This window comes from Chlorocebus sabaeus, chromosome 17, assembly GCF_047675955.1.
Source record: "Chlorocebus sabaeus isolate Y175 chromosome 17, mChlSab1.0.hap1, whole genome shotgun sequence".
NCBI lineage: Eukaryota > Metazoa > Chordata > Mammalia > Primates > Cercopithecidae > Chlorocebus > Chlorocebus sabaeus.
Window position 1 is genome coordinate 3576775 of NC_132920.1, and position 71733 is coordinate 3648507.

Genomic DNA, 71733 nt, shown 5'->3' on the forward strand with positions numbered 1-71733 from the left:
TCTCTGGAATAAAATAAGTAATTTCATGGGCCCATGAAATGCAAGCAGGCTTCTGATGATTGTGGAATGGAATCTTATGCAAAAAAGAAAGAAAGGGAAAAAAAAGCCTTTCCCTGCAGCCAGCCAGTGTTTAGGCAGCACCTGCCGCACACCCAGGACGGGGACAGCTGCCTTGGAGAATACGCAGATGGTGAGTTTTGCTCACCAGAAATCATGAATAAGAATTTCTTGGAGAAAAGCTTTCAGTGCTACTGAAGGCCTGCACATCCCAGGGAGCTTCCGCCACAGAGCCAGCAGCAGAAGCCCTGACGGTCCCCTCCAGTAGGGGAGAGATAGGTGGTGAGATGGAAGGGAAGCAAGAAGGGAATGAGGAGAGCAGGGAGGCAGTGGGAAATCATGGGATGGAGAAGAGGGAGAGATGCAGGGCCTGCCCCAGCCCTGGTATGGAACTTCGGAGGAGACTAACATCCAGAGGAGGTTCTAAGATGCTTATTTGGTGGCACACTATGCAAACCCCTTGGATGAGGACCTCACTTTTAAAAAAGCCTACAGCACAGTTCTTCACTATTCCTCTGGGCTTATGTTCCTTTGAATTCCACTTCCTGCAGAGATTGGACCTGAGCGGCACTAGCAATTCAGTGGGGTTACAAATAACAGCCTTGAAGTTTCTTCCAAATGGAATATTCTATGATCTTTGATTATTTCTAGACAACAAAGCCAGGGCCACAGAAGCAGATAAAATAAAGAATCAAGACCTGTACTGAACACTTAGAACCCCTACGTTCTGCTCTAGAAAGAGAGGGGAAGTACTGAGTGCTCTGAATTTGTCCCATCTCCCATTGCCACACAGGACGCAATCATCCTCCCATCTCATGCTTTGCTGTTTTCATGACTAGACATCAGTTTTTTCTTTGACTTGACCATGAGCAGGGTATGATGGAAACATGAACTGAGGCTTTCAGGTGTTAATCAATTTCTTTTAGAGAGCCTGGATTCCTCCCTTCAGAGCCCCTCCTCTTTCCCTTCTCAGGTCTAGTGATGCTCAGTAGGGACTAGGGCTTGTCTTCCTATTCCCCTATCTACTGGGCACCAGCACTCTAACAAAAAAAAAATTTTAAGCACTTCTCAGACTGCTAAACATGAGAGAGACAAATCTTACCACATTTTGTATTTTTGGCCCTTTTCCCTCAACTTAGCACTGAGTTCACACCCCCCCTACTGCAGTTGAATGTTGAGTCATCCATTCCACTCATGCCCTTTTCCCAGACTTCATAAGACTCATGTTTCAGAGAAGCTTCCATGGAGCCAGAGCAGGCCTAGGTGATTCTACAAATCTTCCCAGTGGTGCCTTCCCAGCAGTTACTGAGATGATGTGAGAGACATGCTGGAAACATTTAAGACCATAGAGCATTTAAGGCCTTCTACAATCTGTCCCAATATACCTTTCAAGTCTTTAATTTTCCCCACTGACAGAGCAGGAGCCTCGCCATCTTGGACAAGCACCACCATTTTAAAGTTGCCCTTGATCAAAACCCAACTAAATCCAAAAGGCATCAGCCTAATGGCTAAGGTCAGCATGGCCATAAACCACAAATGACATCTCTGACCAGAAACATTCCAACCCTAAGATAAATCCCTCCCTGACCAGAGACATGCCAGCCCTGAGATAATCTCCCCTCCTGCCGGAGAGATGTCAGCCCCAAGATAACCTCTCCTCCAACCAGAGACATTCCAACCTCACAATAAACTTCTCCACACAGAAACATTCCAAGCCTGTGATAAGCTCTTTCACCCTAAATCCAGTGAATACTCCTAGTCTGTAAGAGAGAGTGCTCCTGACCAAAATCAGCCAGATGCCCCTCTCAGGTTTATTCTCCAAAATAAACCTGTGTTTGACTGTTGAGCTGCTTTTTGTGTTTCTTTTCTCTTTCTTTAACTCTTACACCCATTATTCATATATATAACTCTTACACCCATTATTCATATATAGAATATATACAAATCACATCTATCAATCAAAGCAAATACTACCTGCCAAGAATTGAGCTACATGCTAAGGTTACAGTGGAGCAAAAACAACAAAGTCCCTTTCTTCTTGAAGCTTATAGTCTATTGGATAAATACATATTAAATATTTAACTGTAAAAGCAATATATTTCAGATGTGAAAAGTGCTGTAAGAACTGTAATATAATTTAAAAATACATATATAGCCTTTCTCCTCAGTTGGCACACAGCTTCAAAAACCCTTTGACTTTTCTGAATGGTAGGAATGTCTTTGTGATGCTAATGAGGTGATGCCCAGTGGGCCTCTACATAGCCTCAGTATGGGGGCTGGCCACCAGAAAGACTAACCATGTGATTATAGGGTTGCACTTTCAGCTACCCAACTTCCAGGGAATGGAGGCCTCAAGATCGAGTTCAACTATGTGGCCAATTGTTCAATCTATCATGCTTATATAATGAAACACCAATAAAAACTCTAGACACCAAAGCTCATTGGAACTTTCTGGTTGGTGAAGATGGTATTGAATAAATGGGCTTGCTGCTTGACACACATAGAAGCCAATACTATGGCACTAGCTTTTGAGAGAAGAAAAGCTTTATTGCAAGACCAGCCAGCAAGGAGACAGGAGATGCAGTTCATATCTATCTCACTGATTTGGGATCTGGGGCAAGTTTGAAGGGTTGAGAGGGCAAGAGAAAGGATTTAGGAATGTTGACTTGGCAGACCCTGATGGGAGAGCTTCAAACGAACCATTTACAGTAAGGATTTTAGCCCCAGATCTTCTGGGCCAACAGATCCCTTTTGAAAGAGTTCCAGCATTCAGGTTCCAGTCATTTCCCAGTCTTTTGATTCCCCAGAGAGAAATCCTTGTACCAGGTGTTGTTAAAGGTCAAACCTTTTTCTATTGCACATCCCTGGCCTACATGACTTGAAGTTTTCACTCCGTTATGCCTACAAGGTGACTTGACATCCTGTTATCAACAGAATAGGCCTAGTTTGGGCTGGTCCTGTGGCCACAAACACAGTAATGTGCTGAGAGGAAGAAGTACCTGGATTCCATGAGGAGAGGGCTTGGGTGCTCTGTGTCCTCTCCACCCCATCCTATGTATCTTTATTTGGCTGTTCCTCATCAGTATCATTTGTAAAAAAACTATAATTATAAGCACAGTGCTTTCCTGTTTTCTGTGAGTCACTCTAGTGAATTTTTGAGACTGAGTTGGAGATTGTGGGAACCCCTGAATTTGTAGCCAAGTCAGATAAAAGTGCAATTGGCCTGGGATCTCCAAAGTGCACCTGTCATCTGAAAGGGGTACAGTCTTATTGGGGTTGAGCCCTTTAATTTGGGGGCTATGCACTAACTTTAGATAGTATCAGAATTGAACTGAATTGCGGACCACCCAGCTGGTGTCAGAGCATTGGTGCCAGAACGCAAGTGCATATAACAAGGGGGCTGTCCAGACGGAGGGATCAGGAAAGGCTTGAGGAGTGGCATTTAGGCTGAGACCCACTGATGAGCTTGAAAGGCTGGAGAATACATTTCTCTTCCATTCCCTTCATACTTCTTCATTCCTGGTCTTGCACTTGGAATTCCCCTTGCCTCAGTCTACCTAACTTCTACCCATCCCTCCAGATCCAGCTTAAACCCACATCCCTATGCCTTCCCAGCCGAGGTTGAGCCCCAGGGTTCCCATCCTCACTTCTGCTACCACGACTTTTTTGTCTGCTTCACCCACTTTGAAACGCATGGATTGTTGTTCTTTTGCTGCATCCATTTCGTCCAAAAAGTAAGCAACTTGGATTCAAAGTCCATGACTTCTACACCGTAATAATAATGAAGTTACAGTCACACACAGAGCTAGCAGCTACTGTGCGGCTTAACTTGCAGCAGGTCCTATCCTACACCCTTCCCATGGGTTGCCTCCTCTAACCCCTGCGATAAATTTATGAAGTGGACATTATTATCCCCATTTCAGAGGTAAGGAAACTGAGGCCAGGAGAGGCTAAATAACAGATTTCCATAGCTAGGGGAGAGAAAAGCTTTAATACTAGGGGCCTATTCATATTTTTTATGAGATGAGGGGCTCTGCAGTTGTAAGCAGAGCTAACTCCTGTTTTTATCATTTTCGCAGCACTTTTCTGCATGATCAAAGTTGCGTGAAGGCAGTCCATGAAAATCTAAAATTTTGTTTCCAGGTAACAGGTAACAAGAAAAGGAGCTGTGAAATGTCAGCCCTTCTTCTGAGGGGTGAAGCCCCTGGCCCCACACCAGAAACTATCTGGGCCTTTGCGCAAGTGTGAGTCAGCATGCACTGCACCCAGGGGCAGGGGTGAGGCACCTACACCCAGGTGCTAATGCCTTTCTTCATTGGCCACTCCTCAGTCAACAACTAGGCATGAAGTGCCTTCTGGACGCTAGTGACAGGAGACCCAACCTGAATACAACACAGCCTCTGCTGTTAAGGAGCTAGCAGTCCTTAGAAAGAATGACGAGTAATGAGAGATTACAAATCCAGTGACAATCCCTTCAAGACAGCCTGATACCCATGCAGCGCCTCTGTGCAAATCAGGAAAAGGCACCCCCTCTGAGTGGACCCAGAGCTTGACAAGCAGGACTCTCGGAGTGAAGAGGTGTCCCCCAATCCCTGCCCCCAGGGGAGCACAGGGCTGACTGTCAGCCTCCTCAGCCCCTTGGTCCCCGCCTGCAGAGCACTGGTTTGGCAGAAGTGAGGGAGGTACCCGCACCCCTAACCCAGATTGGCAAAAATGGTTTGGGAGGATGAGAGAGTGAGGAAGTTAAGAATGGAGCCCTGGAATCGGAGGCAGACTCAGGCTCAAATCCTCCCACCTACATGATCTCAAGCAAGCAAATTCACCGCTGAGCTCAATTTCTTCATTTAAAAATGAAAAAGTAGAAGAAGGTGATGATGATGTTGATGTTGCCCAACTCAAGGTTTATTCTGAAGATTAAAAGAGGAAATGCGTGTATAGTTCTCGTCACAGCGTATGCTCTTAATAAACATTAGTTCTTGTTGTTTTTAATGAGCTGAGACCTGAAGGATCAATAACACAGGAAGCATGCATGGGGAGAGAGGGGGGCTCGAGTGTAAAGGGAATCTGAGCTGCTAAGGTGGGCCCCCTTCCTGGCCCTGCCATCAGCCGCAGCTTTCCCTGACCAACTTCTGCAAGTTCCTCCCTTGTACCCCAGGCCTTCCAGTGTTACAATAGGTTGCTAGCCAGGCACGAGCAAGGCAGGAGAGGGCTCCCCAACACCCGCCCACCAGAAATGTCAGGGGACCATCAGGTGATGGTTTGGCAGTTGCCACACTGCCTCTCTAAAAATGAGACTTGGCAGACAGCACCAGGGAAAGGCAATTTCCTGGTGGCCCACAGCTGTCACACTAAGGTGATAATTGGTTGCAGGCACCAGGGAAAGGCAATTTCCCAGTATATAAAAACACTTGAAATTGGGAGTCAGAAGCTTCCAGTAAAATCTCATGGATCCGAGGAGTGAGCTTGGACATGTGCATTAAGAGACATGACCTTCAGGGGCATTCCACCGGAAAGGTAAGGAAGTCTCAGACGAGCAGGTGTACAACTCTAGTCAACACACTGCACGTGCTCACCTCCCAGGCATAAAGAGGGCACCGCGTGCAGGCAGCCCACACGAAGAGAAAAATGAAGGGAAAGGGTCGCAAGATGCCGGAAAGGGGCTAGCATATAAAGTCCCAGGATCAAGGTTAAATGGGGCACTTGACTTCCAAGTCACCTGCTGGGGTCTCTTCCAAGTGTACTTTCCTTTCTTTCCTGCTCTAAAGCTTTTAAATAAACATCCACTCTGCTCTGAAACTTGCCTTGGTCTCTCTTTTCTGCCTTATGCCCCTCAGTCAAATTCTTTTTCCTGAGGAGACGAGAGTTGAGGCTGCTGCAGACCCATATGGATTCTCCACCAGTAACTTGGATATTCGCCACCCCAACACGAGGAAGGGACCTGCTGTCTTGTCTTCCAAGGATTTCTGCAAGGCTGATCCATCTTCCTCCCGATTCCCAGCATAAAGATGTTCCATGCATTCTTAAGGTCTGCAATGCCCGAGGATTGAACTCAGCCAGCCCCACTGTGAGAGGCGAGGGGAGCAGCGCCTGGGGGCAGCTGGGCAGACAGTTCACTTCTACTTCTTCACTTCTACTTCTTCCTCTTGGCCACCAGTCTCCTCCTACTTTAGTGCAGTAAGAACTCCTTCCAGGCTCCTTCCAGTGCACTTTTCTGAATTAAAATTCAGAAAAACACCCTGATACATCTGCTGAGTGTGTGTGCTTGTGTGTGTGTGCGTGTCCGTGTGTGCATCTGTGAGTACGTGTTCCTGGGACTGTGCTTGCGTGTGCCTATCTTGTGTATATATCTGTGTGTCTGTGTGTGTGTACATCTGTGTCAGTGTGTGTGCATATCTGTGTGTCTTTGTGTGTCTGTGTGTCTGAGTGTGTCTCTGTGTGTGTACATAGAAAGCACAGGGTCAGAAATGAGGCAGGAGTCATTTATTTAAACACACACTTTTCTCCATTGATCCCAGGGTTAGTCCCTGGAGAGAGAGCACAGGGGCACAGGGTTTGCAGGCAGGAAGCAGGTGACTGAGTGGACCCAAAATAAACCCTTGCACACACAGCAAAATGATTTGCAACAAGGGTACCAAATCATTCAGTGGAAAGAGGGCAGTCTTTTTACCAAATAATGCCGAGAAAACTGGATATTCATATGCTGAAGAATAAATTTGAACCCTTTCCTTACATGATATACAAAAATTAACTCAAAATGGATCAGAAACATAAATATTAAAGCTAAAACTATAAAAAATCTACAGGAAACCATAGAAGAAAAGCTTCACAACACTGGCTTTGGCAATGATTTCTTGGGTATGACAACAAAAGTGCAAGTGACAGAAGGAAAAATAGATCACTTGGACTTAAACAAGATTAAAAACTGTCGTCCATCAAAGGACACAGTGAAAGGGCAACCCATGGAATGGGAGAAAAAACTGCCAACCAAGAATATATATATATACTCCCACAATGCAACGCAATGCAACGCAAAAAATCCAAGCAACCCAATTCAAAAATGGGCAAAGAACTTGCATAGACATTTTTCCAAAGAAGACACACAAACGGCCAATAAACACATGAAAAGAAGCGCTCGGCATCACTATCATTAGGGAGATGCAAATCAAAATGCAAGTCAAATCCATAATAAGCTATCACTTTATACCCATTAGGGTGGCTATTATTTAAACACAAACAAACAAAATGGAAAATAGCAAGGGCTGGCGAGGATGTGGAGAAATTGGAACCTTGGCGGATTACTAGCGGGAGTGTAAAATGGTGCCGTTGCTGAGAAAAACAGTTTGGCAATTCCTCAAAAGTTAAACATGGAGTTATCACGTGATCCAGCAATTCCACTTGTGGGTATACACCCAAAAGAATTGAAAGGAGGGGCTCAAATAGATACTTTGTTCATAGCAGCTTTATTCACAACAGCTGAAGAGTGGAAACCCAACTATTCATCAGTGGAGGAGTAGATAAACAAAATGGAGTATATTCACACAATGGAATATGATTCAGCCTTAAAGAGGAAGGAAATCCTGTCACATGCCACAACACGAGGGAAACTTGAGAACCTTATGCTAAACCAGCCAGTCCCTGGAGAGACAAATACCATGTGATTGCACTCGTATGACGTACCCAGAGGAGTCAGGCTCGCAGAGACAGAAAATAGAAGAGGGATTGCCAGGAGCTGGGGGAGGAGAATTGGGAGTTAGGGTTTAAGGGGTGCAGAGTTTCAGTTTGGGAAGATGGAAAAGTCCTGGAGATGGATGGTGGCAATTGTTGCATAACATTATAAACGTACTTAAATGACACTGGACTTTACACTTAAAAATGGTTTAAATTATCAGTTTTATCTATGTTTTACCACAATTATATATACACGTATGTATACATTAAACATATATATGTATTTATACACATATATATGTCTGTGTATATATATACTACATTATACACATATATAGTCTGTGTATGTATGTACTATATATACACTACATTATACACATGTCTGTGTATATATACTATATCTACTATATATGTGTATATACTATATATGTGTATATATACTATATATGTATATCTACTATATATGTGTATATCTACTATATATGTGTATATATACTATATATGTATATCTACTATATATGTGTATATCTACTATATATGTGTATATATACTATATATGTATATCTACTATATATGTGTATATCTACTATATATGTGTATATATACTATATATGTATATCTACTATATATGTGTATATCTACTATATATGTGTATATATACTATATATGTATATCTACTATATATGTGTATATCTACTATATATGTGTATATATACTATATATGTATATCTACTATATATGTGTATATCTACTATATATGTGTATATATACTATATATGTATATCTACTATATATGTGTATATCTACTATATATGTATATATACCATATATGTATATATACTATATATGTATATATACATATATGTGTATATATATATGTGTATATATACACATATATACATGTGTATACATGTAGATATACTTTTGTGTATATATACAAGTGTATGTATATATACAAGTGTATATATATATACACATCTGTATATACATACATATATATGGTTTGATTTTATTCTTTTATAGGTTGCACAGTTTCATCTCATTAGAATCCAGCTTGTGGCCACGGGAGTGCATGTCCGAGGCCAGCAGAAGGCAGTGTGTTTGGAGGGCTAGAGCGCGAGGCGCTAAGGCTGCACTGTCAGCATGCCTGCAAGTGAGGAGGCACCATGAGGAACTATGAGGCCCTGGATGATGGAATGGAGGGTGGAGGAGCTGGAGCCTCAGAGATACTGGTGCTTGGGCAGGAGAGAGCTTTTGGTCTGCAAGTGGTAATGCACAGACCTTGGAGGACATGGAAAATTAGCAGCCTCTCCTGGAAGCGGTGAAAGGAAAGTGGGGTCCCCGGAGCGAGCCGGGCTCTGCCAGGGTGAGGAGGTGACGTGGGGCAGCAGAGCATTCAGAGGCCCCAGAGAGGCTGCTGCCGCCATCCAGGTGGGACATCTCCGAGGACTCCACATGGGTCTGGAGCCTGGGCTCCCTCTCCTTGGCGCTGCCGATTTTCAATTTCATGCAGTCCTTGCTGGGATGAGAATGTATGCCGAAGATCCGCTTCACGACTACTACCGAACACATTTCACAACGAGCGATCGAGAAGCAAACACAAAAGCAACCTTGGCAGAGCCATCCTCAATTCAATATCAACACAGCCTGGCCTCGGAGCCCAGCCACACCCCAGGGACAAGCCCTAACAATGCTTCTCCTCCTGGTCCAGAAGGTGTTAGAGAAGTCACTCCTGAAACCCAGAGTGCAGCCCGGAAGTCAAGGGTAAGTCAGGACTGAAGAAACCCCTCGCCCAGGCATGCGTTAAATTAAATTGGGCAGAGCAGGAGGTCTTGTCTCTGCCAAACTCTGTCCACGCGGGCTCTTGTTTTACTGGTGAACCCACGCGCTGCACCCCCTGATTCATCAGCTTGAATAATTAATCTATCCGTTTGAACAATTAAGGCTCCGTGGAGACCTATCTCTGAGAAATCCTGTAGTTGTGTGGCTTGTTCTTGCAGTGTGAGGAAGGAACCAGTATTTTTTGACAAAGGTAGGTACAGTGGAAAACGCACATCCTGGCACCCAATCCCACCAAGAGCTGTTGAGGCAGTAGCCATCTGCCACCTACTCGTTTGCTCAATAACACAATTCCACCTCTTTAGCATTCACAGGCCAGTCCTGGGCTATGTGGGGCTTCAGGCTTCCTGGATCCCAACTGCTGCAAAATCATCTAAATTCCACCTTTTTCAAGAAAAGCAAAGTTGGAGAGGGCTTTAATAAGGAGGAGGTGGACACTCAAAGTCCTTGGACAAAAGAGAAGACCTATTATGAGCCAGCCAACGTGGCACTTCACACTCATTGTTTGTTCTTTACAATGCACTCTTTTGTTTTTTCCTTTGACAGGGTCTCACACTGTCACCGAGGTTGGAGTGCAGTGTGCAGTGGTGCAATCATAGGTCTCTGCATCCTTGACCTCCTGGGCTCAAGTAATCCTCCAGCCTCCTGAGTAGCTAGGACTACAATGTGTATCACCGCCCTTGGATACTTTTAAAAAATGTTTTATAGAGATGGAGGTCCCACTATGTTGCCCAGGTTGGTCTCAAACCTCTGGCCTCAAGCCATCCCCCAGCCCTGGCATCCCAAAATGCTGGGATTGCAGGCCTGAGCCACTGTGCCCAGCCTCACTCACTCTTCTTGACCAATATAGGGAACCAGGTAGTAAACTGAAGTGTCACCATGCTTGGGCCAGATTCCTTCTTGCCTCAGGGCCTTTGCACATGCTGTTCTCTCTCTGGCTGCTCTTCTGTACGTCCCACCCCCTCGCTTATCCTCCTTCCACATTTCAGTGCTCAGTTAAGTCACTCACTCATGAAAGCCCCCGTGGACCTGCAGCCACATGGGTTTCTCCATAGTACATGCACTGACCTGGTCGCAATCCCTGTTGTAACTAACCACTGCATTGCATGTCATTCCAGCTAGAATGTAAACCCCCTCAGGGTCAGGACCCTCATCTGACTTGTCTATAGCCCCAGAGCCCATGCAGAGTATCTGCCCTACACCTGCTTGTGAGACCAGTGATTGAATGCAGGCAGAAGGAGAATTTAAACCCATGTCTCTCAGACTTAAAGCCCAAATCCTTTTAATTTCCAGCAGAAGGAAGACAGTGGAGGAGGATGGACTTTGAGGTCATGATCACAGCTATCCAGTGGTTTTCCAGAAACTAAAATCTCTGCACCTCCTTGAAAACTCCCAAAAGCTTCAAGCAGGAGATGGTATGGTAGGCCGGGGGCTTCCCTCACATGCTTGGCTTTCCATCAAGTCCATTCATAGAGGAAACTGGATTCTAACAAGTCCGCTTGTCATTTCATCACAGCTTTGCTAAGACAATTCAGGGTCCATGTTCAACATTTTCAGGGTTGACTTCTGGGTAGGACCAGGCATTTTCCTTTATTGTGACACTGATCCCCCACCCTTCCTCTGCCCACAGGCTGAGTGCTGCAATCCTACCATCAGAGCCTGCTCTCTTGGTTTGAGATTTTGACCCCTAACAATGTTTTTAATACCCAGGGAAGAGACGACTCCTTGTACTACAATCAAGCATTTGTACCTCAAGGTCAACAAACAGTGCGACAGCAGATTCACTGAGTTAAAGGCAGCGAGGAGCTGGGCTGTGAAGTCATTCTGCGTGTGAGTGCCTATGTCTGGGGGACGAGGGGGCCAGGCGGCATCTCAGCTCCTCCAAGAGGGACAGACAGCAGGACCAACACCCACCAGGGAGGCTGAAATTCTACAGCACGCCCCAGGGCCTTTCTTCCACAAGTGTAAACAGTGATGCACAAAAGCTGGTTACTTTCAAAACAAACTCTGATCTTCAGCTGCTTTCTTCACCCTGTTTCTCTCCATCCCGGTCCTACGGTACATTCTTCAGATCCGTGCTGAGCGTTTTCATCTGAATTAGCCCTGAAGAGATGAGAAAAGTCTTACTGAGTCTGAGTAATGACCCGTCCAGCTCACAGCACCACCAGCGAGCACAGGGTGCCCACGGGAGGGCAGGGTCTGCTCCAGCCTCAGAAACGAACAGGCCCTGCCTTTCCCTCTGAACCCAGTCACACACACGCGAGCTGTGAATCACGCAAACCCCTCTTACACTCACTTAGAAATATAAATCGGTATACATTAATATGAACAGCTTGCTTCATCTGTAAGGAAACAAATACAAGTTTTTCTAGACCAAACTCTAATATAGATTGCTCCAAAAATAGATCTCTAGTAACAGGCTCTATCTTTGGTGGGCCACGTATCCTAGACACTGTGCTAACAGATTTATATCCTTTATCTCATTTAATTCCCATAATGACCCGGACAAGTATTCTCTCTGTCTTCAGTTGAGTAAACTGAGGCTCAGAGAGGTCATGTGACTGGCTCAGAGTGGCTGTTTAGTGGTTTAGCCAGGTTTGCACTTGGGTCAGTTTGATTCCAAAGACTGTACAATGACTGTGCTCCAGTGCCGCCTTTGTGACTTACCACAGTAGCTCTGACACTTACTAATGCATAACTATAGGCCAGGCGCGGTGGCTCACGCCTGTAATCCCAGCACTTTGGGAGGGTGAGGTGGATCACCTGAGGTCAGGAGTTCACGACCAGCCTGGCCAACATGGTGAAACTCCATCTCTACTAAAAATACAAAAAATCAGCCAGGCACGGTGGCTCACGCTTATAATCGCAGAACTTTGGGAGGCTGAGGCGGGCAAATCACCTGAGGTTAGGAGTTCAAGACCAGCCTGGCCAGCATGGTAAAACCTTGTCTCTACTAAAAACACAAAAAAGTTGGGCATGGTGGCGGGCAACTGTAATCCCAGTTACTCAGGAGGCTGAGGCAGGAGAATAGCTTGAACCCAGGAGGTGGCAGTTTCAGTGAGCCGAGATCACACCACTGCACTCCAGCCTGGGCGACAAGAGCAAAACTTTGTCTCAAAAAAAAAAAATAATAATAAATAAAAATGAATAAATAAGCACATAACTATAAGGGAATAATTACAGCAATAATTACTTCACTACTGAAGTATAGTAACAATTACTAATAGCAAGCAAGTAACAACAGAATGGCACTTGGACCTACCTGGATGAGAGAATCAGGGAAGGGAGTGAACGCAGTCAATCATGGTTGCCAAGAGCAGGCTTGACCACTTTGTGTATGAGAAGGAAAACAGCCAGGCTTGCTAAAGAATTGGGGGTACTCCCGCCAACCTACCAGGGAAACCATAATCTAGGCCCTGCTCAATGTCAGTTTTTCAGATTAATTATCAAGAAGATAATAAAGTCAATGATAAACTCTAATCAAGCCTGTTAGATGCGCATGGTGGCATGTGCCTGTAGTCCCAGCTACTCAGAAGACTGAGGTGGGAAGATCACTTGAGCCAAGGAGGTTAAGGCTGCAGTGAACGGTGCACTCCAGCCTGGGCCACAGAGAGACACTGTCTCTTAAAAAAAATTGTGAAAATATAACTTTGTAGAGATGTTCCAGTCAATTCATCTCCAAAACTGGCTTCTAAGCTCACTGTAATAGAGCCAGCCACACAGAAAGGGTGGTGTGGGTTCTGAGATCTGTGTGTGTGTGTGTGTGTGTGTGTGTGTGTGTGTGTGTGTGTGTGTGTGTCAGAGAGACGGGGAGGGGGGAGAGACAGAGAGAGAGAGACAGACAGAGAGAGAGAGACAGAGAGAGAGACAGAGAGAGAGAGAGAGAGAGAGACAGAGAGAGAGAGAGAGAGAGAGAGAGAGAAGGGAGGTACAGGTTTGTAAACCCAACATATGAAGTGATGAATCCATCAGGAGCCCCGCTCCTGGTTATGCCACATTGTACGTGATGGATGACGGGGCAGTGGTTCTGGGGGCCGTGGGCTTGGAGAGGGCACACACTCCAGCATGAAATATGGGAGCAGGATCCCTGGCAGAAGAAAGGCTGGGCATCAGGGCTCCACACAGAACAAGGTGGGTCCAGGCCAGGCTCTACCCATCAGGTGCCCAGGTGCTCCAGCAAAGCCAGTCTGAAGTCCAGCCTCCCCATGGGCACCGGGCAGGGGCAGAGCAGAGCCAGTGCCCCCCAGGCCTGTGTGGCTTCCGGGGATCCAGACCACAGCCCACCTGCTCAGTAGGGGAGCTCCTGCCATCTGGCTGCTGCCCATTGGATGAGCTGGGATCTTCCAAACCTCAACTGCCACCTTGCTTCTGATGAGCCCAGAAGTTAAACACCCTGTCCTCCACGGTCCCCAGGGGAGCATGGCAGGGCCACCCCTTATCCTTGGATGCTGGCCCCAAATGTGTTCCTTGAACAAATAAGCCAGACCCAGAGAACCTGTCATGTACACTTCCTCATTCTTTCTTCTTTTCTTTCTGGTGAGCGGGAGGAGAAATTCCAGTGAAGGAGAGGAGCAAATACCCTCTCAGAGCCGCCCGGGACTACTGAAAATCAAGCTGGGAAAGAATGAAGGGGTCATTTCCAGAGAAAATTCAGACTCCCTGGGGTACCCTGAGTGCTTTGGGAAAGGCGTTAGCCTGTTCCAGACACAATGATACACTCGCTTAACACGTGGTTGTTTCTCGCCTTCTGTGTGCAAGGCGTCTTTTCAGAGTAGGAATGCTGGCACTGAGCAGGACACACCAGGGCTCTGATCTCATTTAATAAGATCCAAGGGCCCCTGAAGGAGTTCCTGGGACTTTAAGCTGCTCAGCTCTTGTCTGGATGCCAATCACATGTCAAAGGAGTTTAGCTTAGAGAAAGAAGTTTCCAGGCCACATAACTCTAACTCTCAAATCTGAGTTGGAAGTGCGGAGTAGTCTCAGGGATAATCAGGCTGTGGATCCTGCCCCTGCAGCCAGGGGTGGATTTGAAGCTCAAACTCTCCGTGAGTTGATGCTATCTGCAGGCGAACCAGAGACTGAAATAGTCAAGGCCTCTTTCAACAGTGGTTAAGAAAATCCTCCAATGCCCCATCAGGTAGTTGGTCTTTGACGTACCTTCTCACTACCCTTGTTTTGCTGTAATTCCTTTTGTTTGTTTATTTTTCCTCCTTCCCTATCTGCTCCGCCTTCTCCTCTGCCTTCTTGATACTGTGTTTTTGTGGGATTTCTTACATGTTAGCTGATGTCTATTCAGGACTGAGACAGCATCTTACGTGTCTCTGTATACACAGTGCCTTGTGCTGTGCTTGGAATGCAGTAGGTGCTCAGTAAAAGTCACTTCTCTTTCTCCTCCTCTTCCTGCCCCCTTTCAAGGGCTCTCGTTGGTTTCTCAGGCCTGCATGTGGATGACAACATCACGTCACAGAAACACTCATGCCTCAAGGGTTGCACAGTCACTGTCACCTCTCTGCCCACACTCTCAGAGGACTAATTTCATGGATTTTATTATAGACTTTTCTCCCCAAAATAGCAGGCTCCTGGTCTGACTCAGTCAAGTCAACTCCATTTATGAAATGAAAAATATAAATTAGATGAGAACAAGGGTCAAGAAGACTATTTTCGATGAGTCAAAATTTCTCCTCAGTCACCTGACTGTCCCAGCATGATTCTGAAGGCTGTGGCTTGGATGTGGTCTGTTTCCACTGAAACATGTTAGCAGCTGAAATCAGCAGAGATCAAACCTGTCCTGCCGGGTTGTGTGGAATGCCAGAGGGATACCTGGTCAGTGAAGGAAAGAAGACAGCTTTGGAAAATAAAAATTTGTTTTTAAAGCCAGAAAGCGAGGCCATTCCACATTCCGCATAGTCCTCATGGCTCCATCACCATTATGAGTGGTCTCTCCACGGAAGGCAAGAGCTTCACTGTAAGGAAGCTCATATTCCAGAACTGAAACTGTTGTGATCAGCTGCTTCAAGGATCATCTCCACTTCTAGCACAGTCCCTTGCTTTATCAATAAACGGACTAGCGTGGTAACCCAAAATACTTACGACAGAGAATTAAGATTAGGCCTTTGTGGCCCACCATGGATTGGTTGTAGTAATGACCCGGATTTGTTCATGCCTCCCTGTATCCATGCCCTTGGGTAGTGTCTTACCACATGGACACTGGACTTGACTTGCCTCAGCCAATGGGATAGTACAAATGTGATGCAGAGGCTTGAAAAGCACTTGTGCAAGGGCGTTTGGTCTCTGACTGCTCTTGAACCATGAGTTGCCTTGTGAAAAAGCCTAGACCAGCTAGATGGAGGCTGATTGATCACATGGAGCAGAAAGAAGAAAACCACCCGGCTGAGCACTCCCACCCTAGCTGTTCCTGAACAAGCCCAGCCAAGATCAGCCCAGCCTGGCCCCAAAGAGCAGAACCACCCAGCTAATCCCAATCCATATTGCAGGCCCAAAGAACCAGGAGCTGAATAAACAGCTGTTTAGCCATCCACTTGGGAGCTTGTCTCATACAGTAAAAGCTAACTGATACAAAGGCTAATTTCTTTCACGTGACAATAGAAAGAACCACTACAAATCAATCAGGATCTCTATTCTGCAAATATGTTCTCATGCATAAGAAATTTTTGCATATTCAAGTGTATCCTTTGCTTCTTATTTTGCAATGGCAAAATATTTGAAGTAATCTCACTTTCCATCAATACAGACTTAACTGTATTCACACATGTTGCTGATGGGAATGCAAACTGGTATGACTCCTGTGGCAATTTGCAACATCTACCAAATTATAATCTACCCTTGGACCCAGAAATCCACTTTGGAAGAATTGCCCTATAAATATATCCACACATGTATTGTGAAAAGGTCATTCACTGAAGAATTGTTTGTATAATCAACAATAAAACACTGGAGACAGCCCACATGTCTATCAACAGGGAACTGGTCAGGGCATGTCCATAAAGAACCATTGTACAGAAGACAACCAAGAATGAGGAAGCTCTTTAAGAACAGATAGGAAAGAGCCTTAGGATAGCTTAGGAAAATAGCAAGGTATAGAGAAATATACTTAAAATGCTAACTTTTATGTAAAAAAGTATAGAGTGAGAATATATATTTTCCATGTATACTTATATTTGCATAAAAAACTCTTGATGTATAAATAAGAAATTAATAAAAGTGGTTCCCTGGGTGGGGGCAGGGGTTCTGGTAAATGAGCAGATGACTGATAGGAGGGAGAAGGAGAAGTTTTACTATACACCTTTTAATTCCAATCATGTCTTTGCCACCCTCACCACTCCACTAAAAATTGCTGTTGTGAAGGTCGACAGTGACTTCCGCTGGGTTCAAACCTGGCATTCTTTTCCCATCCTCATCGTATGTATAATAACTATCTCTTATGCACTGATCCTTGGCTGTTCCTTGAAACACTTTCTTCATTTGGCTTCCAAGACTCCTCATTCTCCTCACTTTTCTCATATTCCCTGGCCCTTCTCACTCTCCTTTTATTATTATTTTACTTACTGATTCATAGGGGTTCTTTGAATAAGAAAGAGGAGTAGGAGCTCCTTGCATAGGAAGGAAATTAGCCCTTGTATCAGTTAGCATTTGCTGCGTAACACAAGCTCACATGTACCTCACTCTGCTTTGCTGGCACCTCTTAATGTTGGGGAGCTCTGAGGCTCAGTCCTCAGAACTCTTTTTCTTTCTATACCTGCTCTTGTGGTGATCAAGTCCATTCTCATGGCTTTACGTATTTCCTCTTCTGTTATGATCCTCCCAAATCTCCACCTCCAGATCTGTTCTTTCTTCTCGGACCCAGCATTTTGGGAGGCTGAGGCAGGAGGACTGCTTGAGCCCAAGGGTTCTAGACCGGCATGGACAACATAGCAAGACCCTGTCTTTATTAAAATTTTTTAAAAATTAGCCGAGTACTGTGGCACACACCTGTAGTCCCAGCTACTTGAGAGGCTGGGAGGATCACTTGGGTCCAGGAGGTCGAGGCTGCAGTGAGCCATGATCATGCCATTGCACTCCAGCCTAGGCGACAGAGGGAGATCCTGTCGTTAAAAAAATAAAATAAAATCATAATAAAAGGTTGCTATTTGTATGTTATGTTCCAAAATTGACACTTAATTGATTAGAATAAATGATGCATTCAAATTCTTTTTGAATAGAAAGAATAGATCTTGAATCTTGGCTGTAAGACCTGTCTAAATGTACTGAAGTGCCTAAGGAAGAATGTGTTAGAGGAAGGGCAGTCAGCTGCAGTAGCATTGCCGAAGCAAACTTGTTCATTGCCCATCAAGCACCATCTGGTGGAGAGGCAATCTAGACCATCCCAGCCAACTTTGAGTGTCTAATCCAGCAGTCAACCATAATAGTTCCATCCAAGAGCACACAGTTAGAGCATGGAAATATAAGTGCCCTGTCTTCCCACCATCACACTCTTCCTGGAGAAATGTTTCCCTGGTGAGCTGGGACTCTTTAAGACTAGGAAGAGGGTCCTCCCTCCTAACCCACATCTGAACATTTCAGTCACACTATTGGCAAGGCCACTCTGACATGAGAGATACTATGGCTTAGACTTCCACGGGTGAATTCGTTCCTATTGTCTCTTCATTCAACTCAGAGATTTCCAATACACTCATTGCCTATGTCAAGTTTTTACTTGTTCATAGGGTGAAAGAAAAAGCATGGTATAGTCGCTTTTAAAAATTGCTTATTTATTGATTTCTTTTTTTTTTTTTTTTTTTTTTGGTGTGAAAATGCCTTCTGGGAAAACTCCAAAGTCTTGGTACAATAATATTTCCAGTGGCGTTAATGTAATTAATTCCCTCTATTACATTTTCTATATTAGCAGAGCCAGATTTAGATCATTATTTGACTTTTCCCACTTGTAGGGAGTAAATACTCTGACAGGACATGATTTCTAAGTATTCTGATTTTGGGGTCAGTTATTTCTATTGTAAATATATACATGGGCAGCTATTTTGGTGTTTGGACATCTACCTCAAGACTGTTTAATATGAGTGTGCCCGCAGGAGACAAGTTTGCTCTCAAGGTTACTATCTGTAAGACCAAGAGCATCCCCTTGGCCTGTGGCAAATTCACCGTCCTTGGCCACCTCCCCACCAACCCTATCCTCACCTCCACCCCCAAAACAGACAGGAGTGAATAACAGAAAGTGTAATGCTTTGCCCGGAATCATAATAAAATTACACTTAAGATATGATGTACTACACATCAGCCAAGCCCTTTAGAAGCAAAACTCATCAAGTTTGAGCAGATCATCTATTTCCGAAGTGCTTCAGGTAGACAAGATAGATCAACAGATGAAGATACAGATATAGCTTCAAGACACGTTATTATTGACCATAAATGCTAAATTATATAGACTCCAGAGGAATTCTTTCAGCTATTGTCTAAAAAGTGTATGCTTACATTTGTTCGGCATTTGCATGAAGAAATATTGGCAGGATATACCAGAAACTAATCAATTTTGAGGGGTAGAATAAGGACAGGAAGCAGAGTGATACTTTCTACAAAACCTTTCAAAGCTTTTTAATTTTTGGACCACAGAAATATATCACCCACTCAAATTTTTAAAAGCAACATTTACATCTACACATAGCCTTGTTCATGTTGGAAGGCCTTTGACATGAAGCACATGGGCGTGCCACGTTTGGTTTTCTGTGTTCCCGCAAAAGATAAAATCAAATCTCTCCATCAACCAGAGGTCCACTGGGATTGGTGTCTGTCATCACCATGGTTTCTGGTTTCTGTATTTGATGCTTTGACATCATGGGGTCTTGCTGACCCTGGACTGCCCCTCCAGGAATTAGCCAGTTCCTAGGGATGATAAAGGACTCATCTGCTAGTTTGCTTGGCACAGGCACACCAATCCATCCAGAGCCCACATCCAACCACCCTTACTGGCTTCCACACTCTGGGCCACCATCCATCTGCCCTAATCACCCCAGGACCAGATACCGAAGACGACTAGGTACAGCCCCTATTGCCCAGAGCCTGCTGAAATTATCAAACTGGCCAATCTTGAAGACTGCTTAGTCTGCCTCCCTATCTCCTCCCCACAGAAACCACAGTAAAGACTCTTGCTATGCCTTCCCCTGCTCCTTCTGCCTCCTGACCTACCCTGGTGCTTCTCACATGGTTCCCCAGGGCATATGTGCCCCCTCGACTTGGGATCTGCCTATATAGCAAAGTATCTTTTCAATGGCAGCTGCCTCCTCATCTGTTGGCCTTGCCATCCTGAAAAATAATACAGTCTGCATTTTAAGTCCTTGGGCCTAGAGGAGAATACTGGTCTGCAGAAGGCACAGAGGACACGGGACAGAAATTTTAGTTGCAGTAAAAAGGCTTATAATTTGACAGAATGCTTCTAAAATGAAAGCCAAGAATGTGTTCTATCCGCAACAGGAGAAACTAGTGAAGGTTAGGACACATTTCTCAGGGCAGTTTGGCTGCCAGCACCCCCGAGTATACTTCCATTAATAAATGTTACAGCCATGAGAATTGTATGCTTACGAATGAGCCCACAGTTGGCTCTGTTACCAGGTAGCTTAGGCTCGTGTGCCTCCCCGCAACAAGGGAAGTGCTGGAGAGTGTCAGTTCTGGAGGAATCATCACAAGCGGGCCTAGGCAATGTTTACATTGTGCATTTTTCACTTTAGGCAGGCCTCATACATGAAAATGTGCATTTATTACAAAACAGACAAAGAAGGGATGATTCCTCAGCCCATAAACAGTGTATGCCGAAAGCACTTTTCAGATGGGAAACTTAGGTGGCAACAGGAATTTGTTTGAATTGCCCACCACTTCACAGGAGCCGAAGGTAGTAAGTGAAGGTTATGACAGCAGCCTTCACACAATTGTCAGTGACTAAGGGCAGTGTCCAAGCCACTGCAGCCAAGGGTCTCTTAGTTCCCAGAGCAGCACAAAGAGCCTAAGAGTGAATTAGGAGAGAAGCCGGTCCCCAGAGGAATGTGCGGGCAAGAGTGAAAATTCACACATGAACGTCAACTGCTCTGGTATCGATTTTCTGAAATGACAGTTTAGAGGCTGAAAATTCACAATTCTTTTGCTTGGTCAAGTTCCTAATCTATTTTTGTTTATTTTTACGTATTTATGTATTTTTTGCCAACACCTCAAAATTGGGATATTTCACCAAGAAGTCAGATTTCTAGCTTTTACTGAAAAACTAGGAGATCTGGCCATACTGGGACCATACTTGCAGGCAAAACCACCAGCTAAACTGAGCAGTGATAGCTGACCTCATTGCGCACGGACTGGGAACGGTAAAACTTCTTCAGTGAAGGCTGAACAGGGGATGGGGTTGGAGAGCCAAATTGGAGTCTTGATAGAGGAACACAGCCTGAGCAAGGAGGTGGCCAAGGAAGCTGCATCAGTGACCAAATGGCTGGGGAGAAGCAGCTCTGTGAAACGGATGAGACGAGCCCATGGATCAATCCTTGAAAGTCAGATGGCATTGACTGAACACGCTGATCAATTCTAACCTTAGCTACCAAACTGGGAGCCTCATCCTTGCACAGAACCAAATTTGATGTATCAAGAAAAACAAGGCAAATGGTCAACCCCAGAGTAAGCCACCTACTAGCCTATTTGAAATCAAGATGGTTTAAACAACACAGCTGGAAGGCAGAGGGGAATGCAAAACCAAAGGAGTGTCCATGTGCTTTGCAGCTGGGCCATCAAAGAGATTTCCTGTGGCTGCCAAAAAGAAAAATGGAGGAAAAGAAACAAACCCTAAGTCAACCCCCTTCTCCCTCCAAAATAAAACAAGCTGTGTGTCCATTTTTCAATCTGGGCAGATCGTTTCCCTAGGGTAAGAACAGAGCACACTTTCTCACTCACGGAATGTGACAGGAAGAGAGGGAGGGGCCAGGCCCGAGGAGTCAGTATTTGGTTTCCACCCTGTCCCAAGGCAGGGGACAGAAAGAACCATGCCTTTATACACAAACATCTTGGACAGACCAAAGTAGAGTCATAGATTTTATTTAATTAAAATAGATTAAAAACAGACTGTGTAAAAGAATTAGAATTCTCAATAATTTACCATTATTTACATTAGCAAATGTTGGTCGTTAGTAGACACTGAGCAGAGAAGCCTGAAGAACGGGGATCCTCTCCTGCGGGCAGGGGAGCCCCAGCTTCCCTCTTGAGTCCCGTCCTTTCAAGTTCATTATGGCAACTCCATCAACAAGCACTCCAGGGTGGTGTGGCTGCAGCACCGGGACCTGCGCTGAAGGCCCAGAGACCTGGCAGGCGGGGAAGAAATTCCCTTCCTCTGGGAAGAAGCACCAGCGCTCAGTCCAAGCTCACACGGGCATCTGGTCAGCAATGCCTTCCCCGCCCTGCGGCTAATACCCCCCACTGTGCTGGGCCTTCTGCAAACACTCCTGGGGTTGACCCAAAGCCAACTTCCAGATAAAAGATAAAAAGCAAAAAAAAAAAAAAAAAAAAAAAAAAGCCACACATCCCAGTTCTCAGAGAAATCCTGGATTACTAAACATCCCCTGCCTGTGGCATCTGGAATGGGCGACTTGCCAAAATCTCCCTTAAGACGTTTTGTGCGTTTGCCGCGGGAGGGGATGGTGGGGAGTCAGGGTGGCCGGGGGGCACCAGGCCACTTGACCAGGAAGGATGCACCTCCCAGGAAGCAGTAACAGTGAGAGCGAGCCCTGCAGGAACTGTCCCCGCCCCAGCAGTGTGCAGCCCTGTGGGCACCAAGCGGGGAGTGAGGACCCTCAGAACACAGGCCCTGTGGCCATGACCTCAGCTTGCTGGAGATTCTGCGGTCAGCCTGGCCCATTAGGAGCCCCTGCTGCTCCACCTGCAGGACAGCCAGGCCTCCTGGCGTCCGTGGGGCCTGGGACGTCTGGGAGGTCCAGGGTTGGGGCAGCAGCTGCGACCATGGGGGCCAGCACAGCGGACAGCATCAGAGCTGGCAGTGAACAGCTGAGGCGGAGGAGGCCTGAGAGAGAGGTTCAGTCCAGAATGTCTGTCTCGAAGGGCACCAGGTGATAATACGACAGGTTGGTGACGTAGGCTGCTGGGTCATCCCCGTCCTCCAGCTCTGAGGGAAACTCACTGCCATTCTCAAATCTGAAATTAGAGAAAACAGAAGTAAGGGCTGGCTCATTGTTGGGATCAACACCAAACATGCGCCAGGCCCGTGAGCATGGCTTTCAATGCCCATAAGTCAGTGTGCAAAAAACCACGGCTACAAATTAACTGGTGAGCTGGCTCCTTCTCTGAGACTGCCGGAGCTTCTGGTTTCCCCTGCCTTGGAGACTGCTGTCTGTATTTGCTTAGACAACCCTTAGCGAGGCCTTCATCCATTCCTTCATTCACGGAGTGCTGATTTGCACCTCTTGTTCTGTGCAAGAGAGGTGCACGAACAAGAGGCTGTAGGATCAGCAGTGAACAAGGCAGGCAGGGTCCGTCCTCAGAGAAGAGGCGCCTGCCTTGTGCTGGGCCCTGGGGACAGCTCAGAGAGGAGTGGTCATGGGCTCACAGCCTGACCACAGCCGAGATGGCACATGGACGCACAGGAGGCTGCGGAGGGAACAGGAGGCTGGAGAAGACCCGGCGAGGCGTGTGGAGGTCACAGGGAGAGATACCTTCTAGCGGGGAAGCCTGCATGCGGGAACGTGTTTCATTCGGGCTCTGGCAGATGAGAAGCATCCGAATGTGGGGGACTTACATGGGGTGTGGAGAACCAAGGGAAGAAGACAAACCCCAAACATAAGGGGACGAAAAGCCCGCGATACTGACTCCCCACACACTGGAACTGTTTCTACTCCCTCCGCAGCCCAGGCATGACCTCCTACATTACAAAAAGAGGCTCCAAGTCTTTAAAAACGCCTAACAAAGAAAAAGCACAAGAAGGACATTCTCCCCAGGAAGGGGGACGGAGCTGTGCTGCTTGTGGGATCTCCCTCAACCTATGAATCAGCCCAAACCCAGCAGGCTGCCTGGGAGTGTGGACAGAGGCAACGGGCCGCCCCGCCCTCCTGGGAGTCACCTCAGGGCTGCCTCCTGTGCCACCCCTAGTGCCTGAAGGTGGCCCTGGCCAGTGGACAACTGTGGGAACTCAGCCATTTCTGCAAAGCTTTGCCATGGCCAAGATTACCACACAGTCCAGGCCCCTGGCCAGACACACAACAAGGCAGGGTGAGCACATGTTCCCCCAAACCTAGTACGTTGTGCGTATCCCGCTGACCTCAAGGCACGGGGCTGTGAAGACAGCTTTCAGGCGTGTGGATAAGAAAGGCTGAGGCTGCAGAGGAGGGCTCCCCTCTGACTCCATGGCCAGGCCTGGGGTGTGTTGTCAGCCCCCGCCTCGGCTTCCCTGTGCTCACGGTTCTGGCAACACGGGGCTGGAACAGAGGCCGTGGCACGAAGAGCCCTAGCTGTGGGTGGGAAAGCTACGGGGGCTCACGGAGACACAGCAGCTCTCCAACTTCACCCCAGGGAATGAAATCTCTTCCCCAGACCAGGGCTGGATGGAAACCCAACAGGGAGCCTTGGGTGTGCTGAAAGGCTCAAGCCAGGCGAGGGGCAGAGCCACAGCGCCACCTCAAACAGTGTCCCACCACCTGCCCGTCCTCCCCGCCCAGATCACAGGATGACCCTGAGGACATGAGGAAGGAGGGGGACTGGGATGCTCAGGGAAAAGAGAGTCACGGGGCTGAGGCTCCCTGAGGTCCCCACAGAACCGCCCAGTGCCTCGTCCCTGGATGACCTCCCAGAAGCCGGGCAATCCCTTCACCAGCTGAGACTGTCACCTGCAGAGTCCCAGAAGCCCCCACTGGCCCCATCTCTATCAGATACAACCATTTTCTGAGTGCAGGAGGGTCTCTGGGCCCCGGCACTGGTGCCCACTTGCCCCTGGGGCCAGACTGGGGGCAGCCTGCCGAGATTGCTGTGGGGGCCCTGCCATGGGCCCGGCAGCACTGAGCTCACAGACTCGGGCCAGATGGTCAGCCTCGGGTGCCAGGGAGGACAGCCGCGCAGGGAGGCGAAGCCTCCAGTTCTACCAACGGGATCTCTCTGCACCCTTGGTTGTTGTCAACTCCCCACCCGACAGCCGAGGCCGTATAGTAACAGATCGTCCCTGCAGACACTGGAGCTGGACCATCACCAACTCCACTGCACTGCCCGAGACTGAGCAGCCAGAGAGAGGCCCAGCAAGCCCGAGTCAGAACTCCCTCCAAATGCTCCCGAGCCCCAGGCGCTTCTTTGTTAGGCTTTCCTGGGATGGTGCAGATTTTCTCAGCCCTCTCTCCCTGTGAACCAGGCGTCCCGGAGCAGGTGGCCGCCTATTCAAGACCTGTCATTCCTGTCCACACACAGCCCTGGGCTGCCGCAAGAGCCACACCCCTGGCCCGGCTTTCTTCTCTCGTGCGTTTCTCCTCAGCTCCAGCCTGCTCACAGTTGAATCTGCCTCCTAGATCTGGCCTCATTCCAGGGTGCCGAGGGCCTCTTGGAGATAGAAAGGGGTCCCCTTGGAAACACTGGAGATTCAGAGCCTGCACAACTGTGATGAGAAAGGGTCTCCATCTGTCTTCTCCCCCAAGACAGTGCCTGGCCAGTAACTACCCCTGCCAAGCTAAAAGGCCTCTTTCTTTCATCTGTGATTACACCCCAGCCTTGTACCTCCACGGTGCCAGCCTGTTGGCATGGGGGACCCACAGGGAATGAGTGAATGAGCTACGTACAGTGGGGTCAGGGCAAGGGACACAAAGGGGCAAAGCAGGTCAGGAAAGCTGTGGCCTTGGCCCCACCGGGACAGCCTCTGCCACCAGCAGTTCCTGAGCCCTCCACTGGGAAGGATTCTTGCACCGTCTACCTGAGAGACACACTGGTCAAGGTGGGAGTGTGTTAGCAGGAGCCAGTCCCACAAGCCTGACAGGGACCCCCCACCCCCCGCCCCCCGCCATGCTCAGTCATGGAGCAGGAATTCAGCAGAGGAGGCCCAGGCCACCGGCTGGAGCCCAGGTTCATGCCAGGGTCACAGCCCTGCAGCCCACAGGCCCGGATGTGGGTCTCGGCACATGTGGCCCGCCTAGTTCCAGTTTCAATCTGCTGCTGTGGAGGCCTAGCAAATGGCGGGGGCAAGACCTGGGCCATCCCCAGGCTATGTCATTCCTGGGCCCATAGGGAGACTCTGCAGCCAGAGCTGCCTCTGCGGGGCTCTCAAGCGGGATGTTTTACACTCATCATCTGTGGTCTTCAACGCAGCCCATGGTGAGACAGGAGAATGGTCCCGCGAAGGTAAGAGAAGTCAGGAAAGTTTAAACAACTTTCTGAGCTCATACAGCCAAGAAGTAGCCTGGATTTGGCTATGTCAGGAAACAGAGGCCAAGCTGTCTGGAGACCCTGGTGTCCCTGTAATCCACCATGAAGACGCCTGGCGAAGAGCCGAGGCTAAGGTGCTGCGCCTCACAGTGCCCCCAGTGTCGGGCTCTCTGGAGCATGTGTTACAGTCAAACCAGAGACAGAAAGAGCGAAGAAGACAGTGGTGGCCTTGGCTGTCCAGCCTCAGTAATCCGACACATCCTACACCTTCAGCACAGGGCCAGGCGGCCATGAGGCAAACGTCCCCATCCCAGGGAATCAGGACCACTGAGTGTGAGGCACGTGGCCCTCCTGGCCCTGGAGACAGCATCACACCCTTTAGGGCCCCACACAAACCAGGCCCCTGGCCCTGCAATGTCTCCTAAATGCCCCTCAGAGCCAGCAACTCCGTCCTCCACAGATTTACTGATCAAGATCTCACCAGACTCCAGGAAAGGCAAACTTTTAAAATCAGTGTCCAAATGCAGGCAGGAACTGCTGGGTGGCTCTGGGTACCCACTTCCTTCCGTAAGAACACTGAGCCCCCATCCCACAAGACAAACGGCTCAGGATAATCTATGAAACAATATTCCAATCAGCGTACTTACAAATGCTCTGTTGGGTCCATGCCCAGGTGCTGGTCTCTTCCATTTGGTATACTGTGGTCAATAACTATTGTTTCGGTATTTGCTAAACAAAATCCATTGGACCTCATGATTTCTGAAAATCAAAGCAACAAGGTGAGTTCTCAGGAGGGTTCAGTGCTTGAGGTTTTGGAGTTTGGGGTTTACCCCCATATCCCTACTTTCTCCTCCACCTGTTACCCGTGCCTTGCTTCCACACTGTAAGAGAATGCTGTGCACCCAAGACCCATTCAGAGCTCTGCCCCACAAAGTCAGGGAAGAGGTCAACCCCTCAGAAGCCAGGCCTGCTGTGGGTCTCTCCCCTTACAAAGATGCTCTGGCTGCCCGAGCTCTCTCTCCACATGCCCTTTGCTGTGGGCTGAAAGCTAGAGTACAAAGAAGGAGTACTGGGCTCGAATCTGTGAGTCTGCACGTGAGAGCAGATCCGTGGCACAGTGACACGTGGCTCTGCCCAGGGTACCTCACCTTGCTGAGCTCTCACTGTGGCTGAGACAGGAGTAACAATATTGACGGCCTGGTTGTTGTTCTGATTGTGTGAAATCAGTCTGTGTTTTATTTTATTTTTATTTCAATAGTTTTGGGGGTACAGGTGGGTCTTGGTTACATGGATAAGTTCTTTAGTGGTGATTTCTGAGATTTGGTGGATCCATCTTTTATCCCTCACCCCACGTCCCCAAACTCCATGATATCATTCCCATGCCTTGGCATCCTCAAAGCTTAGCTCCCACTTCTAAGTGAGAATATACAGTATTGGTTGCCCATTCCTGAGTTACTTCTCAGTGTGCATTTTAAATCAAAGGGTGACTTTCACTGTTTTGCTGCATATAAATGTAATGATTTATGTAAATGATTTTTTTTTTTCCAAATAAGCACAGATTTGGGTAATTTAGAAAAGCCAACAAAGAAAAACGACTTCCTACATCCACACTGGCTGCATGGCGTGAGCTAGAGAGGGTGGGAGTCTGCACTTGTCCTCGGCTGGAGGGGCTGGAATGGAGGATGAGGAGCCAGAACAATGAGCTCCATGGCCTTGGGACTCAGTTTCCTCCAATGGAAAATTTCAAAGTTGTATTAATCTCTGAGGATCCTTCTCACTCTGAAATCCCATGAACTCCTGGATCGCATCATGCCATCCGGTCCATCTAGGCATAAAAAGCAAGAGTGGTGGACTCTCTGCTGTAGCATTCGTTTGTATTTTCTGAGGGGCCACGTTTCCGTCCCCTCACTCGGCAGATGAGACCTGGTAGCCATGGCCAGTTCTTGGCACTAAAGTCCTCCAGCTGCCCATGAGACTGCTCATCTCCGAACCTCAGTTCTAAGACCAGGACCACCTTCATCTGTTCTTTTGAATCAGAACCTCTATGTACCCCATCATGAAAGTCATGCCTAAAATATACTCCAAATTCCTGGTGCCTTCTCAAATCCAAGGGATTATCTTATTCCCATTCGGGGCACAGCTCCCAACAGCCCTCCTCTCCCCTGGCACGCCACACCCAACAGGAACATCGCTCACTGCCCCATCGGATGCCTCAGTTGCTTGGGGGACTGTTTTCCTTTATTTTTTCTTACACATTACCACAATTTAGACTGGTTTATTCCTGCGTATGGATTTGCATTTTTTTGTGACTGAAATAAGTCACTTTCTGTTTAATCTTTCTAGGTATTTGGTTCTCAGTTCTTTGAACTGTTTTCCAAATGAAGAGAATTAGGGAAATTACACAAAAATGAGGAAAGAAAAACACATTTCCTCCTCACCCCCCATAGGATCAAGATGTCGATTCATCAGTCAGATTCATCAAGTCATTGCTAAAATTCTGCCTGCCTTTCTGGAGAAGGGGCCACTGGTGTTTCATGGGGACATCAGTCCTCAGCTCTTCCCTGCCCTCCTCCCTGTACCACTGGTAGGGCTGCAAGTGCTGAGAAGGAGCTCTACGAAGCAAAGAGGAATCAGCGCCCAAACTCTGGGATCAGCCACACTTCCAGGTGCCAAAGGGGCGAACGAAGATGCTTTTACCAAAGCCTCGCTGAACAGGCGGACTGTGAAAACTGCTACATCCTCACAAGATAAACTAAGAGTCCCTCGCCTCTCTATCTAAAATGGGTGGCAGCACAGAACCACTCCCTTTACTGTTTTTATTAACTCTGACCCAAATCTGTCTTTCATGGGAAGCACATAAAACCTCAGAGCAACCTCCATACAGCCAGCTGACAGCCCCTCCCCTTTCTCCCACCCCTTTTGCAAAGGGAAGTTGGTTGGGTGGCGGCCTACGAGTTAAAACAAATGTCACTGCTGCAAATCCCTTCTGAATAAAATTCTGAAGAGGTATTTTACATGCCTAATCTTTCCTAAATGTGAAATTTGGAGCTCTATAAAATGGGAGTCTTTACCAGTCTCCCAAAAAATAAATTTGTAAGAAATCATTCCTTAATTGCCTGTGACAAGGAGCCTCATGCACATACATGTGGTTTAATTATTTGCAAGGCTGGCTGGGCCCTGGAGAACACTAAGGTATGTCTGGTGCCTCCTGCATGGACCTTGCTGTCTCAGGCCCGGCCCAGAGAGGGACTTCGCTTAGACTCTCATATTTCACTAAAGATGGTCCCTGAGAAGCTCCGGTTCCCTCCTGGATCCCGCCTCTGCTCTCAGCCCTAGAACCTCAGAAAACCTTGGGGTAAGCTAGGCTACACAGCTAGCAGGTGTGCAGCAACCTTTGCAACATTTATTCCCAACTCGGGTTCAGAAAGGGATGGTTTATTGAAAAGCAAATTGTCTTAAAACCTAGGGAATGTACCCAGTTTTTATATGCCTGCGCTAGTTGAAAACGGAGCACAGATTCTATAACAGTTTACATTTTTATTTATTTGGTCACTTTAACAAAACAGTCCTAAGAAAAGCTGTACAAATTAGAACAGGTCCACCGTTTCAAAAAAGAAGGAAAAGCGTTTAGCTCTAGCAAGCCTCTAATTGTAGGGACCACTGGTTTAAGGAGATCATCTTGCTAAGCCTGTAGTCTGTGCCCCGTTTCAACCACGGATAGCAGATATTTAAATGGGAGTTGACCTCCTGTGTCAGTTTTCATGAGAGGATGGTGTAGACCATGAATTTGTTCCTTCAAGCAAAAGGCTTCATTGAGATTCATTCCTACGGGACCAGGGAGCCTGACTTGAACAAAGTCCGCTGGTAACTTGCCATGTGCCTTCAGCCAGAGCACTAGCAAGGACGGCGTGTCTGCAGTGTGGACAGAGCACTAGCAAGGACGGCGTGTCTGCAGTGTGGACAGAGCACTAGCAAGGACGGCGTGTCTGCGGTGTGGACAGAGCACTAGCAAGGATGGCGTGTCTGCGGTGTGGACAGAGCACTAGCAAGGATGGCGTGTCTGCAGTGTGGACAGAGCACTAGCAAGGACGGCGTGTCTGCAGTGTGGAATGCTGGCTCCTCAGGAGGCATGAGTAGGTAGGAAAGCACGGAGACGGTGCAGCTGGGGAAGGCTCTGCTGCTTACGCCTGCAGAGCAGGTGACTTCTTGCTCAGTTTCCTCATCTGTACAATGGAAATAAAGGTATCCACTCCAAAGGCCATTATCAGACTGACTGAGATGATGTATGTCAAGAATCTAGCAATTGCTGAGGGCTCGGTGAAGAGTCCTGAGTGGTCTGTCATGATCATTCAGTCCCCTTTTATGAACTGGCTGACGGGGCTGCCCCTATACAGTAAAAATAAGGTTGACGTTATACAGAAGCCAGATTAATGAGAAACAGTGTTCTATTTCCAGGCCCCCTAAACCTAAATAATCCGATTTCGTGGCTGAAATTGATGAGTCCAAGTAGCCATATCAAGGCTGAGGTCCACATTTCCTCACAGCTATTATGATCATCGTGAGTAATGTCCTCACATCCATTATGATGTAAATAAAAAAGAACGGAAGAAAATGTTGTAATTCCAGAAAAATTGTAGCATCTGAGCCGCTCTTCACACATACAATGTGAATGTGTTAGAAGTCAGCTTAGTATCTACAGCAAGAATCTTTGACCGATGTAGCCGTTTTAATCACATACATGCGTGATTCCATGAAATAGTTCACTTTCAAGCTTTTTTTTTACACTTGTATTTTTCCAAATGAAAACAGCCCTGCCCTTCCATGGAAACTGACATTGGCACAATACTGTTAACTAAACGAAAGACCTCCTTCACTCGAATTTCAACAGTTTTTCCACCAGTGCTCCTCTTTTCCATGAGGGCCCCAATCCAGGATCCTTTGTTGCAATGTGTTGCTCTGTCTTGGTCTTCTACGACCTCTGACAGTTCCTCCATCTTTTGTTGTCCCTCATGACCATAACACTTTAAGAGAGGACTGAGCTATTTTAGCAAATGTCCCTCGATTTGGGTTTGTTGGCAGTTTCAGAGTGATTCTATCGAGGTGATGCATTTTTGGCAGGAATCCCACACAGTGACGCTGCACAAGACCTGGAGTGGCATATAGGGTGGGGGTGATGCCGACAGGTCCTGCTGCTGGTGAGGCTGCTGTGGAGTGCCCGGTGAGGAGGCTTCCGCCAGCTGTTTCCACAGTGAAGTTACCACCTTTCCCTTTGTAGTTAATAACTGAGGGAGGATGCCTCGAGGCTATGCAAATCCTGTTTCTCCTCAAAGTTTCACTCATGGATCTTTGCATCTGTCAGTCACTGGATCTTCTTTGCACCAATTACCAGTGTATCTATTTGTCTGATGGCCATTTCTCTGTTTTTCAGATGCAGCTATGTTTTCATAGCCCCACAAACGTGTCGCGACCCCTCACTTCAATAACTCTATTCCTTTTCTCAGCAGACACGCGGTCTCAGCCGTGAAAGCATTCACACAATAGCCTTCCTTCCTTTCACCTCCTCTCTCCCACTGTATTTCCAACGCGCTCCAGCAACGGAACAAAGCCCAAAGCAGTGCCCCTTTATTAACTGGCTAACTGGGCTACCGCTACATAGTAAAACTAAGGTTGAGATTGGCCAGAAGCCAGATTAATGAAAAATAAAATTGTGATTCATTTCCAGGCCTCTTAAACCTGAATGGTCAGATTTTTGTGGCTGAGATTGACAAGCCCAACTTGCCAGATCGAAGCTGAGGTTTGCATTTCCTTTTACATTGCACAGCTGCAGCCACGGGGCAGAACGCTCTATATTCCTGCTTTCTTACATTTGATAAGCATTGGGACAAAGAATGATTAAGGCTGCACTGGTTGGAAGGATTGCCAAGGGCTGCAGTCCATCCTGCCTGTCCTCACCGTGGCCCCAGGATGTGGAAACGGTCGCCGCGACTGCTAGCACCAGGCGCCATCTAGTGGAACTCCTAACAACTAAACTGTCCTAGAAAAGCCAAGGCACTTGGCGCCTGCAGGTCCCCATCGCCAGCCTAAATCGAGAGCAGAGACGGTCACAGTGCCTGTCCCCCATAGCACCGCCTCCCTACACGTATGTCAGTGGCATAAGAAATGGAGGAGGAAGGTGGATGTGGGCTCTCAGTTGGGAATGAATGAAATTCACCAGGACAGCACTGGACAGGCAGGTTTGCACGAAGGACCCTGCGGGGCCACAGTTCATGCAACAGCTGGCCAGTCCACCCGCAGGAGGCTGAGGCTCTGGAGTGGAGGCGACAAAATCAAAAGGCTAGCATGGGCTAGGCTCTGAATGCCCAGAATGACCAAGGACTTGGGCTTGATTATGAGAGTGAGCTTTTAAGACAGTTAATGAGCCAGGTGCAGTGGCTCACGTTTGTAATCCCAGCACTTTGGGAGGCTGAGGCGGGCAGATCACAAGGTCGGGAGATCGAGACCATCCTGGCTAACACGGTGAAACCCCGTCTCTACTAAAAATACAAAAAAAAACTAGCCGGGCAAGGTGGCAGGCGCCTGTAGTCCCAGCTACTCGGGAGGCTGAGGCAGGAGAATGGTGTGAACCCGGGAGGCACAGCTTGCAGTGAGCCGAGATCGCGTCACTGCACTCCAGCCTGGGCGACAGAGTGAGACTCCGTCTCAAAAAAAAAAAAAAAAAAGACAAAAAGACAGTTAATGAGCCTTAGAGGTCAGAGCTTTGGGATGACTGGCTCAGTCCTCGGGTTCATGTCCTGGAGAAAGGCGGAGGCACGAGAGAAAGCCATGTGGACAGTCTGAGGTGATGCCAGGGCTCTCTGGACCCTGCGCCTCAGCCTGGGGACCCACAGATCCAGAAACATGCCAAATATGGGACCAAGACTGAGAACATGATGTGCCTATGTGTGAGCCATTTTCTCAAAGGGATGTTGGGGCTATTTATTGTCAATAATAATTTCATTAAAAAGCATTCCTGAAGGGAGGTATCTGCTATGGTGTGGGTGGACGTATCGCCTCACCACTGGCAGGTTAAGCAGCTCTAGATTAAGAAGCTCCCTTAGACACAGTGAGGGGCTGGCTAGACCGGGAACAGAGATCGGAGGGTCTGGGGGGTTCAGAGAGGGAACATCAGACTCGGTGACCGGCAGAGCAAAGGAAGAGGAGGAAACACCCAGGGCACTTGAGGCCCTCCCGTCTGCAAGGCTGCAAGAGGCCAAGCCGCCTGCCACCTCCTGCAGCAGCACCTCTGGGCCCCCAGACTTTGCACTGAGACTGTTAGCCACAGGCTGGTGCAGACTCCACGGTTAGGAAGCCCCAGATGTTAGAACGTATTCTGTGCTGAGCCAAAGTCATCCACAGTTACTTCTACCCACAGGCCCAGTGCCAGCCCCCACGTGACCCCTTCCTGTGGCGGCCCGCCAACATCTGAAGGTGGCATCGCCTGCCTCCTAGCTGCCCTTCCACATTTCCTCCCATTCTTTTGACCCCTGTCCACCAGACACTCTTCTCTGGATGCAATAATTCGTCTTGCTGCATCCCGGGGACTTGCATAAGGAGGCCAGGACCCCTGCCTTCCTAGACCTGGACACTGCACCCCCATCACACACGGAAGGCCACAAACAGCAGTGGCTGAAACCTGTCCTCAGCCCTTGCAAAAAGGCAAACAAAACATACTTTCAACTACAACATGAGACTCTACGTTTCTCCCTGTTATATTTCGTCTCACTATGCGCGTCCCTTAGGGTACATGTGGGCCATGTGTTCATCCACATCACTAATAGAAACAGGAGGCCAGGGCGGGCTGCAGCACGTGCCAGCATTGTGCCTCAGGAGCTTCTGCATCAGAGGTGGCTCCAGGGAGCCAGGGAGCTCTAATCTGTCCCTCTCACTTGGGGACCAGCACCTCCCACAAGGCAAGGCACTAGGAGGACTCTGTCGCTCCTCGATCTCTGGGTTGCCCAAACAGAGCAAAACAAACCAAAACAGAGACACTGGTGCTAGGACTCTCCCCACTCAGACTAAAGAACCAGGTTTCCCCATGCTCCATAATACAAAATGCAAAACCCAGAGCAATAGACAATTAGGACTCCAGAGCCCTCTGTGAGCCCTCTGAGATGAGGCTCCACAGACACCCAGCCAGGATAAAGGACCCAGCCATCCTCAGTCTCCCATAAAGGTTCTGGAGACCCACTGCCAGCTAAAACCGGGCTCCTGTACTCACTGCTCTTGTCTAAGGGCACATAGGAAGCTATTTTAGGGAGATATCAAAAACAGTATACCACCCAAAGCGATCTACAAATTCAACGCAATCCCCATCAAAATACAAATGACATTCTTCACAGGAATAGAAAAAAATCAATCCTAGCCAGGCATGGTGGCTAACACCTAATAATCCCAGCACTTTGGGAGGCCAAGACAGATGGATAACTTGAGCTCAGGAGTTTGAGACCAGCTTGGCAAACATGGCAAAACCTCATCTCTACAAAAAATACAAAAATTAGCCTGGCATGGTGGAGCACCCCTATAGTCCCAGCTACTTGGGAGGCTGAGGCAGGAGGATCACTTGAGCTGTAACTGCACCACTGCACTCCAGCCTGGGCAATGGGGGAGAACCTGTCTCAAAACAAAACAAAACCAACAAACAAAACAACAACAAAAATGAGTAAAACAATCCTAAAATGCATATGGAACCACAAAAGACGCCAAATAGCCAAAGCAATCTTTTTTTTTTTTTTTTTTTTTTTTTGAGACAGAGTCTCACTCTGTCACCCAGGCTGGAGTGCAGTGGTGCAATCTTGGCTCACTGCAAGCTCCACCTTCCGAGTTTACGCCATTCTCCTGCCTCAGCCTCCTGAGTAGCTGGGACTACAGGCACCCACCAGCACACCCGACTAATTTTTTGTATTTTTAGTAGAGATGGGGTTTCACCGTGTTTAGCCAGGATACTCTCAACCTCCTGACCTCATGATCCACCCGCCTTGGCCTCCCAAAGTGCTGGGATTACAGAAGTGAGCCACTGCACCTGGCCAGCCAAAGCAATCTTGAGCAACGCCAGAGGCATCACACTACACAACTTCAAAATATATCACAGAGCTACAATAACCAAAACAGCATGGTACTGGCATAAAAAAACACATAGATCAATGGAACAGAATAGAGAACACAGAAATAAATCGATATACTTACAGCCAAATGATTTTTGACAAAGGTGCCAAGAACACACAATGGAAACCACCGAAGTGTCTACCAACCAATGAATGAGTAAAGGAAATGTGGTACATAAGCACAATGGAATACTATTCTGCCATTAAAAAGAATGAAATGCTGTCATTCGTGGCAACATGAACCAGCCTGTAGGCATTATATTAAGTGAAATAAGCTAGGCACAGAAAGACAAATGTCACAAGATCTCACCCATATGTGGAATCTAGAGAAGGGGAGATCATAGAAGCAGCAAGTAGAACAGCGGTTACCAGAGGAGGGAGGGGCCAGGGGCAGACAGGAAGATACTGGTCAGTGAGCACAAAGTGACAGTGAGAGGAATAAGCTCTGCTGTGCTACTACTGTACAGTAGGGTGACTGGGGTTAACAGTACTGCTTTGTGTATTTCAAAATAGCTAGAAGAGAGGATTTTGCATGTTCTCACCACAAAGAAAAGATGAATGTTTGAGATAATGGAAATGCTAAATACTCTGACTTGATTTTTACACAATATACACATGTATCGAAACATCACACTTTACCCTATAAATATGTACAATAATTATGTGTCAGTAAAAACAAACAAGTAAAAAACAAAACAAAGCAGCAGCCACAGACAGGGTCAGGCAGGCCACCCCCCTGCACACACACAATCCTATTAATATCTAAAACCCATCTTCCACTCCAGGTCCCAGAACCTGCCCACCCCACCCGGTTCTCCCAAACACACGATTCAGAATCCCATCTGCGCTGTGGTCAGTCATCAGCAAGGTCACATTCACAGCCAACAGCATCAATCACCCATCCCCACTGTCCTCTGGTGTCCCCAATTCCTTCTGAGTCAGCTCTGGGCTCAGACCCCCTCTCATCCACTCTTCTCCCTTGACATCCTTCTGAGTCCTCCATCCCTCCTTCTCCCCTGCTTCCTCCACCATTCAGAAACGGAATGATGGACAAAGGCCCCCTGCTCTCCTTCCTGCAGACCACAATGTCCTGGAGGTGCTCTCCTTTGGCTGAACCATGTCTCCTCTCATGAGTCCCCGCTTCCCTCCCTGTCCACCAGGCAGACCATGGCAAGACCACACGCAACTGTCACCTCTTACATCACAAGGTGACTGCCACTTGCTTGGGAAAATCCAGTCCTAGAGACTCCCAGGACAGAGCTCTTATCCCTACAAAAATCCTCCTCAGCAGCCTTTGCCAAAATAGTGCTGCAAAAAACAAATCTAGTGTTCTCATGACACCTGCAACCCAGATCTTAGTAAGTCACCAAACTTGGACTGGCCAAGAGATCCCAGATTCCCCTTCCTTCCTTCCTGTGCCAGGAGCCACAATCCCACATCCACACTAAGGACACCGAAAGCCTGTGTGTCCCTTTGGTTATGGCTGCCCCAAAAGCAAGAATCAAATTCAATGTCACGTGACACGGGCTGTCTCGCGTCCGCAGGCTGAACGGTGGATTCCAGTAGTTTGCTTCAAACTCTATCATCAATGTGTTTGTTCATCGTTATACCGTTTCTGAAGTGAGTTCCAATTTACATGCCAAACAAACCCCTGAGGATGCAGGAGTAGTAGAAACCAAAGGAGGAAACACACGGCTTAGGGGGAATCAGGCAACAGCTTTTCCCTGTGCGTTCCCATTTCTCTTGGATTGTCTTTCTGGAAAAGCATGGCCCAGCCGCACAGACAGCCAACCGTGAGAGTTTCTCTGAAGCCTCAGCCTCAACAGCAGCCCCTCCCCCCACACCTCCCTTGCAGCTCTTACCTGATATTTTGACTGGACTTTGAAAGCTGGGTTGAATTTTATGTACATTATCATTTTTTAACACCTGATCCAGAGGAGATCTTTCGAAGAAAGTGAGCACAACTTCTGATCTAGAATACTGGGGAGAAATACAGGGATTACTAAACATGAACAACCTCCATATGCTGGCCCTGTCTGTCTACCAAGAGAGGGGCCCTGCTTGTCCGCAGAGGTGGCCCGTGTGATGCAAACGCCCCGGGAATATCCACATGCTCCCACGGCTGGCCGCAGGGGCAGGGCTGCCATCACTGCACAGCCCTCATGCGCTCATGACCCAGGCAGCCGGAAGGCAAGGCCTCAGCGACCGAGGTAGTGGAGGGAATCATGGCTCCAACGTGCCAGTTTCACTCATGCCTCCCTCCGTCTATAGTCCACTGTAGGCTGTGTCCATTCTCCCCATTTGCCAGAAAGAAACGGAAGCTGCCAGGAGCTAAGGAGGTCTGCCTGGCGCTCAAGTCCAGGTTCTTAACCACCACTCACGACAAAGCCCACAGGCTTACGTGGAAAGGGAGCTGATGGTCAAATCCACGCAATGTGCCTCACTGTGCTGACACCGACATTCCTCTTGGTTTCCACATGTCTGTTCTAAAATCCCCTGAGCGAGACGGGGGATTCTGAGCAGAGGCAGAAAGCAAAGTCCCCTGAGGCCAGAGAGGCCCCACGCCCGCCTACTCACGCCTCCTCGCACCCCTCATTTTCACTCTTTCCCCGGGGAGGACATACCGGGGCCACTGGAGCCCACAAAAGCCTTCCTTCTCCTGATTACACCTGCACACCTCCACCCCCATCCCACCGCCCGGTACTTCCAGGGAGGGAACAACACGGCTAAGTGAGATGGAGCAAGCAAGTCAACTCTCTGGAGGGATGGACGCCTTTCCCATTTGGGAGGCGCCAGCGCCTCCCACCTCCCTGCCCAGCCCTGGTCCTGGCCGCACTCACTTTACAGGGCATGCTTATGATCGTCTTCAGCAACTTCTCCACCTCATTAAGTCTGGTCTCTATGTCGTGGGCTTCCTTTATGGCAACCAGTCCTAGAATTGAGACAGAAATGCTCAAAGTCAGAAAAGCACACCAGGAAATAGCTTCCCAATTCAATACACAATGGGTGCCCACGAACCGCCAGGGTCATCCTCTGTGATGAGATGTCGGGAACGTTCATTCAGCCTTATGCACCTATAGCCCCATCCTGGAAGTCCTGCTCTAAGCCTCATCCAATGTTTCACCTACCCAGTGATCCATTAAGTCTGTGCTGGAGTCGGTACTGTCAATCTGAAAAGGGGATGGGAGGTGTAAGATCCCTCCAAGTGGGGCAGCCTGGCAAACTCTGTAATCACCCCGGTCACAGCCAGAGCTCAGCCCAGGGCAAATCAGGCCCCACTGCATGGTGGCTACAGCCAGGGGTGCTGGCCCAGGACCGGCCCACCCCCAATGACACAGGGAAGGACTCGCTCTGCCGGCCCCAGCTGCTCAGATCACAGACCCCTGGAAATGGAGCCCCTGTTTAGACCAGTTATTTACATGCCACGTTCACAAGGAAAAAAGTCAGATCTCTGCCTGGAGAAAACCAAAGTGGACATGACTCATGCCACTTTCCAGGAATCTAAGCCTCTGTGCTTCTCACAGTCACCACATGCCCGAGTGGCTGTGAAGCAGTACAATATTTTATTTTTAAAACACCATAGCTCGAGGCATGAAGACGCAGGTGCTTTTCTATCTCCCCATGAGAAGCGCAGAGCAGAAGTCTTCCCATCACAGGTTCTATCCCTCAGTTTTGCAGGGATGGGGAGGTAGGTGCCCAAGGACACTGGCGTCTCCCCCACACTTGTGTGACTGAGGCTGATGCAAATGTGCCTGTGAGCGGTGATTAAACCACAAAGGCTTAAGTCCCAGAACCATTAATGGCAAATACCGTGATTACTGGAATTACTTTTGCACCAACCTGGTATTACTGGTCATGGAGACCAGGTTTTTCAGAAGTTCTGGTCTGATTTTGTTTTACAGGGGAAAAGCCTGTTCAGTTTTCAAGCAATTTGTTGAATAGGTCTATAAAAGAGATAAAAATAATTTCTTAAACTTCCTGACTGAAATTAAGAGGTCCCAGAGCATAGAGTCCATGGAAACTCCCACCAGGGCTCCCCAGACATAGGCCAAAGGCACTTCTGAAAGAGTGGGCTACCGCAGGGGCATCCCCGTGACTGGGGTCAGTGGGGGTCAGTGGAGACCAGGAACCTTCTCCCCACTTCCTCAGGCACGTGCCAGGTGCCTCTTCGCCTGGCTCACCTGGAATCCCTGCTTGGCAGTGGGGCTGTCTGAGCCTGCTCCCTCCACTGACCTCAGCCACACTGGCCCAGGCGGCCAGCTGTGCAGGGCACAAGGGTCCAAGAGGGGCAGGGTCTGTGGTCTGTGACTCAGCCACTGGAAAACCCTGGGGCCTCTGTCCATGTGGCCTGTGCCTATGCCCAAAGGAAGGGACTGGATGACTCTCTGCCATCTTCCCCAGCCTCACTCCACCTCCCCACGTGCCTGGGCAAGCAGAGTGGAGAAGGAAGAAAAAGAAAACAACAAAAGTACCAGACTCTCTGGATGCCTCCACCCCAACCCTGCATTCCTTGCATAGAATTTCAAATATTTATATACCGCAATTTACATAGAATTTCAAATATTTATATACTACAAGAAGTATATATGCACCACTCTTTCAACCAAAATGCTTTGATCCCCTGCTAGCTAAGGGAAGTGTACCAAGGAAAAGAGAGCCAGTTCAAAATTCTTAAAAAGTTGTTTTTAAAGAGAAGACAATTATATAACTCATTCCCACAAAGTGCTTCTTTATTCTAAGACAAGTAAAACTACTGTTATATTTCAACTTTTATTACAGCTACAAATACTGATTCGGTTGATCAAATGAATGACACAGTAGTTGTATTCAGTTTACAAGATTGGCTTCTTGCAGAGTCAATGTATCCAGCATATGTATACCCATTTCATAGGACAGAAAGCACGATCCAACAATTTACAGGTATTACAGAGGTTTATAATGCTTGTATCTTTGCTTTGCTGACATATCTTTGGCTACATCTTTGATTTAACTAATGTGCAGCTCTTGGTTGGGTTGATAACCTCCAAGGGTAACATTAGGGAGATAAATATATTTTGCGGTACACTGATCTCCTTTTAGTATGGCAAACTTAGCAAATAAGACACATGATGCCTAATTAAACATGAATTTCAGATAAACAATGGATAATGCAATAGCAGGGACAGACTTACACTAAAAACATATTTGCTGTTTATTTGACATTCAGACTTAACTTTGGGTCCGGTATTTTATCTGCCTACGCTATCTTCTTTATGACCCATCTTCCAGACTGAACTATGGAAAGGCAAGTGTACCTGGTCAGGCCTCTGGAAACTATGTTAGGATTTCAGTTGGGCATGCAGACCCTTCATGACCTGATCCTAGCCCACCGACCTCAGCAGCTCTGTGCCCTGTGAAACACACCCTCAAGCCAACCCCGAGAAACAGGCCCTCGCTGCCCAACAGCCTCTGGGCGAGCTGTCCGCCAGCCTCCTCCACCTCCAGGCTCACGATGGGGCAAAGCCCACTTAGGCAAAAGCCACCTGCTCTGTGACGATGGGACTGGGTCCTGCCTGCGGGCTCAGAAGGTCCATCCCACCTTCTACAGCCTCTTGCTCCTCTGCAATGACTGTGCCTTCACCTGGGGGTCTCCGCAGAGACTAGTGGGAGCCATAGGGCAGGAGGTACCTCAGGCTCATCTCCCTGTGACCAGCAACCAGCACAGTGCCTGGCCCACGCAAGGGATGCGATGTTCGTTGGCTGTGCTGGCAGAATACACTTGCATCAGACGAGGCAGAAGTGGACGGGTGTTAGTCAGTCTTCTGTGTGTGCTCCAGCTTCCCTGGGGCAGCCCCCAGTCTCAGTCTTCAGCCTGATCCCAGGCAGAACCGACCAACAGCAGACTCTTCGGTCACCAGCCTTGAAGGAGAGTCTCGAGGGCCAAGTGGCACTAAAACTGCTGAGCCACGCTGGTTTGATTTTATTTGTGGAAATGTGCAGAACCACATTGCTTCCCTTCACCTGTTTTTATGTTTCTGCATGGAAGCCAAGTTGTCTTCCTTGGCTATGTAAACATGCTTAACCACCAAACAAAAGGAGCCTGATAAAATTTAGATGGGGAAAGTGAAGAGCTGGAATCCCCCGCTGCAAGCACAGAAATGACGGCTGCTTATTTTTTAAGCTCTAGGCTTTTAGTTAGGGGCACATCCATTATTTAATTCCCCATTCCAGCTCCTGGTGGCAACCAAGCTGGCAATGTGGATTACCTTTCTCAGGACACTGTGGTCTTTTCTCCACGGAGACAGTTCACCTGAATGACAACAAGCACTGGTCCTTTCCCCAGGAGGGGCTGCAGCTGATTCAAGAAGTGATGAATTCTGCTGCACTGACTGAAACCCACCTGATTGACAGCAGCACAGCTGGGCTGCCGCTGCTCCAGCTGCTGCCACCAGAGCTCCAGAGCACAGCAACAAGAATGCAGAGTGGGGCGCCTTGAACAGTAAAGGCCTCCCCGCCCCCAGTGAAGACGTGGCACCGGCAAGAGACCACAGACAGCCTGGCCTTCTTAAAATGCCACAGCTCCCATTTCCCAACTCCCCTTCGATTGTTTCTAAAATGTTTTAAATACACCAAACGGATGGGTGTATTTAATGTGGAAGGAAAACACTTGTAAAAGAAACTGTACAACTGTCCAGTGCAAAAATGAAAGAAATCTTCATCTTGCAATTCCTGATTGTTTCATACTCACTAAGGTCTCTCAGTTTCACAGCTGGAAACCTCAAACTCCTGCTTCCAGCATGACAAATTACAGACACTCAAATGTATAAAGAAAAAGCTCTGAGCAGAATCCACGTTGAAAGACACTGCCTTATTCTCCAGGGACAGATGAGAAGAACTATGCGTTTAAGAAGTACTGCTTCCCCCAAAGCAAACTATTGTGTGCATCTGCGCTTCTTTCTATCCTACCTGTTGTACTCTTCCTTTGTTACTCAAGTGCTTTTGGCTTCCAATGGCAAGTGGAACTTCTCCAAATGTTGTCACCTGTTTACCATAAGCAACGATTTGAAAACTGGTTTTCAAAACTGCACTTAATACGGTAACTTAAGAGGATCTAAAACTTTTGGTTTTTATATTCCAAATATTGTTGATGGCATGACAATTCTGTGGGGTTCCTGTCCGACTTAGCTTTACTGTCTGAGATCACACGGATGATTACCGCAGGCAGGTTAAGAGGGTTGCCTATTCTCCCAAGTGAGCCTTAAAACGGAAGCAGTCTCTTGATTCGGCTCTTTCAGGACTGGCCAGCAGGGGGCACGCGCACTCTGCGGAAAAACCAGGATGGCCTTCACTGCAATGCACGCTTAAGAAAGTTAGCCTCAGAGTTCACAGCCCCGGAAACTATTCTAATTTCTGATAAAGAATCACTAACACAACCTCAACTTTTAAAATTTCATCCTACCCAATTTTTGACATCAGAATTTCATCCAGATGTAGCCAAACAATTAAGAATTTGAAACCAAAAAATTGGTAACACAATAAGTGGGCCAACTGGACACACATTTGGGGGCCAAGTATCAGCAGGTGGCTGCCAGCGTCACTTTTCTTCCTAAAGGAGTTTGGCCTCGAAAGTTGAAAACACAGCGTTGTATCTGTCAATTTGGGGATTAGCTGCTTTGTGCAAACACAAACACCTGATTTGTTCTTGGAATCAGAACGGAACGCGCTGGAGTCAGCACAAAGATCTGACAGTGAGAGCCAACATTAACAAACGGGGCTTCCGAATTGCACAAACCTGGGTCCAGAGTCCCACTTTTTTGGGAAATGGAGGCTTCGGGCTCAACACTTGTGGTAACTGACCTAGCTTCCTCCAGGGAGGACCTGGGCCATCTGACCCTGGGGGGAGAGCTTCCTGCTGCTGCAATTCTGAAACTAAAGGCAGGATGCTGCTCGGGTGCGCGGGGAGGTCGAGCATTAAAGAGCGTCCACTACCCAAAGAACAAGCCTCTCTGAGTACTCAGAGGACACGTTCCCACATGCACACAACAGACAGCCCCCGGGGAAATGCTCTGCAAAGTGAACTTTCAAACTGAGTCAAACCATACATTACATTTATATTGTTTCCTTTCCATTTAACAAATGTGCCCATCAGCACACTACACAGACGCAGAGGTGAAGGAGGGAACGCAGCCCCATCTTGTGCGCTGTACAGGAGACACATACTCTTTAAAGATTGAGTATAATACACATTTTGGAAACTAAATATCTAAAATATTTTAGGAAAACCTTTAAAACTTCCTAAGTACCTGTTTTCTAAATAGGCAGTCAATACTAAAGCAGCAGCGAGCTAAGAACTGACTAGCTGGTTATTCGATGCGTAACTAAGCATCTCAAGGAAGTTCTAACTGCCTGGGAAGCTGAGGCTGCTCTTCACTAGCCGAGACTCACGCGCTTCCACCTGCGAAGTGTCATGCGGTGTAACTGTACAAGGAGAGCGAGCTTGCAGCTGTGTGGACACAAGGACAGAAGGCCTCCCTGCGCACCTCCACCCTGCGATGCACCAGGGGCGCCCAGCGGCTGGTCCACAGTCACCTCTCCTCTGCATCTTTCCAGGAGTGAAAAGCTGAGCTGAGAACACAGGAGGAAGAGATGGAAATGGCTGAGGAAAAACAGAACACCCGGAGGACCCAAGCTGGGGTCTGAGAGAAGCCTCTCTCCCTCCCTCTGCAGCAGCAGCTGCCTCCTATACCTTCGGGGTGACTCCTAGAGTGAACGGGAAGGAAGTGTTTGACTTAACCTTACTGAGCTCTGCTCTGCTCTTCCCATAATCCTGCCTTCTCTAGGCCTTTTCATGATTCTCCCCATCAAAAGCCAAATCCCCTTCCTAAATTTTAGACTCAACATTCTCCAACAGCCATCCACTTAGCCAGTCCATCCTGCGGCATCACAGGTGCCCAGCGGGGGCAGCCCACTCAGGCAGGAAAGCAGCACTTTGTTCGCTCTTCCCAAAGCACCCACGGCTCCTCTTCCACCAGGCTGGGGATACCATGGCTAACAAGATGGGATCCCGGCCTCCCAGCATGTCATGCTAGCTAGGAGAGCCAACAGGAGGCAAACGCAGACCACAGTGTCCCCTACCTGGCAAATCCGGGTGCTAGGAGGATGCACAGCAGGGGCAGGAGGCGACCTGAAGGGTGAGCAGATATAACGGTGAAAGGGGTTGTGGAAAGAGGGAGTGAGATGGGGAAGGTGAAGGGCAGGGGTGGGGAGAGCTGAGACCAGAAAAGGACAAGCAGGGTCTCACAAATCCTGTGAAAGGGTTTGCCCATGAGGGGCAAGGAGGCAACGGCTTCCCACAGAGGTTCTGGCCACAAGAACTCTGTGCACTTGGCAATTCTTATGTATTTTTATTTATTTATGTATTTATTTATTTATTTATTTATTTATTTATTTTATTTTATTTTACTTTTTTGAGACGAAGTCTCACTCTTGTTGCCCAGGCTGGAGTGCAGTGGTGCGATCTCAGCTCACTGTAACCTCCGCTTCCAGGGTTCAAGCGATTCTCCTGCCTTAGCCTCCCGAGTACCTGGGACTACAGGCATGCACGCTACCATGCCCGGCTAATTTTCCTATCTTTAGTAGAAACGGGGTATCACCATGTTGGCCAGGGTGGTCTCAAATTCCTGACCTCAAGTGATCTACCCGCCTTGGCCTCCCAAAGTGCTGGGATTACAGGCATGAGCCACCACGGCCAGCAATTCTTTCTTAGGATCAAGCCTGGATCTTAGGATCTTTCTTAGGCAATCCAAGCTTGGCCCATACCCAGCACCAATTCTAGTTTCTGGACCAGCAAGGCCACAGGCCCAGTCCGTAGGGATCCCACTGAAGTTCGGTGGTGACCCCCGCTTTGTGGGCTCTCTCTTTAGCCAGGGGAGGGGTATTATCCCAGAGGGGATGGGGGGCCACACCCAGAAGAGGGTGGGCACATGAGCGGGCCGCTACTCTCAGAAGCCAGCCTCCAGCACTCTCCCGCAGACCACTGTCATCAAGGGGACAAGGCAAGTGCCGGGGCAAAGAGCAGAGGGTCCCAAAGCCAGCAGCCCGTATGTGTCCGGCTTGGTGCTGGGCACTCTACAGATACTACTGCTTTCGGTATTCACAATCACCCTGTGTGCAGATATTATTACTGCTGTAGCATCAACAGTGCACCTGAGGCTTGAGGAACCGAGCCACTTGCCTGGAGTGACATGCAGGTGGCAAAGCCAGCATCCAATCCTCTAACCCCATCTGTCTGGGTCTAAAGCCAGTGCTTTCAGCCTGAGCCTGACCTCTCCTATTAAGGCCTGGCCACGTTCCCAGGTGGGGGGATCTCTGAGCCTGACCCTTCTCACTGTAATTGACCAGTGTCCCAGGTGGCCGACCCCTCCAACCATGACCCAGCTGTGTCTCAGGTGGGTGATCCAGCAATCTGGCAGGGCCTTGATCTTCTATGATGAGACTGAGAGCTGCCACCTGTCAAAGTCTGAACTGCAAGCTCTTCCCTTCCCCTCTGCACCCCCTATCCACCATATGTTTTCTGCTGAGTCTACGTTGCACATCAGCAAAGTTTCCTAAAAATGGGAAGAAACCTTTGCAGGTGTAAGTTGGTAAAAGAGCTACGTGGTCTGTCTCATGTCCCCACTCCCTGTGGGACGGAGCAAGAGGGGGCACGGCTAAAGGTGTCTGTCTGCAGAAGAATGTCACCACACGTGGTGTATGCTCAGCTCCTCTCGCCACCAAGCAGGGAGCTCAGATCAAGGTGCTCCTGAGCTGAGTCCCTGGCCTGTTCTGTGAGGAAGCTGCAGCTTTTCAGTGCCAAATGCCACCGTGAAAGGCAGTAGCCCTGGAAGCAGGTCTGTCTGTGGAACTGTCCAGCCTCCAGCAGGGAAGTGATCTCAGGTGTCGCCTGGGGCCCAGGGGCTCAGTCTGAGATCGGTCGGGGGCAGCAAACCAAACGCAGCCCAGTGGCCATTTACGGAAAAGAGGATCCCAGGTACAGCAGGACGGGGGAAGCAGAGGGGGCGGCGGGGTTTGGGCTTGGGAAAGAAAAGCAAAGCAGAAGGAAGAAAGAGGAAGAGGGGGCCTCGTGAAGGTGGGTGGCCCCACGGGAGTCCTGGCAGGGCACCCCAGTGCAGGGTGACTTGTCAGGTCAAGACAGTCAGAAATAGGTCTGTGAGTCAGAAAAGAGGATCCAAGTCCCCTGAGAAGTGGAACTGCCCCTCTGGGTGGGGCAGAAGGGCGCAGGTGAATTCTGCATGGGGTGGAGCTGTGGTTGAAGGCAAAGCGCAGGCTCACTCAGCACCCCACTTGCAAGGGTCCACTGGGTGGGGCAGAGATGGTGCCTCTGTGACCCTGCTCTGCTGCCTGGGACTGGTGTGGCCCATGATCCTTTTTTAGCCACTGTCACTAAGAAAGGAAACTCTGTGGCTTTGCAGTTGGCCATCGGGTGGGATCCTCCCTTATCTTTCAGGGTAACACAGGGCTTCTCCCCTCACTGTCTACCTGAGAACACCAAGAGCAGGTTCAGGCCATGGGATCAAAGCACGCATCTTCCTAGAGCTGTCAGGGTTGTGGGAGTCTGGTGGTCGCATCTGTGTCCAGCCCTTTTCTGGTAATGTCCCAGATGCCAATCCCCTGGTACTCGGATCTTAAGTCTACGAAGACAGTCTCCTAGCATGCAGGTAAGATGAATGTCTTTGGTGATGAAGGTGAGCACAGGCAGGTACATTAGCACCACATGGGTTCGTGGGCTCGTGATCATGGCCTTACTAAAAGAAAATGCTAAAATGCCGCCTCCCAAGCTGCCCTCCTGAGCCACCTCCTCCCCCATGCCAGTTCCTCCTGCCGACTCCCCCATGGCAGCAAATGGCAATCCTGCCAGTCCAGCACCTCAGGCTGAAAACTCTGGGGTCATCCGCACACTCCTCTGCACCCCATGTCTGGCCTTGCAGTGCCCTGTGACTCCCCCTCAATACAAATCAGCGCCTGCTCACTTCTCCCACCTGTTCTGCTGCACCACGTCCCAGCACCTGCCTCCCCGCCTCCCCCACTCTTTCTCAGGACAGCAGCCCGAGTTGGAGTCAGGCCAAATCACTTCTCTGCTCAGAGCCCTCTCTGAATAAGAGCCCAAATGTGACCACAACCTGCCTCTCTCCCTTCCTGACCAACACTCTCCACACCAGCCACTACACCTCCTCACACCCCAAATCCACCAGGCACACGCCAGCCTCAGTGCCTTTGCACCTGCTCTTCCACGGCCTAGAATCGACTTCCCCAGGCACCCAATGGCTTGATCCCCACTTTCCTTCAGTTCTCTATTCAAAGGTCACTTGTCCTTGATCACCCTGTCTAAATGCAAAACCCCTCCACTGCTCCTGCAAGGTGGAGCCCCTTTCTTTGCTTACTTATTTTTTTCTTTTGAACATGTATCACTCTCTAATATATTTTGCTACTTGTTTATCTTGTTTACTATTGGATTTCTCCCAACCAGAATATAAGAATCATGAGGACAGGATGTTCTCGGTCTCTTGTTCACCGTTGTGCCACCATCACCTAAACATGTGGTAGGCACTATGCAGATATTTGATGGAATAAATGTAAAACCAAAATGTTGATAGTACAGCCACTAAGCATCAAAGATCACCTGACTACTCGGGAACACAATCTGCTGCTGCAGTGGCGACCTGGTTGACTCAGACATCACAAAGCCTGAAGCTATACAAACAATGACAAAAAAAAGTCCAGGAGCCTCAAACTGCCAATAAGGAAATTCAACATGCTTACGTTTTAAAGCATAAACCTTCCTAGGTGTGAGAGATGTAAATAAAGGGTAACCCTGAACCACGTTAGGTATCGCACAGAGGGGATTTAAATGAAAGATGGGCCCACCGGAAAACACAAGAACGGAACACCTTGGTAACCCGGTGACAGTATCCCCAGGAAACAGCTAGCTCCCTCCCCTAGGGCCGGGGGACAAGAAAGGGAGAGGGGGCATATCCAATCCAGACGGAGAAGAAGGTCGGGTGGGAGAGCGGGAGTGCAAGGAAAGGGGCTAGAGGACAGAAGCTGGGCAAGTCCTGAGGTCAGCCTGGTCCGACCTCACCCAAACAGAAGGCCAGGAGAGTGTGCTAGTGAGCACTTTGCCTCCACCCCAGGCAGGGTTGACATATCCCTGCAGATGTGGCACTGTGACACAAGGCCCAGGGATGTCCTCCAAGCACCACTCCACAGTGTGTGTGCAGAGAGAGAAAAAGCACATTCACCCCCACTGCAATAGTCAAGGGACGAAGAAAAGGGCTCAGCATCCCTTTAATTGCTAGCAGATTCAAAGCTGCAAGCGGGGCCAAGGCTCCCCCACCCTCCAAGGGTGTGCAGTCAGACACTTCCAAGAGTCACCAGCCCACTGCCAACAGAAGCTCAGAAATCCAGATCGCCTCACAAATCTCTTAAGTGGAACTAGAGAATGCAAATGTAACTCATCCCAGAAACAGTTCAATACATGTACACTGGGGAATCTGATAGGGAATTACGCAGAGAGGAGCTGGCATTGCAGCACAGCAGAGCACACACACCTGGCTGCCTTTTGTGTTGATAGTTTGTATATCCAGACAATCTTTTTATGCAAATAATAAATCTGCATGGAAATAAGGTGCAATCTGCTCTTACATTACTGGGATATATTTTACTTGGTGAACAATTTCCCTGGACTTAAAACGATCGAAGAAAGGGAGAGGACTTTCCTGGCGCTGTACAACAAAACCTAGGTGTGCCGGGCAGGGACCGGCCAACCGTCCCTCAGAAAACCAAGGACTAGAAAGGAGGCAGGGCTTATGGTCCCGGCTCTGGTCCCAGGCTCCCCTCTTCACCCTCTCCAGGGGGTGCCAGACTGTCCCCAGCAGAGGCAGCAGCTCCAGCAGTTCCATGGTGTGCTGTTAGAATGCCCTTTACACCCAGCCGCTGGGCCTCACACTCACCACCCACCCGCCCTGCCACCATCACTCTGAGCCCTATTTCTGATTTGTGTTCCCCTTGAGGTACTTGGAGGTAGCTATCACATCCCTTCTGAGTCTTTTCTCCACGGTAATCTCTCGCGTCTTTAACTTTTCTTCACTCTTTGGAGACACTCTTGCGTGTCCACACACCTTGTGACCGTATAACGGACCCAGCACAACTCAGGGGAGAGCAAAAGAGGCGGAGTCAGGGTGTGTGAGGGGCAAGTGGAGTTCCTCACACGCCCCTCCCTCCTGCTCCAGGTGAGCTACTTCCACCTGCGTGGATGCGAAACCACACCCTCTTTCCACGTCTGGCCCAACCCCTGCCAAAAGCGGCTGATGCGATGGTAATGACCACAACTGGCATTTGGAGAACTTGCTCTTGTTAGACCCTCTACCATGCCTTTCAGTCCTCACAAACGTCAGAGGCCACAGGTACAAAGCTACAGGTGGGGAGCCCCACGGGGAGCCTGCTGCAACCCGCCTGCCTGGGGTCACGGAGCTCAGACGCCTGACCACAGTGAGGCTCAAGGACTCCAGTGTGTTCAAGCCTCGTTCCAGGAAAGGTCATTGAATAAACTGCTGTTCCTTCACGATGCTTTCCTGATTTGGGCATTCATTTGTTAAATTTAAAATATCATAACAAACAGCAAATCCAAAGAAAACTGCTTCGATGCTTGAAATAACACCCAACTGTCTGGAGAACAGCTATAAATGTGAGGCTCTGGGGAGCAGAGGGAAGCCTGAAGGGCGGGCCTTCTCGCTCAGGGCCCCAACTGGCTGGCTGCGGGAGCCCTTCCAAAGGATGTGTCATGAGAACCGAGCTAATTATCCACGTAATTCACACACTGGGGCTGGGGCCATTGCCAGGGAAAAGCAGAGGTTATCTCAAGACCGCAGCCAGACAGCAGGCTGGGGAGACTCGGACGGGCCACCCTCTGCTTCAGTAACTTGGCCCCCGGCTTTCAGGAGGTCTCCGCTTAGAGCAGGATTGAAGGAAGGCTGCTGGGCCACTGTCCCCATGCTCCGAGCTACAGGTGGTCACACATGTCCGGCGGGGGGGACAGGGGTGCTGCTCGGAAGTCCTCCAGTCTTCCCGCCCCTCCTACTCTCCTGGCCCTCCCAGGCGGCCCCCCTACCCGGCCTGCTCCCTCCACCCCGCATTCTTCCCGTCTCAACTCCAGGCCCTCTCTCTTGCGTGCTCCCCGCTTCCACCCCCTCAGCTTGGCCTCCAAAAGAAAGCTCGGGCAGAGCCATAGGAAAAGGGAAGCCACCGCGGTTTCTGAAAACAAGAATTCCCGCGAGCCAGGACGGTCACAAGGCCGGGGAGGAGGCGGCGCAGCTGATCAAACTCGAATGGGGACCGGCCCTGGCGGGGGTGCGGGGGGGCCCTGGCTGTCCGCGGCAGCCGCGGGCGGGGCGGCCCCTCCGAGAAGGGACGGAAGGGCTGCGTGGCACCTCGCGCTCGGAGACCAGGGGCGCGCCCTCCGCGGGGAGAACTCAGGGGCGGCTGCCAGACCCGACGCGACCCCCGGCTAGGACCCTGCAGTCAACTGCTCCCAGACCTTTCCCAGTGCGCCCGCCCGCCGGCCCTCGGGAGGTACCGGGTAGGGGCTAGGGCCGGGCTGACCCTGAGAGCCGCTCAGCCCCTGGCGCCCCCGCCCTCCTCGGAAGTGACTCGTCCTCGGGGAGAGTCCGGCGCCCGCCCTGCCGGCCTCGGCCCCTTTCCCGCCCCATTTGGCTCCTCCGCCGGGGGCGCCCCCAGGCTGGGCAGGCCGGCTCCCAGTCCCCCTAACCCCGCCGCTCGGGCACCCCTCGTCTGCGGGCGCGGGGTCCAAGTGTGCCCTGTCCAGGGTGGGCAGGAGGGAGAAGTCGCAATCTCGGTTGAAGTCTCTCCCTGCCTCCTTCGTGCAGTTCAAGGTAGCCTCGGCCCCGCGCCCCTCCCGCGTCCCCGGCCCCGCACCTTGCCGCAGCGGCCCCCGCGCCAGCTCCGACCGGTCCTCGGGGAAGGCGTCGCGCAGGCGCTGCCACAGGCGACCCAGGTCCGCGAGGCTGCGATGCAGGTAGAGCACGCTGCGGTCCGACCACTCCGTGCGGATCTCGAAGAACTCCTCCTCGTCGCCGCGCCGGCTGACGATGAGCCTGCGGATGCCGTTCACCCAGCAGCCACGCACGAACATGTTCACGAGCGACGTGCCCTCAAACACCGCCGAGGCCATGTCACACGCATGCCCCCGCCAAGGGCGCCCCGGCCCCGCCGCCCGCCCGCCCGCAGGAGGCGCGCCCCGGCCGGGGTCGTCCCGGGTACGTCCGTGGCCGGGGTAGTGCGGGGCGCGTCCGGGGCAGGAGTCGTCCGCGGTGCGTCCGGGGCCAGGGTCGTCCGGGGTCGGCCCGGCACTCCAGGAGGCTGCGTGCGGCCCGCGTTCCGGGCGGCGCGGCGGCGAGTGGCTCGGGCCGGCCGGGCGCGGCTTTATAAGGCGCTTCCCATCGCGGGCGGCGCGGTAGTCGACGTCGAGGCCAGGCCGCGTCCGCCTCCCGCCCGCCTCCCGCGGAACGGGCGCCGCGGGCCGCCCTGGAAAGGAAGAGGTCTGGCTGGCCGCGCCCCCGCCGCCTCCGCAGAGACCGCGCTGCTGCGGCCACGGGAACCCCCGGAGCCGAGAGCGGGGCCGAGCCCCGAGCGCCCGCCCCGCCTCGCGCCCCCCGCGCCTCCTCCCTCGCGGCCCCGGAGCCGCAGGTCGGTGACTGGACCAGCCGGGAAGGGAGGCGGGGCGGGCCCTGCCTGCCAGGCGCTCGGCGCAGACTTTTTTCTCTTTCCGTTTCGCGATCCTCGGGACCTTCCAGGGCTGGGAGCTGCGCGCCCCACCCGGCCCGCGAGGGGATGGCAACTACCGGGGGTCCGGAGGCGGGGCTGCGAGTGTCGGGGCGGGGGGCGCGGGCCCGGCCGAGCGCCGCCCAGACCAGGGCCCAGGCCAGGCCGGCCCGCCCCGGGTCCCCTCCGTGCCCCGCGTCCCCTCCGTGCCCCGCGTCCCCTCCGTGCCCCGCGTCCTTGCCCTCGCGTCCCCGCCCCGCGTCCTCCCGCGCATTCCGGTCATGCCTCAGCCGCCCCAAGGCCCGGGACGCGGCCGGACAGACCGCGGGGCAGCCCTCGGAGAAGTCGGAAGAGGGGAGAAAACAGCGAGGAGAAGGTCTCCTGGGAAAGAGCGCCCTGGGAAGCCGGACGCCATGGGTGCGCTTCAGGGGCCTCAGGAGTGGACTTGGGGAAACCGCCCGCCCTGAAAACTGACTCAGCGGCACGTTACTGAGGCCGTTCCTGTTGGAAGAGAATTAATAGCACTTGTTTGAGAATTACAAGTTAGTTCCAGAAATGAATCGAGTGACCTAACAGCGTGTAGGCAGGGGTGGGAGAGCCAGGGCGAGCCCCTCACCTCACCCCACCCCTGCCCCGGCAGCGCTCTGGAAAGCCTCTTAAAGCCCAGGCCTGTGCAGAAATGTTGGAGGCCCAAGGTAGGTGGCCTGCCTGGACTCAGTCCCGACCCAGATGTCCACCCAGGTCCCTACCATTCGGTCCCACCTGCCTGGACTCAGTCCCGACCCAGATGTCCACCCAGGTCCCTACCATTCGGTCCCACCTGCCTGGACTCAGTCCCGACCCAGATGTCCACCCAGGTCCCTACCATTCGGTCCCACCTGCCTCGACTCAGTCCCGACCCGGATGACCCTCACCACCACCACCAGTTTTTATTCCGACTGTGCCGGCGATTTGCAGATAGCATAGCTTCAAAGTTCTTCACCTGGTCTGGCACGGTGAACAGGTCAAGATGGAGAGTGTCAAGAGAGACTTTTGCTTTGTCTATGATGTTCTTATATACATTTGTTAATTAAATGAACGCATATGTTTCCTGTATAATTTTGTATAGGGGAATAGGGGCCGTGGGAACTGGAAATAAACAGTCAGTGTGTCAGCAGCGCTTGACTCTAGGTGGTGGGAATAAGTGCTATTGTAGCCACAGGACCAGCCCAAACGAGGCTTACTCTGTTTATAACAAAATGTTGAGTTACCTTGCAGGTCTAACAGAGCCAAAAACTCTAAGTCACAAAGCCCAAGCATGCACCCTAGAAAAAGGTTTGATCTCTAACAAACATCCAGAACAGACTGTTCCTCTCCTTGGAACGAAGAAGCCTGGGACATGACTGGAACCTGAACATTTGAACTCTCAGAAGGGAAGGGTCTCTTGGCCCAGAAGATAGGGACTAAAATCCAACTCAACATACCTTGCCATAAATGGCCAAATTTGAAGGCTTCGAACAGATCCTGCCAAGCCAACATTTCTAGGTCCTTTCCTTTGCCCTCTGCTTCCTGAAAACTTGTCCCTGACCCCAAATCAGGGAGGAAGATTTGAACCTGCCTCCTGTCTCCTTGCTGGCTGGTCTTGCAATAAAGCCTTTCTTTCCTCAAAAGCCAGTACCATGGTATTGGCTTCTGTGTACATTGATTGAGCAGTGAGCCTGAGGTAGGAAAATAGGGTCATGAGGCAGGGAACATAAGGCCAATTCACACTGCAGCTATAACAGGAAATATCCACTCCATAGGGTGTATGCTGTAAATGACTTTGTAACTTTACTTCATCCTCTTCATTTACATAGAGCGTAAGTGAAGTAACCAATGGAATCATCTAGGCAGTATTTAAACTTCCAAAACTTCTGTAACGGGGCCTCTGAGCCCCTATGCTCTGGCCGCTCCCGCACTGTGGAATGTACTTTCATTTTCAATAAATCCCTTCATTCCTTCCTTGCTTTGTGCGTTTTGTCCACTTCTTTGTTCAAGATGCCAAGAACCTGGACATCGTCCACCAGTGACAAGCCCATTTGCTTAATAAGATTATTATTTTCTTCTCAGTATTTTTTTGTTACTTATTTTCTGAAAGTGCCAGGAAGAGGAGAGCAGGCAGGGACCACCCCAAAAGAGGCCACCTGTGGTATCATGGTGACCTCTAACCCCAGCCCCCAAAAATATGAAAGTGATGACGACTCTTATGAAGTGTTGGATTTAACTGAGTATGCAAGAAGACATCAGCGGTGGAATCGAGTGTTTGGCCCCAGTTGGAGACCTATGGTGTTATAGAAAAATACTCAGTAGCTACCCAGATCGGAATGTGTGGTGTGACAGGCTGGTATGCAGGATTTTTGCTCCTGAAAGTTGGGAAGCTTACAGCAACTGCGGTGACTTCCAGATTGACTGGAAGATAATTGAAAGAGACGTACACAAAGCAAAAAGACATACTAAAGGCTGAGCGTGGTGGCTCATGCCTGTAATCCCAGCACTTTGGGAAGCTGACGTGTGGATCACGAGGTCAGGAGATGGAGACCATCCTGGCCAGCATGGTGAAACTCTGTCTCTACTAAAAATACAAAAATTAGCCGGGCGTGGTGGTGGGCACCTGTAATCCCAGCTACTTGGGAGGCTGAGGCAGGAGAATCACTTGAAACCGGGAGGCAGAAGTTGCTATGAGCCGAGCCGAGATCACGCCACTGCACTCTAGCCTAGTGACAAAGCGAGACTCCATCTCAAAAAAAAAAAAAGACTAAGAAATGAGCAAGTAAAGCAGCACCTGAAATCAACAATACAATTGAAGAAGCAATTGAATTTATCAAACAGAAGTTTGTGACATCCAGTGGATTTGTGGGAGGCTTTTTGCTAAGACTTGCATTTTAAGGATATGGATGGTCTACCATAGTAGACTCAGCTATGAGAAGTGGCGGCAACATGGTGTCCTCTCTCAACAGTACATGCTGCCGAATCTCAGACAAACAACTAGCTGGACAATACTGAACTCACAACTTAGCATTTTGCCATCTGGAGCCTGGTAAATTGGTATTTGCTGTAAAACAACTTATATGGTATGTGAACAGTAGTAGTTCTGAGCAAAACGTGGCTTTTATGATTTTTAAAAAATTGCTTCTCTTTAGAATTAGCGTGTAAAATAACATCATTGGTTGTAGATATGGAGAGAAAAGAAACTGCTACATTTATTGCCTGGTGAAATATTAATCCCTTTTTGTTTAAATAAGATGTTCTGGCTTGGCGCGGTGGCTCACGCCTGTAATCCCAACACTTTGGTAGGCCAAGGAGGGAGAATCACCTGAGGTCAGGAGTTTCAGACCAGCCTGGCCAACATGGTGAAACCCTGTCTCTACTGAAAATACAAAACAATGAGCTGAGTGTGGTGGAGGGTGTCTGTAATCCCAGCTACTCAGGAGGCTCAGGCACAAGAATCGCTTGAACCCAGGAGTCAGAGGTTGCAATGAGCCAAGGTTGCACCACTGCACTGCAGCCTGGGTGGCAGAGTGAGACCCTGTCTCAAAAAATAAGTAAAGAAAGAAAGAAAGAAAGAAGATGTTCTTCATTGTTGTTTACGGTATAATGACAGTCATTTAAAAATTTGTATTATAGCTTCAATATTAGGACTGACATTTTTTTTAAAGATATGTTTGCAATAAATTGAAGAACTGCAATGCACCTTTGTGGAAAGCTTTAGAAATGATATAATTATTAAAGATATTAAATAGACAAAAATAATTTTCTTTTTTTTTTTCTTTTGGGACGGAGTCTGGCTCTGTCGCCCAGGCTGGAGCGCAGTGGCCGGATCTCAGCCCACTGCAAGCTCTGCCTCCCGGGTTTACACCATTCTCCTGCCTCAGCCTCCTGAGTAGCTGGGACTACAGGCGCCTGCCACCTCGCCTGGCTAGTTTTTTGTATTTTTTAGTAGAGACGGGTTTTCACCATGTTAGCCAGGATGGTCTCAATCTCCTGACCTCCTGATCCGCCCGTCTCGGCCTCCCAAAGTGCTGGGATTACAGGCTTGAGCCACCGCGCCCGGCCAAAAGATAATTTTCTAATAACGATGATGATGAAAGAAGCTCTGAAGTGAGTGTTAGAACTTCTGACTACTTCTAACTACTGATCCTGCCCAGCCACTGATTAACTCCAATCGTATAGTCTCAAACTGCTCACTTGACATTTCTTTGCCTCCATTTGCCTTTCTATGAAATGGGAATTTAAAACAAAAATTAAAAAGCCCACGACTGTTATGAGGACAAATAAAATGGCACATGGCAGAAAGTGTGCAGTAAACACCTGTGAGGACTTGTGTTCTATAAATGTCGGTAACAGATACAGAGGAGACGAGCGGTTTCGGGTTGTAAATCCAGCTGATGCGCTGGTTCATCGCAGGAGGCTACAAAATAGAATGTGCAAATGGAGAACAAAGAGGAGCTCTCTGGGTCACCTGCCCGGCTTCCAAGCCTGGTTTACAATTACAAAGGTGTAGCCAAGAAGGAGCCCTGTTGTAGGTAAGAGCTTTGGAAACCAGATACTTCAATCTGATTAATAAGAGTCAATAATGAGAACAAAAGACTTCATGAAACCCAAGGCCTTTTCTTCCGAGGCGGTGTTGGGGTGTCCTGTTTATGTTTCTTCGGAGGTGGTTTTGTTTGGATTTAGATTTTTTTTTAAGTTCACTGTATTCTCCCTGGCCCTCAAAGTGAACAGCAAAACAATGCAAAAGCCCGGAGGCATCCCTCCAGGTCTCCCTCTGTGACCTACTCATCTGGCATCTTGACAGCACAATAGGGAACTCGGTGCTGCTATAGTCTGAAAAATAAGATGAACTTCTAGAGCCAAGAGGTGAGCAGTGAGCGTGGGGTGGGAGAGGAGACGCTCGCCCCAGGGCTCCCTAACCCCACAGGTTCCACTATTTGTAACCCCCACTCCCACCCCACCTACTTTACCTCCCCCAGCCCCTAAAGGGAGAGCTAAAGAGGGTTTTTTTTTAAAAAAAATCACTATCTGTGCTTGCAAAGGGTATGGCGCCTCATGTGATTGACAAGCTGTTCACAGGAGCACCATGATTTGCATGTTGAGTTCTGCCTCACCAGTTGTTCCAGACACGGTAAGATAGTCCATACAGCATCCCGCAAAACTGCAGCTCTTGGCCTAGCACGGTGGCTCAAGCCTGTAATCCCAGCACTTTGGGAGGCCGAGGCAGGCAGATCACGAGGTCAAGAGATCAAGACCATCCTGGCCAATATGGTGAGACCCCATCTCTACTAAAAATACAAAAATTAGCTGGGTGTGGTGATGTGCGCCTGTAGTCCCAGCTACTTGAGAGGCTGAGGCAGGTGAATCGCTTGAACCTGGGAGGCAGAGGTTGCGGTGAGCGGAGATCACACCACTGCACTCCAGTCTGGTGACAGAGCAAGACTCAGTCTCAAAAAAAAAAACCAAACAAAAACCTGCAGCTCTTCTCTGTTTCTCTTCAAAACAAAAGGGATGGGACCTCAGAGTTCTGAATGTTTTTAGATACAGTAACTGATTTGATCCTCACAATAGCCCAAGGGGACAGGGAGGAGATCCTTGTTTCTTAGCAGATTCAAGAAACAAGGCTCCAAGAGGGTCTGGAGAGGCCCCGAGTGGAGGGCTAGTCCCACACCAAGGCCCTGCTTGGCCAGGCCCCTGCACATCCACTCACTGGTCTGGCCTGGGTTCCAGCACACTGGTGTTCATGGTTTCCAACAGCCCTGTGCCTTCCCTGGAGACCTGCTCACAGGTCCTTGGTGGGGAATGCCTGCCACTCCTGCCCTGGACTGCTCATTGCCATTCTTCCTTTAGACCGGTGCTTTTCAAACCCTCCAGTGCCTGTGAATTTCCTGGGAACTTGTTACAAAGTAAATTATGATTCAGGAGGCCTGGGTAGGGCCTGAGATTCTGCTTTTCCGAAGGGCTGTCAGAGCTCATGACCATCCGCTGGCCACTCTGAGCAGCAAGGCTGATCCTAGCGCAGGCCTCGCTTGGTCTGGGATGTGTCAGGAGATACTATTTTACCGTCTCCTGGTGCCCTGCATTGGTTCATAGTTATAATGAGTGTTTGTTATGTTTTCCTGGCTGGGATGTAATCTCCACGAGGGTAGGGACTAGAGAACTGTCTCATTCCTATTTGTATTGCCAGTGCCTAGCACAGTGCCTGACACATGATAAATGCTCACTAAATACTTATCAAATGGATAAGTGAGTGAAAGATGAGAGCCAACACTGGTCTTCCCACGGGAACAATGCTGTCCCTTGATCTTGTGAAGGGACAGTAATGGAACATTGGGGAAAATTTCACAACCCATCATCAAATCCAGATTTTACCGGAGGCTCATATCCTAGGCCGAAACCATCTTAAAACGGAGTAAACTAAAATGTTCATGGTGATTATCTCTCAAGAATGGGATTACTGACTTTTGTTTTTCTTTGTGCACTTTTTGTATTTTCCAAATTCAATGCAATGAACAAGCACTGGTGCAGTAATTTGAAAATTTATCTAAGCAAATTCTTCTCTGAATTATCTCCATGGTCACTTCTCTTTTGTCACTGCAGGTGAACTATCTGTGTGGCCACGGCCCATCACTTGTACTCACTCTGTCTCTTTTTCCTGAACTACAAAGAAAGGGGGACTGCAGATGACCACCGAGACTGTCAGCAGTGTGAATTCTCTATGAATGTTTTTATCTGTGTATTCCTTCTCAACCTAGCTACTCCAAAGCAATCCCAGCCTCATTCTTGACTATCTCATTTCTGCAAGTTCTTGCCAATATGAATTAGGTTTCATGCTGCCGGCTTTCTAAGGATGGAATTTGTGACTCAAGGCCTAAGCTGCCACTGAGCTATTTGCTAAATTTAAGTTGCCATTTTTGAACACCCAGACTCCTAAGAATCAGTGTGAAAACCCAAGCTGATCAGCGTTAGTCACAGCACCAAATAATCCTATGGATCGGGGTGGGGGGTTGAGGGGTGGAGGGCGGGTCGCTGGAGTTGTATGCTTTTCACATACTGGCATTCCAGTAAACATTCTTAAAATAAACATATAAGCTGTGAGGTTATTCAGCAAACAGCCTATGGACAGTCACAGCGTTTGTACCTCCTCCACAACCCACTGTATTTTCCCTAATAGTATGAATGCATAAATACATAAAGTGATTTAACATTATTTTAGGAGTTGAAGTTAAACATTTTTTTTTACATTTGTTAGCACATTGAGACATTCAGTCAGCCTACTTTCTGTAGGCTATCATGGGCAGAGTTAGTGAGCTTGTTTGTGGAAACTATGTAGGAAAAATAAGGAAAGTTTGGAGTTCAAATCTGAAATATTTTGAGATCAACATTGACTTGAGACATAGTGACATAATGCTTGCCCATAATATTTATACTGGAGCTATCTCTTACGTTACGACAAACATGGGATTCCTTTGTATGGTTAGATTAAATAAGAGATCATTATTACACTTTGACTCAGCATTGTCTTATATTCTGAATAGAAATAAAATTTCTGTGCCTGAACTTTGTTCTGACATGTTTTGAGCAGACATCAGTCTTTATATTCACCAGTAATATAAACCCCCAACAAGTAATATAACTTTAAAAATTTTACCACATAGATAGAGACATAGCTATAAATATGTAGATACAGATGTGTCTTATTTGATTCCACAAAATATTTAAGATGACTTGCCAAAATATATATACAATATATATATGCATAAATTAGAATTTAAAGCCTGGGAAAATGTAGAAGACAAAGAGGAGCAGAGGAAAATTGGTCCACGGGTAAGCACGACATTGAAGTGCGTTCAGTTACTAAATGTGGGTGGTGAATGGCTTCCCTCCAACACTTCCTGACTAAGAGTTAAACTCCAAAACCTTCACTTGACCTACAAGGCTTCTACATGGCCTCCGCCTCACGCTGTCCCCCCAGTCTTCCGTCTCATCCCTCACACTCCTACATTCTCTAGTCCACTCCTCCTAGATATGCCAGGTGGGTCCTAAGGTCAGGAGTTCAAGACCAGCCTGACCAATATGGTGAAACCCTGTCTCTACTAAAAATACAAGCATTAGCTAGGCATGGTGGCGGGCACCTATAGTCCCAGCTACTCAGGAGGCTGAGACAGGAGAATCACTTGAACCTGGAGGGGGCAGAGGTTGCAGTGAGCCAAGATCATGCCACTGCACTCCAGCATGGATGACAGAGGCTGCCTAAAACTTTGCCCTGCATCCTCCCAAATGACTCCCTCCCTGATGTCTGCTGGAATCCACCACCTCCTCAGAGAGGCCCTTCTTGGCCACCCACCTGAAAGAGCTCACTCCCACCCCTGCCCATCATCTCTTTCTCCATGCGTTTTGTGTTTCTTCAGAGTGCACACCATGATACGTGTATTATGACCTGTCTCCTCACTAGCATGTAAATCCTGTGAGAGGAGGGCCTTTTTCTGTTCTGTAGACTGCTGTGTCCTGAGAGCAGCAAATGGTGAAGTTCGTGTTCTCTGGCCAGGGGAAGTGCAGGTATCTTGTTGGTTGAGGGCATATCCACGTGGTGTTTTTTTTTCCTTTTTTTGAAACGGAGTCTGGCTCTGTTGCCCAGGCTGGAGTGCAGTGGTGTGATCTCAGCTCACTGCAACCTCCGCCTCCCGGGTTCAAGGAATTCTCCTGTCTCAGTCTCCCAAGTAGCTGGGACTATAGGTGCCCACAACCATGCCCAGCTAATTTTTGTATTGTTCAGGCTGGTCTCGAACTCCTGACCTCAGGTGATCTGCCTGTCTCAGCCTCCCAAAGTGCTGGGATTACAGGTGTGAGCTACCGCATCTGGCCTCCGCGTGCTTTTAAAAGTAGCAACTGAGCACTCGGATTGTAGGATGGACATCCTTTCACGTAAAAATTCTTGTCTGAGTCTGACAATCCTCACAACATCTGAGGAACATCTTACGTCTGTTTGGTGATGGGATGAGGAGAATCTGCAACTGAAATTTCCAGTAGACTGGGAGCTGTTCTAATGCATGAACAGCAGAACATCAAGACTCCAACATCATCAGCTGTAAAGTTGCTCCGCGGTGATCTGGGCTGGGAAAACTTCCAGGTAACATTTGCTAATTGTCGGCTATATGTCTATACATATAGACAGTTCACCAACATGGATTTCTAGTGATCCTGCCAGGTAAACTTTGTTCTCAAATTAAAATGCCTCCAAGTAACTGATTTTAGGAGTGCATTTACCAACACGATGCTTTCAGTATTAGAATAACCTCTCAAGTCCAGCTTTCTGACAACAGAGTGAAGCAAAGTATCGGTGAAGTCACTCCTAGCACATAAAAATGAAGCTATATAATAAGCGGAGAGAATAATTCTTAGATCACTGGGAAAACTTAAATATAAACAGGATACAAATGATATTTCAGAAGTTTTGTTTATTTTCTTAAGTGCAATAATGGTATTTTGTAACGGAAATGTTCTTGTTTTTAGGCTTTGTATGCTGAAGTTCTCAGTCATGAAGTGTTGTGATGTTAAAAACTGTCTTTCAACTGGCTTCGCAATAAATAAGTAAATAAGTAGGTAAATCTAGGAAGCATATATAGCAAAACATGAATAATTATTGTATCTAAGAAAAAGGATTTAGGACTTTATTATACTATTCTGTCAACTTTTCTGAATGTTTGAAAAATTTCCCGAGAGAAAGTTGGAGAGGGAGAATAATATTTATATTTCTACTCCTTTTAATAAACAGATAATCTAAACATGGTTTCAAGAACCTGTTGTCTGCCTTGAGAAACCATTTATTTCTTTATTTTACTTTATTTTTTTGAAACGGAGTCTCGCTCTGTCACCCAGGCGGGAGTGCAGTGGTGCAATCTCGGCTCACTGCAAGCTCCACCTCCTGGGTTCACGCCGTTCTCCTGCCTCAGCCTCCCGAGTAGCTGGGACTACAGGTGCCCGCCACCACACCCGGCTAATTTTTTGTATTTTTAGTAGAGATGGGGTTTCACCGTGTTAGCCAGGATGGTCTCCACCTCCTGACCTCATGATCCACCTGCCTCAGACTCCCAAAGTGCTGGGATTACAGGCGTGAGCCACCACACCCAGCTGAGAAACCATTTCTTCCTACTGACATTCTCACAATGATTTTAAGGCTCAGATACTATTTAAGCATTAGTGGCTATGATTTTTTTTATCAAGCACATTAAAATTAACCCCAAACTAGTTATTATTTGCTGAGTCTAAAGTCAAGAAAAAGAACCAAAATTAATCAACACTGTGTCTTGTATGTAATACAAGTTCATAGAGCCATGAACTTGTAATATAACCTCACGGAGGTATCCACAGGGTGATGATGAGTGTGGCAGCAACTGTTTCTAAAGCCTCCTTATTCCTGAGGTGCCCTGGCTTGTTGTACGCCCCTCACCAAAACACGCAACAGCCGCTCAGCAAATGAAGTCCAGAATATCGCATTTGACACCCAAATGCCCCAAGATAGATATTCAACTCAACTTTAATAGAATCACTTAACATTCAAGCTGAAAAGGACTTTAGTGATCATTTCACTATAGTGAATATTGGTTGTAAAATCATTAATGCCCTGCAGGGCAGGGATGTTGTCCTGATGTATTTGCATGAGTAGTATCACGTAACACAGAGACTTTCTAGACTGGTACCCAGTTGTGATTTTAGTCTATGGAGTGAGTGAAAAAGGGATTGAGGTCCTTCAGTCTCATTCAAGGAGCTGTGGAGGGAGTTTTGGGTCGATGTCTACCTCATTTGGTATCCGCTCATATCTATGTGTCCAGCATCTTGTTCATTTTTTGCAGCCTCAATCTGATCACATATTCAGCCACTTAGGACTAGGCGAGCAAGAGCTCTTGGTTCAGAAGACTAAGGCTGAGTTCCAGTGTCCCTCACCTGATGGAGCAGACAGGCTCCTGGAAAGAGATGGTTTGACTAAGTTTCTATACATTTATTTGAATGGACATGAATTTGTAGCAGGTGATGTACTTCACCACTTAGCCTCACCCACATAAAGGGGCTTGGATTTGTACCCAACAGCATTTCTGAATAGCAAGGACCAATGCTGTTTTGGAGGGAATTGTATGGTTTGAGCTATTCGAGGCAAGTAACATGAAGCCATTGTGAGGGGGCTCATCCAGGTGTTTGGGCAGAGATGGGCATACCATCTATAGTCAGTGGGCAGGTGGGTGCTCTTGGAGGTCCTGGCCCAACGAGGACAGGACAAGCAGCTTCTCACTGCCTGCAGGACATGATCCACAGACAGGGTTTGGCTTCCATGAGGTGGTGGTTGGGGTATGCTGGCTGCCAGTCGACCTTCTCCATTCCCAAGTCCCTCCTCACCCATGCCCAAGGCCACCCCTGCCACCATGTTCCCTTCCACACCCTCCCGGGGACTTCAGGCTCTTCATTTCCTCTCTTTCCAGGGCAAACTTCTTGTTTCCTCCCTCCTGCGGCGTTTCTGTTAGAATCTCAAGAGCATTATTGGGGGATGGGAAACCCTGGCTTATTTCTCTTTGTATCACTGACACAATTTTAATTCTTCTTGAAGGTTAGGCTAAGAAAGTGGGGGAAAATTTACATTGAGATGATATTTGAAGATATCTTACTATCAGCCAAGAGAACATTACAGTCCCACGTCACCCTCCTTTCTAAAACAAATAATCACGTCCTGATTCCCTTTTGGCTCTTGTGTGTATTTATATTTTCACCCAGGTTTGCTTAGTGCAGGTAAGGGCATTTCAATGAAAGCCTCTATTTTACCCTTCTCTCCTTCTCTCCTTCTCTCTAGTTGGCCAGAATATTTTCTTCCAAGTGCAGCCCAAATTACTTACCTTAGTTGTCTGCACCTCCCAAGTATTTCAGCTAATTATGGAATTGCTGCTACTCATTGTCTTGTGACTGTGTATACCTCAGCCACGGGGCTTAAATTCTGCCCAAGCAAAAAGGGTTTGGTGAACTGAAACCAGAAAAAAGCTCAAGGCAATGGAACAAATGCCAATGCCTTGTTTCAAGGAGGAACTTTTACAGAATTACGTGCATTTGTACCCGTTGTTATGATGAATTGTTCTGACACTCATCCAGACAGAAGAATAACTGAAGTTCTTTTCCCAGGGGTTCTCTAACTCAAACACTCAAAACGACCTGACCTCAGCCCAGAGCAGAAGTCACAAGGCCAAGATTCAAAAAATAAGTAAATACATTTATAGGGAGATACAAACTGCTTTCCGAAAACATCCAATTTGGGTCAGTGATTGATGAAGAACTAAGAATAACGGGAACATTTGCTTTTTCTTATTTTAAAAATAATTAAAGTTACCTATAATGTTTATATAGACCTCTGAGCAAGGAGAGAGAGTGTGTGTGTGTGTGTGTGTGTGTGTGTGTGTGTGTAAGTTTATGCTTGAAGATCTTTGTTACTACTCCTACCCCCGTCCTCCTGTGTATATTCTAGAAACCAGTGCTAGTTCTGATGACCAATTTTGGGCAAAACCACAGCTATACTTTAGAAGCTATGCAATTGCAGACTACTCTGCAGATTTTGCTTTTTGTTAATAACCTATTTTAAAGTTCAGCAGACTGGCATCTCTTTTGATGCTGATTATACTCCTTCTAAAACTCCACTCCAAGTTCAGCGTCAGCAAATCCCAGTCTGACGGTAAGTAAGACTGTTTTCTCAGTTTGCCAGTGCGCTGCATTTCAGAGACAGGCTCAACCCCAAAGTCACTGCTGTGGCAGAGCCCATGCCACGCCCTTCGGACCACAGTGACAGATGGTTTTGCTTAAAGACAATCCCTCAGATAGCTCGTCTACCCAGGCGGTTGTGTGGGCATGCTTCGGGCATGTAGCCAGTGCTCACATGCTCTCCACGGAGTTCACATCCATGACCACGCCCGCATGTAGTTTAAGTACTGTCTGGTCTTCAGAGGCCTTTATGTAACTTTGTATTCAATGAAAACAGCTCTTGGTGATTAATTTTGCTGCTTTTGGCCCCTTTCAGGGAAACAGGTTTGACACATAGTCTGTATTTTTCAAAGTGAGAGAAAATGGAATTGAAAAGAGTGTTTCCTAATAAATTAATTCCAGTGATGTTGAGTCCAACATTAGAAGAAATGTAATTCCTCCCAGAATGCAACTGCACGCATACTGCTGAATGATGTATAATAACTATTTTATTCCAAAAAGGCTTTGAAGTGGCTTCCAAAAAACGAATGACATTAATAGCTAAGGATATTGGGGAGAAACTGGGCATAGCCCATGGATTTCACCTGCCTGTGGCTGTGGTGGTTCATTTTCCTGCATGAGGTGTAAGAAATGAGGAAGGATGACTGCCCAGGGGAAAATGACACCGAATCTGGGAATACCCCTCCTTCAAACCAGAAACTAACAGGAAAACAGGCCGGCGCACATTATTCAGACCATTCTCAAATGTTTAATAACTGTTTCATATAAATATCAAGTTAAACACATTTTAGTAAGGTGGGTGAACATATTTGCCCATATCCCAAATTATCCCAAATCAGACTCTCCACTGTACAAGAAGCGGACAGTGTCTTCCACCACCGCCTGCTTCACAAGGTTTATTCCTTAATAGCCAGACTTGTCCTCTGTTCTCAGCTCTGAGCTGTGAGGCACAGTCAGTGTTTTCAAACAAAAGGCATTTCCAGGAACTCTTCTGTCTGAGGAAGGACGAACACACAGTTCTCTTAGTTGGGGAGCGTGGGAAGGAGGGAAGCAAAGGTGTGGGGGACTTTGGTCTTCTCTCTTCTTAACCAGTACTTGGTGGGTATTCTCCCAGCCGTTCAGTGGAACAACAAAATGGCAGGAAAACAACACTTAAAAAAAGTTTCTGCTTGGGTGCGGTGGCTCATGCCTGTAATCCCAGCACTTTGGGAGAATGAGGTGGGTGGATCATGAGGTCAGGAGTTCGAGACCAGCCTAGCTAACATGGTGAGACACACCCTGCCCACCCCACTAAAAATATAAAAGTTAGCCAGACGTGGTGGTGCACGCCTGTAATCCTAGCTACTCAGGAGGCTGAGGCAGGACAATTGCTTGAACCAGGGAGGCAGAGGTTGCAGTAAGCCGAGATCGCACCACTGCACTCCAGCCTGGGCAACAGAGCGAGACTCTGTCTCAGAAAAAAAAAAAAAAGTTTCTATGAAAACATGTTATGAATGAGCACACTTCCTAAGGAAATGAAACTTCTAAATACATCGGTAATTTTATTGGTGATCCGGAAGTTGTCTTTTTTTTTCGGTTTGCTAATTATAAATCCAGATGCAAAACCTATGACTATTTACCCAATTAAGCAGGTTTTTTACATGTATTTTTTTATTTTTTAAATATATTGATCCAACCGTAATAAAAACATATTCTGTAACTGTAAACAAAAATATATTATCTCCCTGCAAACGTTCCTCTTTATCCACATTTTTCCATCCGTTCACCACTCATTCCTTCAACATATTTTTATTACCAGGTAGCAAACAGAGTAAGAACAGCATCAATATGAGCAGAGAATACTTCTGTACTCTTGACTGTTTCTTACATAAAGATAAACAAAGGCCAGGCGCTGTGGCTCACGCCTATAATCCCAGCACTTTGGGAAGCCAAGGTGGGCGGATCGCCTGAGATCAGGAGCTCCAGACCAGCCTGGCCAACATGGTGAAACCCGGTCTCTACTAAAAATACAAAAATTAGCGGAGCGTGGTGACAGGCACCTGTAATCCCAGTTACTCGGGAGGCTGAGGCAGGAGAATTGCTTGACCCTGGGAGGTGGAGGTTGCAGTGAGCCGAGATCGCACCATTGCACTCCAGCCTGGGCAACAGAGGGAGAGTCCATCTAGTTTAAAAAAAAAAAAAAAAGATAAATAAAAGATAAATAAGTACTCTGTGCCTTGGGAAGTAACTAAGTGGTCAGGGTTTCTATTATCTTTTTGAAATTTAGATTTGTTAGCCTAAGAGTTCATGAATCATCAGGCTCTTGGGGACTGCGGGAAAGGAAAGATGATATTCTAGAAACCGATCATCTGGTCATCACTGATAAGTTCACACACCAATTTTTAATTCTGCCACAGTTTTGTTTTCAAAGTAGAAGAAATTTGTATAGGTTGGTGCAAAAGAAATTGTTGTTTTTGCCATTATTTTAGTAGCAAAAACCACAATTACTTTTGCACCAACCTAATAGCATATTGTAAGCAACCACCACTACATCCCTGCCTGGATCAATATGAGCTCTGCATAGTGTCTCCTAACACTCAGTGTGTACCGTGGTTTCTATCCCTTCTAGAGAATGCTACGTGGAGAATAAGGTTTGGGGTCACACCCAGACATCAGACCATTTGTTACTTTCCCCATTTTCTCACCCTTTTTTTTTTTTTGAGACAGTCTTGCTCTGTCACTCAGGTTGGAGTGCAGTGGCGCCATCTCAGTTCACTGCAACCTCCACCTTCCAGGTTCAAGCAATTCTCATGCCTCAGCATCCAAAGTAGCTGGGATTACAGGCAGGCGCCACTGTGCCTGGCTACTTTTTGTATTTTCAGTAGAGACGGGGTTTCACCATGTTGGCCAGGCTGGTCTCAAACTCCCGACCTCCAGTGATCCGTCCGCCTTGGCCTCCCAAAGTGCTGGGATTACAACCGTGAGCTACCGCACCCAGCCTCACCCATTTAAGGGGAAACTTGCTTCATGGTAATGAGCTCACTTACAGATTGAGTTCATAATATTAAAAAACACTTTGTAGCGATGAGATGTCCCTGTGTTGCCCAGGCTGGAGTACAAATGGCTATTTCCAGACACGTTGATACTGCACTGTGGCCTCAAACAATCCTCCCTCCTCAGCCTCCTGAGTAACTGGAACTACAAACTTCCACCACGACACCCAGGTGAGTTCACGATTTGAAAGGCGCTGGTTTTAGACCTTCCTAGTAAATTTTAAATGGCACATTGGATTTATCATAGCAGATGACTCATGTTCTTCTTCTAAAATTCACTTACACATTTCTCGTGCTAGATTTTAGTCAGACTGTAGACTAGAGAGAAAAAATCATCAAGGACAGAACCCACGGATATGTAACTTTATGAACAGGAATGTCCCAAACTCCCGATCAAATTCTTCTGATACAAAGAATCATCACCATGCGGCATACTTCTGCCGTAGGAATTGCTGCTGGAATATGCTAATCATTTTAAGCAGTGAAGAGCATTGTGTCTGAAAGGCAAGTAGAGATACGCAAACACAATCAAGTCTAACAATAGATTGAGAGGAACCATGCCTAACCACAAGGGATAAAGATGAAAACCACCATTTCATTCTTTCTCCTCCTTTTGACTTTATTGCTGCAGCTCAGTTTGCATCTTGAGCACCCTGGTTGCCCAGCAGCCAGGCGGGGTTCATTTGCATGTGTCTTCCCAGGTCTTCCCCTTCAACCTCTGCAAAGCCAGCCAGGCGGAGAGGGAGCAGACGCGTCCTTGGAGGGGAGCAATTCGGAAACAGCCACATCTTTTCTTTAAGGAAAAGGGAGGTCTCAAGATTACTTTCTTTCTGTTTTTCATCACTTCTCTAATAGATGCACACTGTATTTGCATAACATTTATTTGCACTGGGAGTCCATCCCTGGCTTCCTGAAAGATACAGGAGGGCATTTGAACACGTATTTTATTCCCTGTGATGTCTGAGAGTTGAGCCTCTAATCTCATTACCAGCTTGTATGCTTCCAGTGAGTTATTCTATGGTCTTTAGAATTGTACCTCCAATTTGTAAGCCTAGCTAACAATTACATTTTCATCGTGGAAAGATGTTAAATAAAAGATTGCTTTCAGTGAGAATTAAATCAAAGATCTCAGCATGTGCAGCTCCCAACCCCCAACCTCACTTCTTTGCTCACTTAATAGAGGTTGGCAACATAAAACTCCCTTTCTCTAGAACATCATCTTCACACAGAAAATCCTGCAGAAACTATGTTAAAAACACAGCATTGTCTAGCCTTATTCACTAAATGCTCCAACTTGACCACCTCAAAAAAAAAAAAAAAAAAAAATTCCAGGCTTGGAGAGAGTGTTTAATGATTGAAGGACCAGCCGAGTGAAATGACATGGGATCCCAGACTGGTGGGATTTATAAAGAATTGTCCATCTCTAAAAAAGCAGGAAAACATACAGGTAGGTAGTTTCACAAAATATAATAATTTCACTAAGACAGGTCAAAGACAGCCAACATCACTCTTCAGAACCATTCTCAGCCTCTCTTTGGGTTCTCGGTTTATGTTTAGCTGCTTTGGGTTTAAATGCTTTGCCTAGATGATTTTATTTAATCCTTACGGCACTCTGAGGACATTGACTTTTTTTTTTTAATCCCCATTATACAGACAAGGAAACTGAGGTCAGTAACTTTCCAAGGTTACGTAATAGGAGACACATCTGAGAGAAGTAATTGGGTCTACTGCATTGCATCTTTAAGCCTCGCCTGATCTTCATTCATCCCTTTTGGTTCTTCCTGCCTTTACCCCAGCTTTCTAGGATCTTCCATGGCAGGACTACATTCAGATCTGGCCTCCTTCTACCTAGTCAGTTCCTTCCCCTGCCAGCAAACATGCTATTCTGGCTTCTTTCTGCCCCTGGGACCTGCTTTCTAACAAGATGGGTGTTTCCCACACCAGGTTCATCATCAGAATCATCTGGGGTGCTTATTAAAAATAGAGGGGCCTGGCCCGGCGCAGTGGCTCATGCCTGTAATCCCAGCACTTTGGGAGGCCAAGGTGGGTGGACTACTTGAGGTCAGGAGTTCAAGACCAGCCTAGCCAACAGGGTAAAACCCCCTCTCTACTAAAAATACAAAAATTAGCTGGGCATGGCGGCACATGCCTGTAATCCCAGCTACTGGGGAGGCTGGGGCAGGAGAATTGCTTGAACCCGGGAGGTGGAGGTTGCAGTGAGCCGAGATCACGCCATTACACTCCAGCCTAGGTGAAGAAGCAAGACTCTGCCTCAAAAAAAAAACAAGACACAAACAAGCAAACAAACAAAAATAGAGGGGCCTGGCATTTCTCTTGGATACTCTGTTTTGTGGGTTTGGGTGGAAACCTAAAGTCTCTGTTTAACAAGTTACTGTGTGATTCCAATAATCGAGTTAAAGAAAAAATGCTGTTTCCCGTAAGTGTTTGGTCTATGAACCTCTTTCACGCAATGTATAATATGAAAAGTCTCCTTTAAAATAAAAAAAGCATTATTTTTACATGCCATTGAGCGCATGTTATCTTAATGTTCGTAGCTTATTTTAGATCAGTGTGTTAAAGGATGTCTTACAAAGTGTTCGAATGTAATGTTAATGATGATCGTAATTTGATGCATTCTCACTTTTGTCACTTAGTGGGTGGTTTGTGCTATTTAACCTACTTGAATTTTTATATGAGTGTGAGTCTGAATAACAAACAGAGGAGGATTCTCCGAAGACAATGAGCGTATTTAGGAATGGGCATCAAAGTGCTGAATATGTGTGCCATGATAAGCTATGGGCATATTCAGGGAGGCACGGGAAGACAAGTGTTTTTAAAGGTAAAATGAGGAGGGTTACACAAGGTGTGTTGAAACAATTATCCTTGACTACATGGCTCAATAACAAGGGTGGCATCAGTCCAAGGCAGTTGCTGAGCAGATTTCCTTGCAGAATTATTTTTTGTGTAAGGTTGCAGTGGCCTGGTTTGGGCAGAGATTTTTGTGATAATTTTTGTTACCAGACAATTGTGTATGAAAACCCTTCCTTCATGGTTTTACCCAGCTCCATTTTGTCAGGGTTTGATACAAGTGACTCCATCTTGATTCTGACAAATTTCACATTTTTTTCTTTCTTTCTTTTTTGAGACAGAGTCCCGCTCTGTCGACCAGGCTGGAGTGCAGTGGCATGATCTCAGCTCACTGCAACCTCTGCCACCTGGGTTCAAGAAATTCTCCTGCCTCAGTCTCCCGAGTAGCTGGGATTATAGGGATGCGCCACCACGCCCAGCTAATTTTGTATTTTTAGCAGAGACGGGGTTTCACCATATTGGCCAGGCTGGTCTTGAACTCCTGACCTCAGGTGATCCACCCGCCTCGGCCTCCCAAAGTGCTGGGATTACAGGTGTGAGCCACCATGCCTGGCCTCTTTTTTTTTTTTTTCTTCTTTTGTTTTTTAGAGACAGGGTCTGGCTCTGTCACCCAGGCTGCAGTATAGTGCTGCGAGCATAGCTCACTGCAGTCTCAAACTCCTGGGCTCAAGGGATCCTCCTGCCTCAGCCTCTTGAGTAGCTACAACCACATATGGCTGATTTTTGTTTTTAAATTTTTGTTGTCTAACTATGTTGCCCAGGCTGGCCTCCAACTCCTAGGCTCAAGAGATGTTTCCACCTTAGCCTCCCAAAGTGCTGGGATTACAGGCCTGAGCCACCATGCCCCACTTTCACATGGGAAAGCACAATTCATTGACAAACCATTCCTAAAATGACCTGTTCTACTGTGTTTGATGAGCAAAAAACAAATGGTAAAATGCAGCTTGAAGTGAATCATCCTTAGGGCATCAAGAATGGATCATGAGCTCAGTTCTCTAAAATGTTCATATTTTGTCTGAAAGTGGTAAGAGAGAAGATGTCTCTTTTGTCGAGTTTTATTTTTAATAAACAGAAAAGCAATTGGATAAAAGAATCACTATATTTTCTCTTTTAGACAAGATTTTGAGACACCAGAGACTGATGTCCTTTAAGAGTTTCAATTCAATGAATGCAATTGGTAAAATATT

General features: G+C 48.2%; 1 protein-coding gene and 1 long non-coding RNA gene across 2 annotated transcripts; both read right to left on the minus strand.

The window, feature by feature from the left end:
* Positions 1–8732: 8732 nt before the first annotated feature.
* LOC140708815 (uncharacterized) lies at positions 8733–18269 on the minus strand. Its single transcript, XR_012089018.1, has 3 exons — positions 17321–18269; positions 14722–15001; positions 8733–11667 (listed from the first exon to the last, which is right to left on the minus strand). It is a non-coding gene; the product is annotated as an uncharacterized lncRNA (long non-coding RNA).
* A 3357-nt stretch (positions 18270–21626) lies between these two features.
* Positions 21627–51695, minus strand: PXDC1 (PX domain containing 1). The gene is made up of 5 exons (XM_007973818.3): positions 51060–51695; positions 37931–38022; positions 36953–37070; positions 26598–26709; positions 21627–22752 (listed from the first exon to the last, which is right to left on the minus strand). The coding sequence occupies exons 1-5, from the start codon at positions 51313–51315 to the stop codon at positions 22635–22637; spliced, it is 696 nt and encodes a 231-aa protein (XP_007972009.1). The 5' UTR covers positions 51316–51695; the 3' UTR covers positions 21627–22634.
* Between the last annotated feature and the right edge of the window lie 20038 nt (positions 51696–71733).

Coding starts and splice junctions, on each gene's coding strand:
- PXDC1 (XM_007973818.3), bottom strand. CDS start 51,315: ATGGCCTCGGCGGTGTTTGAGGGCACGTCGCTCGTGAACATGTTCGTG. Junction 37,071..37,930: donor TCATAAGCATGCCCTGTAAA/GTGAGTGCGGCC, acceptor ATTTCTCCCCAG/TATTCTAGATCAGAAGTTGT. Junction 26,710..36,952: donor AAGTCCAGTCAAAATATCAG/GTAAGAGCTGCA, acceptor TTTGATTTTCAG/AAATCATGAGGTCCAATGGA.